The sequence below is a fragment of the Phasianus colchicus genome, chromosome 28 (assembly GCF_987193195.1).
Source record: "Phasianus colchicus chromosome 28, bPhaCol1.hap1.1, whole genome shotgun sequence".
Classification (NCBI taxonomy): Eukaryota; Metazoa; Chordata; class Aves; order Galliformes; family Phasianidae; genus Phasianus; species Phasianus colchicus.
In genome coordinates, this window is record NC_143463.1 from 291052 (window position 1) to 359937 (window position 68886).

General features: G+C 47.4%; 4 protein-coding genes and 1 long non-coding RNA gene across 9 annotated transcripts; 2 read left to right on the forward strand and 3 right to left on the reverse strand.

Moving 5' to 3' along the window:
• Positions 1 to 11451: 11451 nt before the first annotated feature.
• Positions 11452 to 31380, reverse strand: LOC149914700 (contactin-associated protein-like 2). Of its 4 annotated transcripts, XM_090126012.1 has the most exons (5): positions 29566 to 30303; positions 29203 to 29316; positions 28224 to 28280; positions 25152 to 25299; positions 11452 to 12526 (listed from the first exon to the last, which is right to left on the reverse strand). In XM_090126012.1, the coding sequence occupies exons 2-5, from the start codon at positions 29251 to 29253 to the stop codon at positions 12519 to 12521; spliced, it is 264 nt and encodes an 87-aa protein (XP_089982138.1). In that variant the 5' UTR covers positions 29254 to 29316; positions 29566 to 30303; the 3' UTR covers positions 11452 to 12518. The 4 variants fall into 4 exon arrangements, 1 of the variants encoding a protein (XP_089982138.1); XR_016460270.1 differs by lacking the exon at positions 11452 to 12526 and adding an exon at positions 30753 to 31380 and having other exon boundaries at positions 24081 to 25299; positions 28224 to 29316; positions 29566 to 30520; XR_016460272.1 differs by lacking the exon at positions 11452 to 12526 and having other exon boundaries at positions 24081 to 25299; positions 28224 to 29057.
• Positions 31381 to 34368: 2988 nt separating this feature from the next.
• On the forward strand, positions 34369 to 39690 carry LOC149914701 (zinc finger CCCH domain-containing protein 11A-like). 2 transcript variants are annotated; one of them, XM_090126128.1, is made up of 8 exons: positions 34372 to 35556; positions 35911 to 36105; positions 36747 to 36870; positions 37348 to 37410; positions 37662 to 37748; positions 38038 to 38376; positions 38683 to 38759; positions 38881 to 39690. In XM_090126128.1, the coding sequence occupies exons 2-8, from the start codon at positions 36052 to 36054 to the stop codon at positions 38935 to 38937; spliced, it is 801 nt and encodes a 266-aa protein (XP_089982254.1). In that variant the 5' UTR covers positions 34372 to 35556; positions 35911 to 36051; the 3' UTR covers positions 38938 to 39690. The 2 variants fall into 2 exon arrangements, with proteins under 2 accessions (XP_089982253.1, XP_089982254.1); XM_090126127.1 differs by having other exon boundaries at positions 34369 to 36105.
• Positions 39691 to 42430: 2740 nt separating this feature from the next.
• On the forward strand, positions 42431 to 45478 carry LOC149914702 (uncharacterized). Its single transcript, XM_090125822.1, has 2 exons — positions 42431 to 44735; positions 45447 to 45478. The coding sequence occupies exons 1-2, from the start codon at positions 44105 to 44107 to the stop codon at positions 45476 to 45478; spliced, it is 663 nt and encodes a 220-aa protein (XP_089981948.1). The 5' UTR covers positions 42431 to 44104.
• Positions 45479 to 45701: 223 nt separating this feature from the next.
• LOC149914703 (uncharacterized) lies at positions 45702 to 46890 on the reverse strand. Its single transcript, XR_016460277.1, has 2 exons — positions 46599 to 46890; positions 45702 to 45886 (listed from the first exon to the last, which is right to left on the reverse strand). It is a non-coding gene; the product is annotated as an uncharacterized LOC149914703 (long non-coding RNA).
• Positions 46891 to 52803: 5913 nt separating this feature from the next.
• Positions 52804 to 57258, reverse strand: LOC149914704 (uncharacterized). Its single transcript, XM_090125823.1, has 3 exons — positions 57248 to 57258; positions 55399 to 56001; positions 52804 to 53367 (listed from the first exon to the last, which is right to left on the reverse strand). The coding sequence occupies exons 1-3, from the start codon at positions 57256 to 57258 to the stop codon at positions 53097 to 53099; spliced, it is 885 nt and encodes a 294-aa protein (XP_089981949.1). The 3' UTR covers positions 52804 to 53096.
• Positions 57259 to 68886: the final 11628 nt, after the last annotated feature.

The following is a 68886-nucleotide window of genomic DNA, read 5'->3' on the forward strand; positions in this document are numbered from 1 at the left end:
GGTTGTATGATGTGACAACCTGTATCGGAATGTTTAATTTTGCAAGCTACAGCATCTGACTTACAGGGAGAGATTTCTTCTGCTTCTGATTGCTCAGAACAAACCCATCAGGGAGAGATACATTAATCTTCTGTGATGCAGACCCAAACACGAAAAGTTAGCTAGCCTATTTGCTGTCATTAAGGAAATAAATAAGATTGACTGTCCCATTGCATCCACAGGAGGGGACTTCAGCTCTTCTGTGAGATGCTCAGTAGTGCTCCTTCTCAATGTTTAACACCATCTGCCTCTCCAGTGTGGCATTAAACACAAATCACACCAGGACTACAGCAAGCTATTGGGAGAAAGACTCTACTGGGATTCCTGTTCTTCCTATAGCCCTCCTGGATGCCACAGGAGTGGCTGTTGTCTTATGTGTTGCCTCAAGTGTTCTAATTTCAGTAACAACAGTAACACTTGAGATAGACAAAGTAAACCTCTTAAAAAGCCCAGAGAAGTCATCTGCTGCTTGAGATAGCTTGCAAAAGAAAATTCAGTTGTCTATAAACATGTTCTTTGTCACTCTCTACATTTCTTGGACATGGAGGTTGCTAATGATTTTGCATACATCAATGCAAGTGCAATTCACCGTAGTTCTGACATACAGTCTAATTGGCTTTAATATATAATTTTATTTTTTGAATGCTAACGTTTATGTAATGACTTTCTAATTGATTTTTTTCTTTATAAAGGACCATTGATTCATTCCCTTCAGTGAAACTCAGTTAACTTTCTAAGAGAATTTATGAAAAGAAGGATGTGCTACTGCTACTTTCTTTCTACCTTTCTTTCTCTCTTCTATAAAATGTGTTATTTATATTCATAAGCAAGCTTCTGCAAAGATAAACAAAGCTAAACAACTGTGCTTTATGTATGAGTATGAAATAGGTTCCTTATAAAAAATGTGTCTCTTCAAAGATGGATTGAGCTCTTGTGGCACTCTTCCTAAAAACTACACATTCATCATGTCTTATGATATATTAGCATGACAGCTATTTAACATTTGTAACAAGTTATTCTAAGCAATCAGACTGAATTGTACACAGATTATACAAACTGATGTTATTTTACAAAAATAGAAATGATAAATTTTAAATGGAAGCATAAGCTATGGTGTTATCACATTGTTTATGTCATTGTGAATTAAGTTACAGCTGATTTTATATGAAGTACAAAGACTGTGAGGAAGTTTTCTGTTATTGTACAATATACAATCCCAGCTAGATAATAATAAGTAATGAGACTGATAATTGGAAACAAAAACAGAATAGAAACCCACACTGTTATTTAAGTCTGATTTTTTACACCAGTGACAGAGGAAGAAGATCTAATTAAAAAACTTCAAGTTTGGACAAGTCTGGAAAGAAAGAAGTATTCCAAATTCCAAAAAATATTGCAATATTATTCCTGAAGGATGCTTTCCCAGGATTTACTGGGATCTTTACTGGACAAAGTATTTCCCCTTCAGCTCAAACTAGCTGTGTGCTCTGGTGGCCAGGCAGGGTCCTGTCCACCTCTCCCCAGATGGCCACCTCTGTCTTGGCACCAAACTATCCATCCCATAAGTTTACCACTAGCTGGCGGAGTCCCAACTCCAGTACCACCTTGCAGGCTCACATGGCCATTCCTGGTAATTCTTTTGACAACAAAAGCTCCTGTGAGACCATCCTTCGCATCTCCATCCTTTTCCCTTGCCAAAATCTGTCATTTCTTCTTCCCCAAGTCCTCAGGAATAGGGGAAGGCAGAGACCAGCATTCTCTGAGCTGCTGTGCCAGGACAACAGAAGGAATCCAGCAGAAGGACCTGAGCTGACTGGGGCCCTGAGAACGTGTCAAACAAGTTACAGAAGTGGCTACTAATGTGGAGAAGATGACTTTGGTTCTGACATGAAGCAGCCTGAAGTTCAGCATGAAGGTCATCTTTTCAAGATGAGGCATATTGAACAATTGATTCAATAAATAAAAAATGAGTAATACTTAAGAAAACGAACTCACAAAAACAACAAAAACAACACATATTTCTCTCTCTATTTTTTCCCCCCTTTTGGACCTTGAGAATCTGCATGTGGATTCTTAAGTCCCTACCTGGTGTCCCTGGTATGAAAAAGACATTGCCACATGGAGCAAGAGCTCAGCCAGGGCTGGTGAGAGTCCAGGGCACCCAGCAGTCGCAGCAAAGGCTGAGGGAACTGCCTACAATCAGTATTAAAAAAAGTGAGTGTTACCTACAGATGCTTACTGGGATTGTGGAAGATCATGAAGCCTGGCTTTTCTCACAGGTGCTCAGTGACAGGAGCACAAGCGGCACCAGACACATGCTGCAGCATGGACATCTTCCAGCTGGGAGAAAAAGACTGTCCCCATGAGGATGCGCTCCCAGAAAGCATGGGGGTCTCTGTCTTCCCCATGATATCTAACCTTGACTCAATCTAGCTGAATGTAACTCCCCTCCTCTGAAGAAAAACTCTGGGCAACATGTTCCAGTACTCTGTAACCCTCATTGTGAAGAAGTTCTTTTGCTTATTGGTTCGGAACTTCCTATGCTCAACTTTATGGCCATTTCCCCTTGTTCTGTCCCCATGGACTGCTGAAAAGAGGTTGGCCATGTCCCTTTGACTCCCACACTTAAGATATTTATAGACATTAATAAGATCCCCTCTCAGTCTTCTTTTCTCAAGGCTGAAAAGATTCAGGTTACCTATCCTTTCCTCACAGGGGAGACTCTCCAGGTCACTTGTGGTCCTCTGCTGGACTATCTCCAGGAGATCCCTGCATTTTTTGTACTGGGAAGCCCAGACCTGGATAGAGTACTCCAGGTGAGGCCTGACCAGAGCAGAGCAGAGGGGGAAGATCACCTCCCTGGACCTTCTGGCCATGCTCTTTTCAATGAACTCACTGGCCTTCTTGGTCATCAGAGCAGTATGTTGATAATATATTGTTTATGTGCTTAAATTTTCATAATGATATTTTGGTGCCCGTGATTAATAACAACAACAAAATACTCTACATGTGTGGAATATGGTAGCCCAGCGAGAGGCCCTTTGATACATTTTACGTTTTTGAAAGATAGATGCTTTTAAAGGATAGATTCATGGTTAATGCTTTTTAGTCATACAGAATTAGTATATGCATTAGTGCCAATACAGCAGCATAAGGCTCACATAATATGTTAAGAAAAGAATGCTGAAAGTGAAGATCCTCACTCTAAAAATGTTTTAATCTAAAAAGTATGTCAGATGAAATAGAGTTAATGTAAGTGAAAAAAGTGAGAAAAATTTCACCTAAGATTGCCAGCAATCATTAGTACAGAACCTTTATATTTTTAATCCCAGTGAAATGTTTTGTACGAAGTGTGCAGAGTTGATCGTGTAGAAGCCATTGGCAATTTTGAAATATGTGTGAATGGTAAATTTCCTATGAATATTGTTGGCTTGATTTCAGATACATTCACAAGCATTTCTCTGGAAAGTACACTGCTATTCTGTCCAATGTAAATTCACTGACACCTGCTCTTAGCAGGAATTTTTTAGTAATTCAAGGCAGTAACGTTTATCAAAGTAGCTAAATTAGCTGTTATGAAATCACTGTTGAGTTTTTGTGAATGAGCACCTCTATGCACTATTCTACTTCTATTCTAGCACTTTTCAGACACTAACATAGGTAATAGACTAATGAGGCAGGGGAACCTGCGAATCCAAGCCCTGGGAAAAGGAAAAGGGGAAAAGGTAGGGAGATGGGTCTAAAAACAGCACAGTGGCAATGATCTGAGGAGAAACAAACTAATTTACTAAATAAGATATCAGAATGCAAGATAACATACTATAATGCAATATAATATAACGTAATTAGAATTGAAGCTAATAACTAAAGTGAGAGTGTCTGAAAAATAGAAGCCTTACTCTAATTAAGCTGAGGTGATATGGCTGGGAGCAGAGATGAGCCAGAAAATCAAAAAAGGGAAGTCAAGAGATCTACGAATGGTTTTTATCTTTCCCACTGAGCAGAAATGGTAACAGAACAGTGAGCAGTCCTCTGGGGGATATAGTTCTTCTTCTCTTCTAAAACAGGTACCCCGAAGTATCTACTATGCATGGAACAGGAGCATTAATGCTTTAACATGTACTACATGATGTTATGATGTGGAATACTGAGAACAAAAATCTAAAACCATGACATATAGTTACACTTCCGTCACCAGAAAAAAGAGGAAATAGGGAAGTTCTGGAGTCTGAGTCTAATTCAAAATTGTTTGTAATTAATTAAATGAATTATTTTGGAATTCAAAAAGGAATCTCTTTTACAGATTTTGTTCACTGACCAAAATTTACAAAATTCTTCAAGTAGACACAAGTATAGGGCAAAAAATATCTGAACAAGCCTACCCAAGTCTAATAAGGTAATAAGACTGTGGGTGGTGACTTATTTTCCTTTGAGATTTGGAATTGGGGTCACTTTTGTCACCAGATTTTTTAACACCTTCTTCGAGATATTCTGATTTATTGTTCTTCAGAGGAAAACTGCTTAAATGTGGCATCACAGAAATATATTGGATTAAGGGCTAATACATTTTCCTAGCCAGATGAAAGTGGTGTTGTATTTTTAACATGTCAATAGTGCTTATCCATATCTCAGGAAATCCAACAGTGGAGAATTCAGGTTTAAAGTAATTAGATTGATATTTCTTATTTAAATGCATATATATATTTTCAATATTGTCAGTTACTTTTTTCCTATCTTACCACATTTTTGTCTCTCTTCCTCTTTTCCTGTCTCTCTCGTGCACTAAGTAAATATATAAACAAATATATAAACATATATGTATACACTTATATACTGTCTCTTTCCTATTAATGGTAGTTAGTTTAGTGACTAAGGATGAAAAATATTATATATTTACGCTTCAATTATAGGAACAATATGTTTTACTGTCTAAGTACCATTTCTTGTCATGGTTATTATCGTGATATTAAATAGCTGAGAGTCATTGTAGAAGGAACATAAGTCATTACCATCTTTCTATACATAATGACTCTTAAACATAATTGCTATGTAATCTTTAGGTGAATTATTATATTGAATTATTATATAGGCCAGTGCACATGCTGGTAGCTTAGCTAGGAATAAAAGAAAGCTACTCAATCAAAGATTAGTCCTGTTTCTTTTTTAATTGAATGATTTCAAAGCATAATATTCAGGGCCGTGTTTTAGAAATATGTGATACTTTTACTTGACTCTGTTAAAGTGTGTGATATTAATTTAAGTAAATTGATAATGAAAAGAACATAACTGCATGACTGAAAGACTGATCCAGGTATGAAAAGGATACTTGTATTTCATGAGCTACATATTGAGAACCCACAAACCCACAAAAATCTAGTCAAAGTCTTGATTAGATGTGAGTCACATGCTTGACAGTCAAGGTAACTTATGCTGATGTTACAAAGAGATACCAGCTGATCTTAGGGGAAAGGTGATATGTTCTACATAGGGGACTTTACAAACAGCAGAAAATTAAATTCTTTCCTTTGACCTCCTTCATAGGATGCGAAGTCAATGCTGTGGAAGTCATGATAGGTTGAGGTGATCCATGAAAATATCTACATATTAATATATATCTGTACATATATATATAGGCAATTGGAAAGAGCCTGAAAACCTTCCAGTGATGTGACATGTCTATTTTGGTGATACTAAGCTGCTATTACATCAATTGTGTTCAAAAATAACATGAAATAAAAATGCTCTGTAGGTGCCTTTTACTCCAGTAGAATGTCGAGTAACAATGTCATAGAGAGACATGAGGAAACTTGCACTACAGAATCTATCCCCTCAGTCTTCTTAATCTCTTTTACTTCCACAGGAAGAATTTTGTGGAGCCTACGACTGTTTCAAGTAGAGAAAGAAAGTATTACCTTTTTCTGATCTAACTTGCCACTCCCAGGGCAGTCCATCCCAGTGCTTGACCAATCTTTTGGAAAAAAAGCTTTTCCTAACATCCAACCTGAACTCCTCTGCCACAGCTTGTAGCCATTCCCTCTAGTCCTATTGCTAGTTACAAAGGAGAAGAGGCTGACGCTCACCTTGCCACAACTTTCTTTCAGGTAGTTGTAGAGAGCAATAAGGTCATGCCTGAGCCTCCTCTTTTGCAGACTAAACAATCCCAGTTCCGTCAGCTGCTCCTCATAAGACTTGTGCTCCAGACCCCTCACCAGTTTAATTGCCCTTCTCTGGACAAACTCCAGGCTTTCAATGTCTTTCTTCTAGTCAGGGGCTAAAAACTGAACACAGTACTTGTGATGCAGCCTCTCTATAACTTAGTACAGAGGGATGATCATTTCCCTGCTCCTGCTGGCAGCACTATTTCTGGTACAAGCTAGTATGCCATTGGCCTTCTTGGCTACCTGGGCATACTGCTGGTTCATGTCTAGATAAACCTCTATTATAGCTTGCATGTAACTAAATAGCAAGCATTACTTTCAGAGTGACCTATGAATTAGTGATTGGTGCATGGGTTTCCATACTTTTGGTTTGCCTGGTATGTTCTGAGAAAAGAGGAATTTTTGTGGGCTACATGTACGTAGGTTACTGCAAGTAATGTCTCCATGGAAACTACAACAGATACAAAGAGCATAATAACACTATTTGATAGAGCAAATTCTCAGCCTCATAATACTATTTTTTCAAGAAAATCACCACCACTAGCTGTGTATTTTCACCAGGGATGAACAAGAAACCACAGGCCATTCTTGTAAAAACCTGCACCAGAGGAGGAGACTAGCTGTCACAATTGCTGAAATCTACCACCTACCAACTCGTATTCACATCCACTGTTGGTGTTCATCAGTGTTGAGTCATCACCAGTGAATGTCAATGAGAGCCAATTTTCCACCTGGAGGAATTGAATTATCCACCTTTGCTTCTTATGCACTTCTGTGTCAGAGGTTATTTTGTCAGACCACCATCCTGCTTCCATCTGTCACACACAAAATGTGATGGAATATGGTCAGGAAGTTTCAGCCTCTACTACCACACTTTCAACATCTGTCTCTGTCACCATGGGCCAACACAATAAAGCAGGAGGCATTATTTTTGGAGCATCTCTTGTAAAATATATAATATAGTTTATGTATGTAAGTAACAAAACATTTCAATTTTTAATTTTTAAAAAGGGGGCGGGGGGGTGGGGAACCATAAAACTAGTAAGATATTTGATTTCATTTCTGTGAAATCAATGCACAAGTCTGTTTTTATAGTAGTGGTTGCAATTCCTAGTGAGTTCTCAAGGTGTTAGTGGGAGAGTTTTGATGAAATTTCATTCATTCTGTGCTTCATCCTTGATAACTGTTGTTCACAAATTTATGTACAATCAGAGAGCAATGACATGAATAAGATGGGGTGGTGAAGCAAGGAATGTTTGTCTCTGCTAAGAGAGGTCTCACAGAAGTCTGATGAAGAGACAGGATCAATGTTTGAGTTAAATATGTGATTGTAACTCTACACATTACATTTAAAAATTTGCAGGTAATTTATTTATGGGAACTGAAAATAGGGTCATGAGTACACAAAAGAAAGGAAAAGAAAAGAAAAGAAAAGAAAAGAAAAGAAAAGAAAAGAAAAGAAAAGAAAAGAAGAGAAGAGAAGAGAAGAGAAGAGAAGAGAAGAGAAGAGAAGAGAAGAGAAGAGAAGAGAAGAGAAGAGAAGAGAAGAGAAAAGAAAAGAAAAGAAAAGAAAAGAAAAGAAAAGAAAAGAAAAGAAAAGAAAAGAAAAGAAAAGAAAAGAAAAGAAAAGAAAAGAAAAGAAAAGAAAAGAAAAGAAAAGAAGAGAAAAGAAGAGAAAAGAAGAGAAAAGAAGAGAAAAGAAGAGAAAAGAAGAGAAAAGAAGAGAAAAGAAGAGAAAAGAAGAGAAAAGAAGAGAAAAGAAGAGAAGAGAAGAGAAAAGAAAAGAAAAGAAAAGAAAAGAAAAGAAAAGAAAAGAAAAGAAAAGAAAAGAAAAGAAAAGAAAAGAAAAGAAAAGAAGAGAAGAGAAGAGAAGAGAAGAGAAGAGAAGAGAAGAGAAGAGAAGAGAAGAGAAGAGAAGAGAAGAGAAGAGAAGAGAAGAGAAGAGAAGAGAAGAGAAGAGAAGAGAAGAGAAGAGAAAAGAAAAGAAAAGAAAAGAAAAGAAAAGAAAAGAAAAGAAAAGAAAAGAAAAGAAAAGAAAAGAAAAGAAAAGAAGAGAAAAGAAGAGAAAAGAAGAGAAAAGAAGAGAAAAGAAGAGAAGAGAAGAGAAGAGAAGAGAAAAGAAAAGAAAAGAAAAGAAAAGAAAAGAAAAGAAAAGAAAAGAAAAGAAAAGAAAAGAAAAGAAAAGAAAAGAAAAGAAAAGAAAAGAAAAGAAAAGAAAAGAAAAGAAAAGAAAAGAAAAGAAAAGAAAAGAAAAGAAAAGAAGAGAAAAGAAAAGAAAAGAAAAGAAAAGAAAAAAAGATTCTTTTCATCAGTCTTGAAATATAGTCTCAAATTCCTTTATCAAAACAGAAAGCATGGCTGCATGTTTTTCACTGTTTGCAGTACTGTTTTTGGCTAAAGTATCAAATAGTATAAAATTATTTGCCATAACCTGACTTACCTGTACACTGAGCTCCTGGTTTCAGTCACCATGATGTTAGTGGCAGATCTATGTGTGGTTGTTTCTAGGTGAGCACCTAGGGCCAGACCAGGCAGGTAGGTTAAGAAGACTAATCACCATGGTGGTGAGGGGCAGAGGCTGGGCCTCTTGACAGGCTGCGCCAGATTGCATGTTGTCCACAGTCCATGGGTTGGACATGCCTGGTCTAGCTGGAAAAATCCTGAAGGACAGAAACATAATGTGTTGGTGCGTATATCAGAAAACTCACTTTGCTTAATGGTGAAAGGATGTATGGACAGGCACTTAATAAACATAACTGCCAGCCTTGATCTCAACTGACTGTTGTTTAGTTAATGAATAGAAGATGTGTTGTGGATTTTGTGACTGGACAATGAAATAGAATGAAACATTGGTTCTGTTTGTACATACTTTCAGTAAAGAATAAACATCATGAAGCTTGCTTTTCTCTGACACTCAGATAACTTTTCTATCACTGCAAAAATGTTCCTGGAAATTATAGAATGTGAAAAGAAGCCTACATTGATGCTGTACATAAGCAGTCTCTTGATAGCAGTTGAGGACTCAGAACTCGTAAAAATTGACTCAGCAGATCATTTTGGTATCCCCTAAATTCCCAGACATTTAGGCATGGTTGTAGACATTTCTTTAGGCGCTTCACTGAATCTGGATGAAAAATAATATTTCAAGAATTACTTCAAAGTAAGCATTTTTTAAAATGCATGTCTGACATATGTTGCCAAAAACAAAGGCAACTTTTTTAACATAATAGCGGATAATGTTGACTACCTAAATTTGAACTGAAATATATATAATTTATTAATCATTTATATGTAATATTAATCATGTACAAAATGCTATAATGGAATTTTTTAAGATTCTGCTGCACTAACTGCACAATGGAATGTTTTTGTTTGTGTGTTTTTGAGAAGGTCTGAAAGATTTAAGTTACTTTCCACCATGATAACAAAAACTAGTTAGGATTTTTAGAAAGTTACAAGCAGTCACACAAGAAAATAGGCACACAATAGAAGCAGGCAAAAATAAGGAAGATGTAATTGAAGAATTTATGATAAATTTTATTTTTTATTTAATTCAGAACATGAAATGAATTATACTAATATGTTGTGCCAATAACAGTGGACGCTTCCGTAGAATATAAGTGGGGAAGACTCTTTTCTTTAAAAAGACCAACATTTTAAAGAATTATTTTTAAAGAATTTAAATTATTAGTTGTGAATAGAGAGGAGGAAATACTCATAGAAATAATAGCTAGGGCACTAGTTACTGGTCACAGGTTAAGTGGCTTTTAAAGGGTTTTATTAAACAAATCTATAAAATTTTAAAGATCTATATGTTTGCAGTCTTTTACTGAACTGTTTTTAAAAGAGAAGATTCAAAACTCACTAGAAGTATGCCTGTTCATTGAAACGAAATTCTGTAGCTATTACTTCTGGGCCGTGCATCCAAAAAAAGTTGTGAAAAATTCTGTCTCATTCTTAAAAAAATGAAAATAAGAATATATCAAATTTTGTAGTATATTATGCAGCTTTTACATGAATATTGGATTAACTTTAAAAGATAATCATTGCATCCCTCAGTTTTCCTCCCTGATTTTGAATAAAACCAAACCAAGATAAAAGCTTGGTCCAAATGATAGAATTTTTTCTTCTCAAGACCAGTTGAAGCTAAATTTTATCAAACATTTCTATATATACAACTGAACAAGGCAAGGAAAAATATTTTAAAACTCCTACACAATTTTTTTAGTTTCATGTCTTAGTGATTACAGTCTTCACAGATGCATATATTTGATTTTAGGAGGCATAATATGAGTAATTAATGATAACTCAGAAGTTGTCAACTAGTTAAGAAAATGCATAGGAAAGCAAATACATTTAAGAAAAGTCAGAATAAAATTAGTACTGTCGCAGTATTTGTTTTCCTGATGCTGCTTTTTTACATCCTATGAATTAAACTTATGCCCTTCCTCGTTCCTACTTTTTATAGGAATAATCCTTGGTCAATAGAAAATATATTTGCAATGCACACTGCACTTGCACAGGTTTTTATTCTGTTCAGATACAATCTGCATACAACGTATCTGTTTTTTCCAATAGCTACTGGAATATATAATCGCTCATAAACAATGTTACGGTTTTTTTTTTTTTCTTCTTCATTAGGGGCTGATGTTATCAATTTTGATGGCCACGTAGTGCTACCATACAGATTCAGGAACAAGAAAATGAAAACATTGAAAGATGTCATCTCTCTGAAATTTAAGACCTCTGAAAGTGAAGGTGTAATTTTCCATGGAGAAGGACAACAAGGAGACTATATCACCTTGGAACTCAAGAAAGCCAAACTTTTTCTAAATTTAAATTTAGGTAATTTTTTTTTTCTTTTTTTTTTTTGGTATGCTTTTGTGTCCTTTTTAACACTTGTTCTGGTTTCAGCTGAAATAAAGATGTCCTGGCTTTTGCTTAGTCATGGGAGCATGCCCATGGCCAAGCCAGGACAGGCCACTTAGTGGGAAAAAGAAGTCACCACTATACGCATGACTGCAAGGGGAGGGTGGAGCCAGGACAGGTGGCCAGAATTAGGCCAAGGGTTATTCTATAAAATATGACATGCAGAAGGTCATGACTACTACCCTCTGCTGATCTTCCACAGATGGGGAGGAAACTGCATCCCATAGTCTGAGGGGAATGAAGAAAGTCTTCAAGGCCTTGGGACAGTTGGTGAAAGGGTCTGGGGCACAAGTTATTTTCTCTTCCCTCCCTTCGTTTTCAGGTGATGACATGGGATGGAATAGAAGGATCCAGTCCATAAATGCCTGGCTACAAGACTGATGCTATAGGCAGGGCTTTGAGTTCTTTGATCATGGCTGGTTTTATAAGACACCAGACCTGACAGTAATACATGGAAAAGGTTTATTTCACAGTAGCAAAAGGGTTCTGGAACAGGAATTAGCAGGGCTCATCCAAAGACCCGTAAACTAAGTTTGAAGGGGGATGGGGATGTAGATTGACTTGGACTGGTGGAGAAGTGCTCTAGTATTGATGAAGGCCAGGACATGGGACAGACACCCCTTGAGGGTTGCTGGGCATTGGTTGGTATGGGGTAAGAACTTGCATTGCTGGCAGGCCACAGGTCAGCAGGGAGTTGTATTTATTGCTGTGGATTGGTCAGTAGGTAGAGAGTAATTGCACTGTGGCTGTATAAAGTATGCATTTATATATTTATAGTTGCATTTCTTCCCATTTTCCTCTTCTTTCTTAGTGTATAGTTTTTATCTCAACCTGCAATTCCTGTTTTGTTTTTTTTTTTTTTCCCCAATTCTCTCCCTCATTCCATCTGGGATGGAAAGGGGGAGTCTGGAGAGAGTGAATGGCTGTGTGATGTTTAGCTACGTGACAAGTTAAACCGCAATTCTCAAAAGAACTTATATCCTTCTTTTTCTTCAGATATGGCAGGCCACATAATTTAATTTTGTGAAAATATTCATCATTCCTTTTATGTTGTTCTTTTTTACTTCCTGTCCTATGTCCCCCCACTTTGTGTGAGATAACATGAAAGTAAAATCAAAATGAAGATCAACAATATATTATTATTAGAAACTTGTTGGAAAGGATTGGTAGGGGATTGGGAGAACTGTATTTGCCTCAGCTATAATTTCATCTTCAGAAACTTGCAAAATTGTTGAGATTGGAAGGACTTCTAGAGGTCATCTCGTCCATCCCCCAGCTCAAGCAGAATCAGCTAGAGCAGGTTGCCCATAAGTACATCCAGAGCTTCAAGTATCCAGAGCTTCGAATATCTTCAAGAGTGGAAATTGTCATTATCTCATTTTAAGAACACAATCAAGTGGCTGTGTGAAAGAAAGATGCTGTTTTTAATGCTAGGGGAATAAGGATCACTCTTAAAAATCTGCAGCAAAAAAAGATTACTGCATGGGAAGCTACAGGCCACATGAGGTTCAGTAACCTTCCTACAAAGAAACAGAGCTTGAAGATAGGCAGGGAGAAGGTCCTGTTTGTTTTTTTTTAAGCTATACTATGAAGCACTGGACCCACTGAAGCTGGTGAAAATTCTCAGAAGGATCAATAACCTTCAGCAAAAAAGCAGTAAAGATCATTTGTAGGAAAATACTGTATTAAGCCATGGCAGTGTGATTTGCTAGAATGTGTTGTCAACTTGCACATCTTTACTGATTTTCAGTCATGCTCCAGGAACGCATTGTCTTCTCATGTATTTAAAACATAGAAGAATACACTGAGTTATTGGGCAGTGCAGCGATTTTTTAAACTTCTTGGTGAATTTGTCATTTGCTGCTTCACTTGAGATATATACTACCTACCTTTCTGGCTTATTTATGTCAGCCAGACTGCAGTGAAATATGACCTCTGATGAGCACAGCTACCCAGGCAAAAGTTTCCAGAAAGCACAGCAGTAAGCTGCAAAACTGTATTTACGTTAACTTTAATTGCCTCCCAGAAAAATTGCAGAATCACAGATGGCCAGGGTTGGAAGGGACCTCAAGGATCATGAATCTCCAACCCCCCTGCCATGTGCACAGCCACCAACCTCCACATTTAATGCTAGACCAGGCTGCCCAGGGCCCCATCCAATCTGGCCTTGAACACCTCCAGGGATGGGGCATCCACAACCTCTCTTGGCAGCTGTTCCAGCACCTCACCATTCTCTCTGTAAAGAACTTCCCCCTGACATCCAACCTAAATCTTCCCTCTCTCAACTTAAACCCATTTTCCCTTGTCCTGCTGTTGTCTACTCTTTCAAAGAAATGACTCCCCTCCAGTTTGTAGGCTCCCTTTAGGTACTGAAAGGCTGCAGTGAGGTCACCCTGCAGCCTTCTTTTCTCCAGACTGAAGAAGCCCAGCTCCCTCAGACTATCTTGGTAGGGAAGGTGCTCCAGTCCCATGATCATCTCTGTGGTCGTCCTCTGGACCCTCTCCATCAGTTCTGTCTTTCTTGTACTGGAGGCTCCAGATCTGGACACAGTACTCCAGATGGGTCCCCACAAGAGCAGAGTGGAGAGGGACAATCACCTCCCTGTCCCTGCTGACCACCCCTTTTCTGATGGAGCCCTGTATACCATTTGCTTTCTGAGCTGCAAGAGCACTGCTGGCTCATGTTAAGTTTATCATCCATCAGGACGCCCAGGTCCTTCTCTGCAGGGCTGCTCTCAAGGACTGCTCCTTTTACCTCATCTAGTGAAATGTGTCCCTACCCAGGGTGACACTTAGTAGAATGAAAAGGCTCTCACTGTGAGGGTGCTCAAACGTGGAACAGGTGACAGAGATACAGAGGATCTCAATCCTCCCCAGATTAACCAGATATAAGTAAGCTTCACTGAATCTAACCTAAAGAACCAACAACCAATGCTTGCAAGTTGTATTCCGTTCAGAGGCTTTCCTCAGAAAACGAGTCAAAGAAGAGAAGCTATGAAGCAGCGCTGAAGGGACAGCTGTCCCACTTACCCCATTAGTCCAGTGGACAGTTCAATGGTACAATTTTCTGCATCTATACAAGGCATAGAAAAAAATATAAGAAGTACCCAAGCAAAAGGGGTGCGTTGAGATCCTCTGGTACCATGGCAACACTGATGTCACCAAAAACAACACAACTAACTCAGTTTTCTTTAGTTCAGTAACAGTCTGTATGATTGTTTGCAATTTAGTCTTCATAGGAAACAGAATCACCGCTTTTCTCTCTACCTGAAGAGAATGTACACAGGGGTAAAGTGATGGGGGGACAGACACACTTATACATGCATCACTAAGCAAGAGCATCCGTAAATAAAAGCATGCTACATAAATGCCAGCTGTGGCTAAACAAATAGAATCATAGAATCACTCAGGTTGGAAAAGACATTCAAGATCATTGAGTCCAACGACCTAACCTTACTACCCTAACAAGCCTCTGCTAAATCATCTATCTGAGCAGCACATCCAAATGGTTTTTAAACACATCCAGGGATGCGATCTTTTAGGTAACAAAGAACTTTTTTATAGCTATAGTTTTATAAAGTTATTCTCTCAAGTTGTTCAATATACTTAGAACCAAAAGGGCAACTATGTACCATGAGAAATAAAGAAAACAAGGAGAGAGAAAACGAAGGAAGAAAGGAAGTAAGAACATGTTTATATTGAAAGAATTAAAAATCCACTACTTCAAGTTTCTGAAAAAGAAAAATAGAGTTGTTACCATGCAAGGAATTAAGCAATAATTCTTTTTCCAGCAACCAATACAGAAATATGAAGTTCTGTTCGGAAAAATAAATGCTGAAAACAATTAATAATGTAAAAAAAATATTTATTTTCAGATCTTGCTAATTACATACATTCTTCTAAAAGTTTGAGGTTCCTTTATTAAAATAATTTTCTAATCTAGAAGTTACATAAGCACTTATGTGAAAAGGAAAGATTAATAGATTTCTCATGCAAAGGCTGCTCTGAAAGCAATGCCTTCTATTTTATTTTGTTGGCCCATGATATCAGAGGTAGACATCAGTAGTATAACAGTAGAGCGTTATAGTAGAACGTTCCCACCAATATCCCACTAGATTTTGTTGCCATGATGGCAGCATAGTGGCAGTCTGTGAAAATTATATCTGACACAGAAGTGCACATGAAACAAAGATATAACTGAATTCCTCCATGTGGAAAAAACAGCATCCATTGACATTCTTCAATACTTGATGAACATTCACAGAGATTTAACAGTCAGTGTTAGCATAGTGTGTTAGGTGGTGTGTTTCAGCAGTGGTGACAGTAATAGCGGATCAAATCTGCTGCTCCAGGCTTTTTTTTTTTTTTTTTAAACAATACGCGCAGCATACAAGCCCTTCTTCAATCACCACCAAAAATGCATAGCTAGTCATGGTGACTACATTGAAAAATAATCTTCTGTAGCTTAGAACTTATTCTATTTAAATGGAAACTATATTATATAAGATTATGATGATACAATTTGATAAATGGGAAGCATTACTTTCAGAGCAAAGAAAATATTTAAGGGAATGTATTTAAATCTTATTTAATTTATTGTGACTTTCTAAAAGATAAACAAAGTCCAAGTGTCCCATAAAAAAAAAATTAGTATTTCTAAATCAATTTTTCTGAAGGAGGGCCACAAAGATGATCAGAGGGATGGAACACGTCCCCTGTGAGGACAGGCTGAGGGAGTTGGGCTTGTTCAGCCTGGAGAAAAGAAGGCTGCAGGGTGACCTCTTAGCAGCATTCCGGTACCTAAAGAGAGTCTACAAAGAGGAGGGGAGTCAACTCTTTGAAAGGGTAGATAATGGCAGGACGAGGGGAAATGGTTTGAAGTTGAGGGAGGGAAGATTTAAGTTGGATGTCAGGGGGAAGTTCTTTACAGAGAGAGTGGTGAGGTGTTGGAACAGCTGCCTAGAGGGGTTGTGGATGCCTCATCTCTGAATGTGTTCAAGGCCAGATTTTATGAGGCCCTGGGTAGCCTGGTCTAGCATTAAATGGGGAGGTTGGTGGCCCTGCATGTGCAGGGAGGTTGGCGATCCACAATCCTTGAGGTCCCTTCCAACCCTGGCCATTCAGTGATTCTGTTATAACATCTGTACATTCATTGATTATACAGTATTCCATCAAAAAACCTTAAAAAATCTTTTAAAAATGAACTAGCAATACATACTCTTCTAAAGGAAATGCTGAATGATTTAAAAAAGTGTTCAAGTGTAATTGAAAAATGTTTGAGTATGCAACTGAACATTTTGGTGGGATATGTATGCATGTAAAATAGATCTTTTTTAAATCTGACTTTGATTATGCATCCACTGATGCATAACAAATGTACTTGTATGGGATACACATTGCTGTTGCAGATCACAAACCTGTGGTGCCTGAGAATATCCACCAGTAACTTCACTACAGCTAGACATTTAAAAATAATGGACTGCTCAATTTGCTGTGGTTTCAAGAAGTTGATACAAAAATAAAACATTTTTTGTATCAGACTAAATATATGTTAAAAGAATGAAAAATATATGTTAAATTTTAATATTTCATTTAAAAATTGTACCATTCTTAGGTGCTGAGTTGATGACAGGGCCTGCTGGGCTGCTGTGTGTGTCTGGGGTGCCCTGTGCTGGACAGCCAGAACCAAAATAGACCCATACCTATTACTGTTAACCACTAGAGATAAGAAATTAGCTGAAGTCTGTTCTCACTTACTTTCATACCAGAATAACAAACACTTGCAAAGAAACAATCACAACTATTTCTTCCTGGGGAGTAGGTAAACAACCCACACTTTAAATACTTACAAAAAAAAAAAAAAAAAGTTATTTTTGATCCTAAATCTGCAAAACTCTACTGTTTGAGGAGTACCATGGAGCAAATGAGGAAAATCACCACTTTTTATGATCTTCAAGATAAGAAGTCCCCTCTATGTGAAAACAAATAAGAAAAATAAAATTAAAAAAAAAAAAAAACATGCTAGAGAGTACATTAGAAAAGAATTAAGCTTTCAAACAGAGTATGTTTTCAAAGAGATCTTCAAATGCTTTCACAGTTCATTTCCCTCACTCTCCATTGTTTTAATACAAGTACTGAGACCTGCACCTGTAATATCAGAAAAAGTAAATACCAAGCTATGCTTGCAGATGTTGAACTGTGACTATGCTGGCTGAAGATCAATTACATAGAAATTGTAGAAATATCCAGAATAAAAATATCTAAAGAGAAACAGAGAAAAAGAGGGTTGGATGCTTCGAATAACTCTTAAGTGTTCTATTCACTGTCACAAACAAAGCTACTAAGTTTACAGTGACTGCTGATAATTTTCTCAAATCTGTGATTCTTTTTTTCTCCAAAATGAAAAACAATTTTAATTACAATGATTTAATACAGTTGCTACAAATATGAGAACATGATTAGACAAAACATATACTTCAAAATGTTTCTTCCTATCTATCATTTAATATTTTTATGCAGTTCCATCACTTCTATGGTCATAGAAGTCCATCTTTTCATTAAGACAGTTTAGTGAACATTATTATTATGAGTAATAAAATATTATGAGAGGTTGGAAAAGAACCATTTACATGGATTATGAGACCACATAAGTATCTTCACAATTTAGGTGGAAAAAAAAAGTGTAAAAGAATAAATATGTATTCATATGTTTACATACATATGGACATATAGTTCATTCAGCATAGGGAGTTCCAGTGGCCATCAAGACACTTCATCAGTTTTTTGATCGTGAAGGTTTGTTTGTTTGTGAGCATAGGCTGATGAAACAAAATGTCCAGTATATCTATCTAGTGGCACTGGACAAAAGAAAATTGGTTAGGTTCCACACAAGTTAAATAGTGGCTTTCTTATCTACTTTAAATATTCCCTGTGATATTTTGATGTAATATATAGTTTTGGAGAGAATGGAGTTTCTGTGAAGTACATATGGCAACCATAGGAGAGAGTGATGGAGATATGAATAGTTGGTAGCAATAGCATGACAATGGCAAAGGAAATTACAAGTATCACAGAAATTTTTCTAATGATGAATACAGCTGATGAATGTGGAATTAATAGTGAAGAGGAACAATGGTTTCACTTAAAGTCACTACAGGCAAATAGGATTAACTTGTCAAAATCTGTTCAAGCTCTAATTTTTAGCACTTCAATATTTTCAAAACAGTTATTGTAAATATTCCTTTCAAATACTTATGGCTTAAGCCTTAACAGCATCTCCAAGTCTAATTTTTTTTTCTCTTGTAAATATTCACATGACCAAGATTTTGTTCACTGTACTATCTAAGGAGTAAATAATCTCCATAAAAAAAAATGTTCATTTCTTCATAAAATGATAAGGTCTGACTTGTTTATTTTTCTACTTTTCTCTCCTTCCTTAAAAAGAAATCAGACATACATCAGAATACTCTAACAGTAACATTTGACATAGCAAGATAGAACTAGTCCATGAGCAAAGGTATCAGTGACTCCATTCCACTCATGCCATAAGATTTCAGCACCCAGAAGTCCTCATAAGATTATCTTAAAAAGTGCTGTCAAAGACTGTTCAATAGGAATGCTACTGGTTTTTTTGTTGTTGTTTGTTTGTTTGTTTGTTTGTTTGTTTTGTATGCATTAATCTGCTGCAGTATTGTGATTGAAGGAACTATTCGTATGGCAATGATTCTGCAGGAGCTTATTATGAACTTCAAAAATCAGTGATAAAATACAATATATATTGTAGTTGTCATAGGCTCCAGATGCCTTGAATTTGCTGATTGTCTAAAAAATTCATAAATGGGAACATGACGAGAGACATCTATCTATCATGTCTCTTTACTCTCTGTCTCAAAAAGAGCTTGAATATAAATATTCCATCAGCTTTGCATTAATGAATTCAGTGGATACTTTGCCTTCTGTAACATTACTTTCTTTCCTATGACTTGCTTTCTGATAAATTATGTCACTGCAAATGTAAAGATCCTTTCTCCTCTTTTGAGTGTATTAAATATATTATATGTACCTGAAACTCTACAAAGGGGATGGGGGGCAAAATGCCTCCTATACTGTCAGAAAAGAGCAAGTCTGACACTGCCTTATGACACTAAATATGGACAAGTCTCTGGAGCTGGACAACATGTATCTCAGAGTCCTGAACTAACTGACTGATGTGGTTGCCAAGCTACTCTAAATCATTTCTGAATATTCATGGCTGTCAGGTGAAGGTCCTGGCAAGTGGAAAAAGGAATCATCACTCCCATTTTTAATAAAGGGAGAAAGGAAAATCTGGGAGACTATCGACCAGTGAGCCTTACCTGTGCCAGGGAAGATCACAGAGCAGAACCTCCATGAATCTACTCTAAGGCATGTGCAAGAAAGGGGAGGGGGGTGATTCAAGAATGCCAACACAGCTTCATCAAGGATAGACTATGCCTGACCATAGAAGTGCTCAGGTTGGAAAAGACCTCAGAGACCATCAAGTCCAACCACAACCTAACCAAACTTACCCTAATTCTAACAACCCTCTGCTAAATAATGTCTCTGAGCACAGTAAACAAATGGTTTTTAAACACATTCAGGAAAGGTGACTCAACCCTGCCTCTGGGGAGCCTATTCCAGTGCTTAACAACCCTTTCTGTAAAGAAGCTTTTCCTGATATCCAGCTTAAACTTACTCTGGCACAACTTGAGATCATTTTCCGTCATCCTGTCACCAGTGAGAAGAAACCAACCCTGCACTTGCTGTAAGCACCTGTCAGGTACTGGAAGAGAGTAATAAGGTCTCTCTTCAGACTCCTTTTCCCCAGACTAAACAGCCCAATTCCTTCAGTCGCTCCTCATACGGCATATTTTCCAAGCCCTTCACAAGCCTTGCAGCCCTTCTTTGGACCTGCTCGCACCCCATGTCCTTTCTGTATTGAGGTGCCCAAAACTGAACACAGTACTCGAGGTGAGGCCTCACCAGTGCTGAGTACAGGGGCCAAATTACTTCCCTAGTCCTGCTCACCACACCATTCCTGATCCAAGCCAGGATGCCACTGGCCTTCTTGGCCACCTGGGCACACTGCTGGCTCGTATTCAGCTGACTGTCCATCAATATACCAGGGTCCCTTTCTGACAGGCAACTTTTCAGCCACTTCTTCCCAAGCCTATAGGGTTGCCTGGGGTTGTTGTGACCAAAATGCAGGACCTGACACTTGACACTATTGAATCTCACACGGTTCACCTTGGCCCATCAATCCAGTCTATCCAGGACCTTCTGTAGCACCTTTCTCCCCTCTGGCAGATCAACACTCCCTCTCAATTTGGTGTAGACTGCAAACTTACTGAGGGTGCACTCAATCCCCTCATCAAGATTGTTAATAAAGATGTTAAATAGAAGCGGCCCCTGTACTGAACCCTGGGGAACACTGCTCATGACCAGCCGCCAACTACATTCAACTCCATTGATCACAATTCTTTGGGCTTGGCCATCCAGCCAGTGTTTCACCCAGCAGAGCATACATCTATTCAAGCTATGGGCAGCCACCTTCTCCATGAGAATGTTGTGAGGGACAGTGTCAAAGTCTTTACTGAAGTCCGGGTAGATCACATCGACAGCCTTACCTTCATCCACTAAATGGCTCACCTTGTCATAGAATGAAATCAGGTTCGCCAAACATGATCTACCATTTGTAAACCCATACTTACTAGGCCTGATCCCTTGGTTGACTTTTAATTGGTCCATTATGTCTCCTGAGATTATCTGTTCCATAATCTTCCCTGGTACTGAGGCGAGACTGATAGACCTGGAGCTACCAGGATCATCTTTCCGTCCTTTTTGAAGATAGGTGTCACATTTGCCAGTCTCCAGTCCACTGTGACATCCCCGGTTAGCCAGGACTGCTGAAGGATGATGAAGAGTGGCTTGGAAACCACATCCACTAACTCCTTCAGCACTCTAGATGCAATCCATCTGACTCCATGGACTTTTGAGCATTCAGCTTCTGGAGCAAGTCCAAAACCATCTCATCATGGATTATGCAGGGCCTATTCTGTTCCCCATCCCTATCTACCAGTGCAGGAGGCTGTGTTCCCAGGGAGTAACAAGTCTTACTATTAAAGACTGAGGCAAAGAAAGCACTTAATACCTCAGCTTTATCCTGATCCTTGGTCACCATGTTGCCCTCGGTGTCCAACAAGTCATGGAGGTTCCCTCTAGCCCTCCTCTTGCTGTTGATACATTTATAGAAATATTTATTGTTGTCTTTTATCTTAATGACCAAGCTCAGTTCTAACTGGGCTTTGGTTTTTCTAATTTTCTCTCTGCACAGCTTCACTACATATCTGTAATCGCCTGGAACAGCTTGAAAAGCGGGCTCATGTAAAATCAAATGAGATTCATCAAACCAAAATGTAAGGTGTTGCCACTTGGGTTGGAGCAATCTCAGATATGTGAACAGACTGGGAGAAGTACTCAACGAGAGCAGCTCTGTCAAGTAGAACTTGGGGGTCCTAGTGGATAAAGAGCTGGATGTGAGCCAGCATTGTGCACTTGCAATTTGGAAGGCCAACAGTATACTGGACTGCCTCAAAAGAAGGGCAGCTAACTGGGTAACGGGAAGAAGTTGTCCCTCTCAGTTCTGTTTTTGTGAAGTCACACCTGAAATACTGTGCCCAGGTCTTAGGCCCTGAAGACAATAAAGATGTGGAGCTGTTGGAATCAGTCCAGAGGGCAGCCACAAAGATGATCAGAGGGCTGGAGCACCTCTCCCGTGAGGTTCAGGAAGTTGGGCTTGTTTATACTGGAGAGGAGGATTGTTTTTCTGGGGAGACCTCATTGTGACCTTCCAATACTTCAGAGGAGTTTATGAACTGGCAGAAAACCAACTTTTTTCATGGTCTATTAGTGAGAACGGGCAAGAATGGTTTTAAATTAAAAGAAAGGAGATTTAGGTTAGATGATAGGAGGAAATTTTTTATTCACTGTGGTAAAGGACTGGAAAAGGTTGCCCAGAGAAGATGCAGATGCTTTTTCCCTAGAGGCATTCAGTGCCAGTCTGGATCAGGCCCTGGGCAACCTGATCTAGTGGTTGATAACTATGTTCATGCGAGGGCATTGGAACTACATGATATTTAAAATCCCTTCCAACATAAGTCATTCTATGATTTTAAAATGAAAGCTACAACTCCCGTTGACTACAGTATATTTTTTTTTAATGTTAAATATTTTGTTTGCTTCTCTTCCCACACAGTTAAAATCTTTTCTAAATTTGACATCAGCACTTATTCACAGAGAGAAATGTAAAGAACATTTTCAATCTTACTGTAGAGGGAGCCTTTAATTTATTTATTTATTTATTTATTTATTTATTTATTTATTTATTTATTTATTTATTTATTTTTGTGACTTCCAAGAGATCTATTAGAAAGTAACGTCACAGATCTCATCTGCAGTTTCAAACATAGAAAAATCTCAAAGCAAGAAGGCAAGCAAATAATTAAATGAATAAGAGCACCTTGAAAGGAAATATTTTGTAATTTTACAAAATTCTCTAGGGAATAGATGTCATCTCTAATTCTCTTTTAAAGTTGAACCTTTTTTTTAATTCACATTGCTGTGCAAGGAAGAATGTGGTTTCCATTTCTGACACACAAAAAATAATGTGTATTTTATCAGCATACTCAAGAAAAATAAGAACAAATCAATATGGCAATTAATGACCACGTATTTCAATATGTGGTTTAATGAGAGTTCTTAATACTCTGAGACTAATAACCAGATTGCTGTATTGTGCAATGAAATATTTTTTTAAGCACTAAGTTTATGACTTTCCAATTAAACCTTTACTATGAGAAAATGTGCAAGTTCTACATCTGAAATATGTTCTCAAATATTCTCTAAATAAAAGACTGCATTCAATATAAACCTACAAACTAGAAGAAGAATATATGATTGTAAGGTATTAAGCAACCTTTTGCTTTAGGTAATGTTTCAAAAATTTTCACAAATTGGATTAGATGCCCATGTTTTAATCAGGCTAAAAAAATTGCTACTTATCTAAACAGTCAGTTTCTTCACTGACAGCAGGATTAATCTGCAAATCTCACTGGTTAATGACAATGCTTCAATATACAATACTAATTATAGGGCTAAAAACTTTGCTCCTGCTGAATTCCGTATCTATGGAACAATGTAACTTTACATAAGTTGCTCCAAATAATGCATTTGAAAACAAGTTTGGAACTCTCAAACATTATTCTGTTTTTCCAAGAAGTCATAAGACAGTGAACTTTTCTTCTCAACTGCGCTGCTGCTGTCTACTGGTTTCAGCATACTGACTCAAGGACAGCCTGATTCCTGCTTCTAAAATCTACACAGTATTTTAGGAGAGGTTTTTTTTGTTTCTTTGTTTTGTTTGTTTGGGAGGAGAAAGAAAAAAAAAGTTCCTATAGACATATAAATGTAAAACATTATTATTAATGTCATTAACAAAATACTGAAATAACTTATAATACTAGCAGTTCAATGCTTCTCTTCGAGGAAAACAAAAGGTTAGGTTTCTTACTTCAGTTGTCTGTGAAGACAAATTTTATCAGTATTTTTTTAGTTGATTCATTATTTCCTTGATAGATGTGTTTTATTTTTCTCCAGAAATATGCAGTCTTTCAAGCAGACAACTTTTCATCCAGTGACAGAAATAATTTTGTTAGCCAACTATGCTTTTCCTCACATTTAGTTTCAGACTCCAAATTCATCTTGTAACGTGCTTACAGTGCATAAGATATCAATTTAATTAAAAAAAAAAAAAAGGAAACAAAACAAAAACCTAAAACCTTTTGCTTGTAAATATTTTTGGCTAAAAAAAAAAAAAACAAAAAAAAAACCCTACAACTTAAAAATATTTTTTTTGTTGTTGTTTAAAAAAGTGTTGGATTAAAAAAAAAAAAAAAGTTGGTTTCTGTCTCCATATACTTGTATTTGTATTCAAAGTAGACATACTTAAATGTAAAAAAATGTAATCATGATGTGAAATCAACCATGTTATAGTGTTGGCTACACTTAAAACAGCATATAAAATATTTTAGTAGAGTGAAAGCACATAGCCAAGTAAAAGCAACAGAAATCACAAGACATTTTTGCTAGTTAATTAACATAATTGCTAGTTACCATGACAAAGTGTTTCAATAGGTCTTAAATCACTTGATGTCAATGGAAGAGTCTTCAAGATAGGTGCTTCTTAACTTGTTCTAACATTTTTTTTTTTTTTTTTTTTTTTTTTAAGATAAATCTCAAGTATTTATTTCCCCTAAAACACCTACAAGAATACTGTACTAAATTTGCATAGAAATAGGACATCAGACATTTACAGTTTGCAGGCATGTGGACTTCACGTAAGCACCCACAGGATCAAATTCAAGGAATGGTATTTAGAAACTACACTTGCTTTTCTTAAAACTTGATCTGTTGTGCTCTTAACCACTTGCACCATTGCTCATCTCGTTTTTTTTTTTTTTAGAAGAGATTCTAAAGTTATACTCAAATATTAAAGGAAAAATCTCCGAAAAACATGTCATATTTAGACAAGATGAGCTTCTTCAATTGAATTTTTACTTGTTTTATTTTTATCTTTGTCATCAGGCAGTGAATTATGTCTTGTTTCCCTCTCAAGACCCAGCATGAAATGTATCTGAATGCTATCTTTTCCTCAACTGGTCTATTCAAGTCTTCTGCAAAAACAATTTTGAAGATCAAAAGTAGTGATTTCAAAGCACTCTTACTAATTCTAATGCTGTATTTCCTATAGAAGAGCTAACTAGAAACTCAGAATAAAGGATACAGTAAATATTAAATTAAGCTCCAGTTATTACAATTAGTAATCCTGGAATATCTTCATGCATTTTAGCAAAAAGTACTTGAGATTCAGATTTAATCTGAAATTCAAAGACAGTTTCTATTTAGATTTTTTTTTTTTTTTTTTTAAAGGAATATAATGGAAAAACTTACAGTAGGAGCAGCCGTAGACCTCAATTCTTAACCCAATTTGGCCTTCTCCATTCCAATCTAAAGGAACTATACGTACATAGCGAGCAATGACTGGGTGTTGCAAATCATGTCGGACCACACTATCAGAGTTTGTGTTTCCAGGAAATGCCTAAGGGAAAGAATAAGAAAATTATTTTATTATTTCTATCTCATACACTGTAAAGATTCTGTTATGAAGGAAAATTTTAGGTAGTGAAGACCTCGGAGTGACTAGTTAGCACTTAAGTTTGGTTAAAATGTTTTCTTTGATACTGAGCAAATGAACAGTGGTTTTAAAAAGTTTTGTAGTGCTCACAACACAAACACTGTAGCACTGGAACCTCGTGCTTTCTCCACAATAGATACAGTAAATTCAGATAAGAGCTGCTGCTAGATAAGAAAGTATTTTGCATCACTGATCCATTGCTCAGTTACTAAAACATTTATAAAGATGTCCAAAAGGGTTGTTCTGTGACAAGATACCCATCCTCTAACAGATTACAAACAGCAGTCACTGTCTTGTAAACAGAAACACTGATATATCCTATTTCCTACAGCAGACCCTCCAATTTCTCAAATTTCCAGGAATACAAAGATCTTTCTTTATTTTTTATGTACTACCTTCTGGAAAATGAGCACACAGTTTCTCTCCTAACCATAGTTACCTCCCACAGCAAAATCAGCTCTTTTTTGACTTTGGAAGTCAAAAAAGTACAAAACACAGTACTCTGTCATGGTTTTATAATTTTGTTATCGGTATTCCACACCAAACATCATGTAAAGCACGGGTAATTAAAGAGTTAATACTCCAGTTCCGTGGACTGACAACTTTCTGGATGCCTGGTTCTCAGAAGAAAGGAAGAACTACACATCCCAGGGGACTTCATGTTCAGAGAGGAAGATAAGCCATGGGAGGGAGTCATGGGATCTTGCTCTCTGGCTCTCTTGCTCACTGCCTAGCAGTGTGTGGGTCTGCTCCCCAACCGTGTGCCTTCAGTTCAAAGTAGGCCTTTTAGTTTCGGACACTCTCTCTCTCTTATTTGATTTATTAGCCTCAATTTCAATTATATTATATTATATTGTGTTATCTTGCATTCCGATATCATGTTTAGTAAAATTAAGTTTTCCTCCTTAGATTGTTGCTGCTGTTCTGGTTTCTGGGCCCAGCTCCCATCTCCCTTCCCTTCCCCCTTTTCCGTCCTGTTTTTGGGCCAGGGGGCCTATGGGCTTGCTGTCCCCTGTCGAGGGCACACGTTGATCTAGATAACTCCGTGACAGACACTCAAGTAAAATTTAAAAATGACTGAAGTAAATTCAGTGCTTCTTTTGTAATTTTGTACCTCTTGGTAAAAGATTTCATAGTACTCTGCTTAAAAGTAAATGATATCTATCTGTTAACATAACAGATTTTATTGTCTTTTCATCTCATGCACAAACCATTTGTTTTCTAATGGTAAATGTTAAAGATTGCCATTTAGTTATTTTCAGCATTTTCAGAGAAACATCATAAGTCTTCATGAGTAATTTTCAATAAAACGAGTATCTTGGAGCAGTAAACAAAGAAAGGTGATCTTTGCCACACAAATAAACCCATATAGAATCCTATAATACATTCAAGTACTGGAAATAAAAAGAAATGAAGAAACAACTAGGCTGTAAATATATCTACTGCAAAATATAGTCATCAAAATTTTGTAAAGCCAAAAATTTAGGTTGACACTTTGCATATAGATACAGCACTAGATATTTCAGATGAGTATCCATCTTGTATACTGCACAGTAGATCTAGGTGTAGGTAAAGATTCACAGAACCCTTTCCTTGATGAGCTAAAAAAAAATAATGCATGTAATATTTTTTATAAGGTTGGTTGTTTGTACTGCTGCAATTATTGTGCTAAATAATGATGAAGACACTCGTGGCTTCATAGTAAAACTTGTTAGGTACAAAAATTAATGCCTGTGAAGCACTTCCATATTTGAGTGCTAAGCATTTATGAGAAATACAATAGTTCTGTATTCTGAGCTGAATAGCAGACAGACAACAACAAAAAGCACAGGCTGAACAAGAACTAAACAATCTATTGAATAACTGCCTACCATCTCAGATTTAATGCTGTTATGTCCTTGTTAGCAATGCCTCTGTACCATCAAAAACTATGGCAGAAAGTCACAGAGATTCAAAGGACCGCTTTGCAACAAGCTCCTTGTATACTGCATGAACATTCTTTCATCCCTGCAGCACTCTCAGCTAAATCAGGATCGCCCCACAGAAATAATTCATTTTCACTGCTAACAGTCTTGCGAATTGGCCTACCACAGCTAGTACCATTTTCAAGACCTGCTGCTTTGTGCTGCCAATCAAGTTTCTTAGCTCCTCTCCCCCCTGCCCCAATGGCAGTCACACTTCATGATCTCTGCTTTCCATGCTGGAGCTGCAGCCAGTTGGACTTAGGTTTCTCAAGTCCCTTTCAGTCTCAGGAGGGAATAAAACAGCCAGAATGGAATGGATGCAATGCGGCTCTCTCTAGGACACCTGCTGCCTCAGAAGAGTTCACATCTACTGGACAGCTACAGAGCTCCTACAAAAGCATCACACACAAACAAGGAAGGAAAGAAAAACCCAGGACACTGTGCAGGGGTCCTACCTCTCACTAGGTGATACCTGTTCCGTGTACAGAGGATGGACATAAACTGCACCTCATCTGTTCCCCACTTCTTCTCCCCCGCTTCGTACAGGCACTTCAAGACATTAGGGGTGACAAAGTAAGGCTCATGGAGAAGACTGGGCGTACAGGAGATCTTAAATCCCTTGCAGCTAGAGCACTGCTGGCGCGTACTTGTCTAGATCACGGATATTTTCCAACAAGCACCTACCAGGCACGGCAACCCACAGCCAAAATCTCATTGCCCCTGCCAAGTAGCCAGCCTGTCGAGAGACCTCTCATTAGAGACTTGCAAACAAGGCTAAAAGCATTATTTCCATTTCACAGGCTGGCTTCTCTTCACCATGCATCACCTGCTCAAGAATAGATTGGGAAGCACATTACTACGCACCTGAGCATCTTGCTGAGCATGGGCATCATCCACATACATTCCTTCATCTCTGTTTCCCTGCAAAGACACGAGGATAGAAGACTCAGTTCACCAGAGCATCTACTGGAAGCAACTCCTGAGAATTCCCCGTTCATGAAAAGCTGCTGGGGATGGATAATGGAGTCCTTCAAAGGGAACACTAGCTTACAAATGAAATGCAGCTCAGATGTACTTTGGGCTTCCTTCTGAAACGAGCAGCAACCCACTTTACTGGGACATTTAAAGAAGAGCCCACAGCACTCATGCACACCCAGAGTCAGAGTTCCCTCCCCGGAGAAGCTGGGTTTGAGGAGCAGGTCATGGGACACACAGGGTGAGAAAAAGCCAGCCTGGAGCTCCTCACCACTGAGTGCAGAGCTGTGCCCACAGCTCTGAACATTCACCCCCTTCTCCCCTCAGCTTGGCTCACCGTTGCGAGGGACACGAGGACCCTTCGAAACATGGGAGATGTGTCAGATACGATGCCATCCTCAAGGGAGCAGCCATATTCCAGCAAGAACACACACACAGCACCCGTTAGGAGCAGGGCCACCACCTGGGTGCTGCCCACAACATTTGCCAGCTGTAACCTAGCTAAGTACAGAACTGTGCCCAGGGCTCCCAGCAGCACTGCAGCACTCCAGCCATCATCATTAGTGCTACAGCCTCCAATTAAGAAGCGCAGACAGAAGGAAACTGACAAGAGAGCCTTTCGCACTCCTTACGAAGCTTGTAGTTCTCATTAATGCGACAAATCTCTCCATTGGTGCGAGAAGCCAGAATTTCCATTGGGCAACCTTCATCTGCTCCTGCTCCCTAGGGAATCACCAAGGCAAGACTTAAGATACCAGCACCTGCTTGTGACGTGCAACCAGGTTTCTTTAAGAGAGAGAAGACATGCATAACAAAGCAGTAAGTCCTTGGCCAGAACTTAAGCAATACAAAAGGAAGATTTCCAAACCTTCACAGCCCTCCTTAGTTTGTGCACGTCATACATGGTGGTGGGAGTCATCACCCCAATGATCACCCTCTCAAAATTCCCACTCAGCTCCAACTTCAAGTCATCAATCAAATCCTAGAAGGCAAAGAGGAGAAAGGAGTTGGCAGAAGGGACGGCCTTTGAGGACAGAGGAACTGAGCTGTTCAGCACTCCTCTTCAGGCTCCAACCCTCCTTGCATCAACAACTGCTCTGAACTGAACAAGAACAAAACAACCTTGGTCAGGTGAAGTCTCTGCCGACCTTTCTCTTGTAGAGATTGGGTCGTTTTTCACTTTGCGCCCAAGTGACACAACCACGTTCATGCATCTCTGCAGACCACCCACCCTGCCAGTAGTGCTCTTAGAGGTGATCAGAACTTGCTGACGCTGGGAAACATTTAGTTTGGTCAAGACGTCAGTGATGGCATCTTCATCCGTGCCTGCAAGAAACAAATGGAAGCTAGTCAGGATGCTTGCACAAGGATCAGAAGTGCCCTCTGGTCTTGTGCCACCTCCAGTCCCTCACACAGCCGGCTCTCAACAGCTCCAGGACTACATCGATGCACACAAAGCTGCCAGGACCCACGCCACCAGAGCAGCTGCATTTTGGGACACGAAGGGCAGTTCTGTTTCCACTTTCCAACAATTTTTAGGGCAGTTGTGCAGCAGAGCAGTGCAAGCAGCTATGCTTCCCTCTATCAAACCACCAGAGCAGCCATTCGCAGTGCTGGGGAAAAAATAAAAGTTGACCATGGAGGGAGATCAACTTAGCAAAGCCCTTCATGGCCTTCCTGAGAGCCTGCGCTTCTTGCTCAGCGCTGAAACTTGAGACCCCCTCGATTGTTGCCTAAGGCCACAAGAAAAGGATTTAGCAAAGGCAGACCGACGCACGCAGAGTTGAACTGGAAAAAAAAAAGAAGACAAACATAAAAGATGTGAACACAGAGATAGTAAAACTCCACCCACACAACTGATGCTTCTCTCTCACTTCTGTCTCACACGGCAGCCTGTTCTAGTGGGACTTCCCAAGCATATCAGAAAGAAGCCACGGGGGCACAACTGCATAGAGAACATATCTCCATACTGCTGCCCACAGAGTACCTGGTTTCCAGTGAAACAAAAGCTGGACCACCCGGCACCTGTGTTCAGGCCCACCAGGCCTTCTTCCTAGCAGTTCTCCACGTCAATCATAAAGCAATGTGCTCCCATCATAGCCCTAGTCCTGACTTCTCTTGTAGCAGGTAAGGACCAGTATTCTGCACCATTCCTTTTGCTCTGCTCGGCACTGGGGAGGCTGCAGCTGGAGAACAGTGTCCAGCTCTGGGCTCCCAGTACAGGAGACAGCTGGACATGCTGGAAAGAGTCCAACGCAGGGCTACCAAGATGGTGAAGGGACTGGAACACCTCTGCCATGACAAGAGGCTGAGAGAGAGGGGGCTGCTCAGCCTGGAGAAGGGGAGCTCAGGGGGATCCCACCCACGGCTGTAGAAGTTCTGCACAGAAGTTTGTCCTGATATCCAACCTAAACTTACCCCATGCCTGTGTGTCCTGCGGAACCCCACAGATGTAACAGTGGGCTGCTTCTCAAAGGAAACCAGTGCTCGGCGTCGGGAGCGGTGGAGGAAGCAGCTGATCCTGCCAATAACGCTGCCATCGCGCGTCCCTCCCCGGGACTCCCACACCTTCCTCTCCCCAGCCCGGCTCGGCTCCTCGCAGGCTGCAGACACTGCTGAGGCACTCGCGCTCCAGGCCGTCATCTTCTTCCCGTGCCGCCGGACCGCTCTCTGCAGGGCTGCGCTGAGCTCCTGCTGCTGCACCAGAACCGCAGCTCCCGTGCTGACAGACGGCGGAGCTTCGTGCCGGCACCCACAGCACGCGGCCCCCGGGCTGCTGGCGGCACGGCAGGATGCTCCCGTCCCCGCCTCCCTCCCACCGCCCCTCGGCTCCGGCATCCTCCCGTTATCCGCCTGAGGAAACGAAGGCCCCGCACAGGGCTCTGGACGGGCTGACCGACGGCTGATGCCAACGGAACGACGTTCAACACCGCCACGCGCCGGTCCCGCACTTCGGTCACGACGACCCGAGGCATCTCTGCAGGCCGGGGGCAGAGCGGCTGGAAGGCCGCGCGGAGGAAAAGGATCCGGGGGCGCGGGCCCCGGGGCCCCGGGGCCCCGGAAGCGGAGCGGGCGCGCGGAGCGGGGCAGCGCCGCGGGCAGCCGGGCCGGGGCCACGCGGGACGCGCGCGGTGATGACGCAATGACGGCGCGACCGCGGGCGCAAACGACCCCGCCGGGAGCGCCCGTCCCGTTCCGCGGGCCGACCAATAGGAGAGCGGGAGAGGCGGGGCCGAGCGCGGGCTCTCCGCCAATGGCGGCCGCGGGATTCCGTGCCGGGAAAGCGGCGCTCCGCCGCCCCGCGTCCCCGCCGCCGCCCGCCCCGCGCCTCGGGGCCCCGTCCGTCCCGAGTCAGAACGGAGCCGTCCTCCGGAGTCGGCGTCGCGGCGGGGCGCCGCCGGCTGAGAACCGGCGGCTGACTGCGAGCGGCGGGACGCCCGGTGTCCGGGAGCGGCTCCTGGCCGAGCCGGGCAGCCCCGAAAGAGAGGGACCGACCCCGCCGATCGAGACGCGTTCGAGCCCGGCAGAGTCGGGCGGCCGCCTTCGGTTCCGGCTCGGCTCGGCTCGAACGGTCAGCAGCGCCGTGCTGAGCCGCTGCCCCGCAGGCGGAGGACTCGACTGCCGTTTTCTGTATTCACGTCTGTCCGAGAAGAAAGCTGGCGGCGCTGGCGCTGACCAGGGAGAGGGAGGCCGGGGGCCGGAAAGCTCTCGGGCTGCGGCTCCAGGGCAGGCAGAGGAAGTCACGGCGCCGGTGACATCAGCCGGGCTGCTGGGACCTGCGTGCTGTCACGCTGCGTTTCCGTGACGACGGCGGGCTCTCCCCGAGGAGCCGAGGGCAGCTTTGCTGCTGAGTTCGTTACCCGACGAAGCCCGACGCGGGGGGGCTGGGCAGACAGTCTTGCCAAAGAGGCCCGTGCTACAGCAAGATTGACAGCACGACGCCTTTTGTTCCCCTTGAGCCCTGGCCAGGCTTCGGGGCGAAAACCAAGAGGAGAAAGAGGGCAGCGGCTGTTTCCTCGGACTGCTCCATACATTGGTTTACTCTGTGCTAGAAAGGCTGGAGCTGCTTGCAGCGTCTCTGGACCCCTCACTCGTGGGATGGATGCATTGCTGTGCAACTTCCCCATGGCTGGGAGAGGTTCTTCAGATCCTCCCTGCAAACGGGGCTCCCCAGTGACTGCGGATCTGGCTGATGGTAAAGTGCTGGGGCTATTGGTCGTGGATCTTTCTTCACCACTGTGCTCACGTGGCAATGAGTAGGCCCACTGCCTTGCTTATTCCCTTTACTGCTAAGCTTCTCTTTTGGCTATAGACGCTGCCAATATTACTGTTGGTTTTATTTTGTCATAGGCAGTAAAATAAGCCTATCCCAAAGACGTTGGTGTCTTTGTTGCAGCTGTTGAGCCCACCGATTGGCACAACCGCATTAACACATGATGGGCACGTAACTTGGACATCAGGAACGTGACTTCAAAGGCTTCAAAGCATCGGGAATGTCTCCTTTGGAGAGAGACTGAGAGGTTTGGGCTTGTTGAGCCTGGAGAACAGAAGGCTCATGGGAGACCGTGTGGCTGCCTTTCAGTACACGGGGCCTCACAGATCACCCTTGCTGAGGGTGAGCACTATTCCCTCATCGAGGACATTGATGAAGATGTTGAACAAGACCGGACCCAGCACCGACCCCTGAGGAACACCGCTGGTTACAGGTCTCCAACCGGACTCTGCACCGCCAACGATGACCCTCTGCACTCTGCCAGTCAGCCAGTTCTCAACCCACCTCGCTGTCCACTCATCTGTCCACACTTCCTCAGCTTTGTCATAAGGATGTTGTGGGAGACGGTATCAAACGCCTTGCTGAAAGCAAGGTAGACTACATGCACTACATCCACCCAGCCAGTGACAACATCGTAGAAGGCTACCAGGTTGGTCAAGCATGCCCTCCCCCTGGTGAACCCTTGCTGATTACTCCTGATAACCTCCTTTTCTTCCAGTTGTCTGGAGGTGGCATCCAGCACAAGCTGTTCCATCACCTTTCCAGGGACAGAGGTGTGCCCAGGTGGCCAAGAGGGCCAACAGCATCTTGCATTAGAAATAGCGTGGCCAGCAGGAGCAGGGAGGGAATCATCCCCCTGTACTCAGCCCTGGTGAGGCCACGCATTGAGCACTGTGTTCAGTTTTGGGCCACTCGCTACAAAAAAAGACATTGAGGCCCTGGAACGTGTCCAGAGAAGGGCAACAAAGCTGGTGTGGGGTCCGGAGCACAGGCCTTACGAGGAGCGGCTGAAGGAGTTGGGGTTGTTCAGTCTGGAGAAGAGGAGGCTCAGAGGAGACCTCATTGCAATCTACAACTTCCTGAATGGAGGCTGTGATGAGGAGGGGTTTGGCTTCTTCTCACAGGCAACAAACAGGACCCGAGGAAATGGCCATAAGTTGTACCAGAGGAGGTTTAGGTTAGACATAAGGAAGAACTTGTTCTCTCAGAGAGCAGCCAGGCACTGGAATGGCTGCCCAGGGAGGTGGTGGAGTCGCCGTCCCTGGCAGTGTTCAAGAGGCATCTGGATTAGGAGTTACAGGATATGGTTTAGTGCTTGTGGTAGCAATGGTGATGGAAGGATGGTTTTTTCTCCTTTCCTTTTTCTTCTTTTCTTCCCTTGCTTTCCTTTTTTTCCTTTTTTCATTTTGTTTTCTGTTTTCCATCTTTTCTTTCCCTCTCCCCTTTTCTTTCCCTCTCCCCTTTTCTTTCCCTCTCCCCTTTTCTTTCCCTCTCCCCTTTTCTTTCCCTCTCCCCTTTTCTTTCCCTCTCCCCTTTTCTTTCCCTCTCCCCTTTTCTTTCCCTCTCCCCTTTTCTTTCCCTCTCCCCTTTTCTTTCCCTCTCCCCTTTTCTTTCCCTCTCCCCTTTTCTTTCCCTCTCCCCTTTTCTTTCCCTCTCCCCTTTTCTTTCCGTCTCTTTTCATCTCTTCCCCTTTCTTTCCTGTTTTCATTTCTTTTGATTCATTTTGTTTAGTACTTTCTTACTTTTCATCTTTTAGATTCCTTTCTAAAAGAAAAGATAGAATGGGAGACAATAATTAAAGAAACAAAACCTGCTTTGAAAGCCATGGGGCCGGATGGATTGAACCTTGGGGTGCTGAGGGGGTTGGCAGACGTGGCTGCCAAGCCGCTCTCCATCATCCTTCAGCAGTCCTGGCTAATTGGGGATGTGTCCTGGCTGTCCCTGAACGTGTTTAAAGAGCTCTGGATGTGGTGCTCAGGGACATGATTGAGTGGTGGGTTGTTAGAGTTAGGGGAGTATGGTCAGGTTGCGGTTGGACTCGATGATCTTTCAGGTCTTTTCCAACCTGATCCATTCTATGATTCTATGGATTTAACAGCAGCGTTCTTGTGGGAGCTGCATTGAAACTTGCAGTGTCTCTGGGTCCCCAGAATTACTTTCTCCAAGCTGATTCGTAGGTGCTGGCACTTCTTTAAAGCAAGAGCAGCTGCTGATGGGAGGAAGGTAGTTCAAGCTCATGAGCTCTGCAGCATCTCCCAGGATGGTACCAGAGGAGGCAGGAATGATATTGCAGAAGATGAGAAGCTCCCCAGCAGGAAGCCAGAAACCCTGCGGGAGAGTCGGAGCACATGTGGATGCCCAGGAGGTAATGCAGCCCCAGTATTTGAGAAGCGCGTGGCCAAGGAGCTGCGGCCCAAGAACAGAGCTATTCCGCCTTTGCAGAATAGCTGGCATCCCAAGAAGGACTCGTCTGTCCTTGTAAAAAGCAGGGGGAGGGCACGTCCAAATGCTTGCTGGTTGCTTGGGAGCTCAAATCCTCCAAGCTGGAGGCAGCCTGGGGGTAACATCTCCTTGGTCCGATTGTGCAGCACCTGAGCAAGAACTGGCTGCATGAGGGTCATCTTAATTTCTCTGTTCTTTTACTTAAATAAACCCGTTGGGAGACCGTGGTGTTGGTTTCCTAAAATTTGGATCTGGGAGGTGAGCACGCCCTTTGCTTATGATGGAAGCACAGAAGTGATGCGGGCACTCGCTGAGGTCACAGTCATCGCCGAGGTGGGAGCGTTTGTGGCACAGCCGGTGAGCAGAGCTGGTGCTCTGGTGAGTGTGCTGCACGCAGAGACTGAGCTGTGAGCTTTCCTTGAGAGATCACCCTGCGAGAGCCCGTCGGAAGCACCGCTGCGGCGTGTGCGTGAGCTGGGCACAGCTCAGGCTGAGCAAGCCGAGCAGGTGAGCTGGGTTTGGTGCTGGGTGGTTGCCGGGAGGTGTCTCAGCAGGAAAGCTGGGCTGGGGTGGGCACGCTGCATCAGCCCTCATCCCGGCTGGCGGTGAGACAGAGGGAGTTTTCTTCAGGACAGCAACACCAGCCATGTGCTTCAAGGCGCGTAACTATTGAGGAGATGGAGAACGCTTGCTGTCAGAAATCATGGCAGCTGTACAGGAGCTGGGTGTATTTTGGGGACAGTCCTTGTAACCAGCTGGTTTCGAGACATTGCCCTGCCCGAGAGTCTAAACTGCACAGCAGAAGAATGCTGGGAAAATGCTTCTTCCACACTGTTTTTCACTTGCTGGTTCTTTCCTTAGGGTTCCTTTTTCCTTTCCAAAAGGAGATTTTGGGGATCGAGGCACTTGAAGAGAGAGTGAAGCCAGCTCTTTCCAACAGTGCGGGCAGTCCCTGTGGAGAGGACCCCGGGAACTTGAGCTTCCCCTGAGACGTTCCCCAGCATGTCTCAGCAGGGAGACGGACGCAGTTGCCATCTCTGCTTTGCGCGTGGAAAGGTATGGCTGGGTTTCTTTCGCTTGGGTTTCTCCTTTCTCTGGTTTTGGAGGGGAAGGGGTGGAGCAGGGGGAGCCCTGCTGGTCCTTTGTTAGCTCAGTAAGCAGCTGGGTTGTGCACTTGCAGCAACAGGACAGCATTGCCAGGCTCCTTAACCTGCTGGGGCAGGGTGGGATCAGAGAGCGGGCACTGCCCTCCTGCCAGCTGCACCTGGTTATGGTTTGCCAGCTGCCCTGGGTTTCTGCTGAGAAGTTTGTTCTAGCTGCCTGCAGTAGTAAAGGGTGGGGAAGAAATAGTGGTGAAGAGCTAAGGCTGTGTACGGTAATTTTGCATGGGTTGAACTGTGGCACCTGAAGTCACTGTTTCCCTCGGAATAATGCTGGTGTTTGCAGGTGTGTTGGTTTAACCCCCCGAAGTGATGTCTGAGAGCGCCCGTCTTCTCCACCTGAACGATGAGAAAGCTGGATATGCCCAGAAATTGCAGCGCGTGCAGATGTTGTGAATGCGCTCCCAAATGTTTCCGTTAGTGATAACTAACGTCTCAGCACTCTGATACCCACCTCTGGCACCATCTGGAACGCTGCATCTCTTTGCAAACGTTGGGTGGCCGTTTCCATGGCCCTTCCTTTATTTCTCTCCTCAGAAGCAGCGCGGTGCAGTTCCCTGTGCTAGGGAGCAGCACCCAGCAGGCTGCCAGAGATCCAACAGCGCCTTGCAGCGCACAGAGGGACGCGATGGGGACGGACCATCCTTAGCACCACGCAAAAGTGAGTCTCTGCAGTCCTCTGTCATGAAGTATGGAAGAATGCATTTTAAGTATTACTTCTGAGCGGTGCAGCACTGCAGGGATGTCCGGTAACCATGGTGGAAGCATTAGAGAGGCCGACAGCAACAGATGGCAGCAGTGAGACAGAAGTGTGTGTGTAAGTGGTGGTGCTCAGAGCTGAGTGCATTCCCTGTAGGGACAAAAAATCCGTGCCTCGACTTTTGCAGCTGATAGCGTTTTGTGTGCTGACGCAGCTTTGCTCTGCAGCATGCAGAGCTGTCAGGCAGACTGGGGTTCCTCTGCTGCCACCTGAGCGGGAATGAGAGCAGTAGTGCTTTGTGCAAGCGCACTGCAGTTTAAAGATCAGTTTCTGTTCTGGCTGTAGAAGAGTGTCTTTTGGTTTTTGTGGTGGACGTGGGCTAACAGGACAGTGCTGCTCCTGGTGTCTGTGAAATCAACACACAATCTGTTGTTGTAGGGACGGAGCCTGCGCGTCCATGGAATGGTGCTGGGCTTGGGGGGAAACGGAAAGCCTCCCCAGGTAAGAAGCTCTTGTGAGCTGTGGTGTGGGTACCTGCCTCTAAATAGGGCTGCATGAAGGGCTGTGTGGGATGGAGGAGAAAAGAAGGGGCACTGCAGATCTGTGCTGACTGCAGAAATGGCACAGCGTTGTAGCAGCAGAAAGGCCAATTGAAGAAACTACGCTTGAGGAGCAGAAGTTTGTGGTTGGCTGTGCTAAAATGCTCCTCCAAAGAGATGCTCTTCATGTCTTTCTTGTTTCCTTTCTGACAGAAGCTGATGCAAGCAGGCTTGCAGTGAAGCGCAGCCTTGCAGGAAGCCAGGGGAGGAGCATGGAGTGTGGCACAGCCCCCAAGAGAGGTACAGACACACAGCAGCATCTGGGTTTGGTGCACTGTCTTTCTAGTTAGGCTTTCTGTCTGTCCTTTCCTGGGACTGCTGTCGTTGCGTGTTGCTTGAGATCTTAATCCCTGGGGATTACAGTTGCCTTTCCTGTCCCAATTGGAAATGGCCCACAGTTCAGCCAAGATCCCAAGGTCCATTGCTGTGAACACTCGAGAGTTCCTAGCATTGTGGCCCATTTTGCAGACCGAAGGCAGTGTGTGACTCTCTTTTAATCTTGCTGCTTCCCCTTGCTTGATTTGAACAGGGAGAGGTGCTGAGCCAAATGGCAAGATGTACGCGAAAGCTCCTCTCCAGGCTCCAGGAGGGCTTCCTGGAACAGCAGGTCCCAGCAGAGGGGAAAGACCTTCCCCTGCAGTTGACAACCACTCCCTCTCCAAGACCATGGCTGCAAGAAAGCGCAAGGGAGTGGAGGAAGAGGAGCAAAAAGCAGAGCTGTGGCCTGCCAAGAAACAAGTGAAGGTGGAGCGCGATGGGGAGAAGGCTCAGAGCCCACATCAGAGCAGAGGCGGTGTGCCAGCTCCAGCAACACACCCTGGGCCTGCCCCAGCACCGACTGAGCGGTTCCGGACCTCAAAGCGAAGAGGTAGGAAGGTGCTGCAGCTGCCCTGGTGAGGTGCTTCCCTTATCAGGTGCATGGAGTTTGCTTAGGATTTGCTTTGCTTTCTCCTTCTCTCTGCGGAGAGGGGAAAAGAGTAGAAGGCTGCCGAGTCCAATGGCAAGGAATTGCCAGAAAGTGTAACCCTCTCTTTTCCCATGAAATCCATGACGGCCTTCTGCTTGTCCCACTGGAAATACCCTTCCCTGAGAGGCTTCCTAGCCTGTTTTCATGTACCCATGTTTCCGCGGTTTTGCTGTTGACAAACTGAATTTCTCTCCTCTTTCTCTATAGCAAGACGACAACGACAAAAAGAGAGGAGAGCAGAAATGAAGAAGGCTGCTCTGAGAGCTGCCGCTGCACGTGCAGAGGTGAGTCCTCGGTGAGCACAGACACGGCTCTTGTTGTTCTCTGTCTGTCAGACGTGAAGGGGATTGTAGAATGCTGGGGGAAGCGGTGTCCTACTTTGACGCTCGCTTTCTTTCTTTCCAGTCCTCCACAATGAACAGCCTTGTGGAGATGATGGAGAAGCTGCAGCTGAAGGACTGAGTGGAGGAGCATCAGAAGGCAGCGGCTTCGTGGCAGCAGCCCAACTTGGCACTCTGGTTGCAGTCCATCAATAAACAATTGGAGCTTTGTTTTCACAAAGAGCGCACGGCCTGATTTGTCCAGTGGCACTCAGTGAGCTGCTGCACCACCTCCTCGTTATTCCACTCGCGGCGCTGGGTCAGAACTCCCACATCTCCATCAGGGGATGCTGCAGGTTATAGAAGCAATGGATGCACCAGTCCTTGGCCCTGCCCATAAACGCACTGCCTGCAAAGCACGTGCACAGAACTGCGAGTAGCACGGCCTGAGCACAGGCGCGCTGAGTTAGAGAACAGCTGTCTCGAGCTGTCTGAGTTTCTCGGGGCAGCACTGAGCAGAAGTGAGCGTGTGCCCCTCACCCTGCAGGCGTCTCTGTTGGGGGAAGAGAGGCTCCGCCGGCTGCCTGATCCCGGAAGGCAGAGGTGTTCTCCTGACTTCTCTGCAGTGCTACCTTGCCTCATTGTCCCCCCTCTCTTCAGCCGTTTTGATGCTACTTTTCATCCTTGGGGCAGAGCTTGAGTCACTCTCATCATCGCACAGCTTTGTACTGAGCGGTGTGGAATTTTCTGGCTTTGCTCTTAAAAGCCTAGGCTGAAAACTGCAGCGTGCATGCTTAGTTTACATGGGGACATGGGGGGGGACATCCCCTAACCCCCATTATCGAAAAATAAACCTTAATTGCAAAAGTGAGGGGTGTCAACCCCCGACCCATGGGAACAAAGTGGTCCGTGGGGGTGACACTGTGGGGGTGTCCTAATCTCCAGTACATGACACCACCAGGGTGCCATGAAGGTGTCCCCAACTTTGGTGGTGTGACAGCACGATGCTGTGTCCCCACTTCTCTAGGAAGTCCTCCAGCTGGTTACAGTGTCCCCAGCTTCGGCTCAACGTCCCCAGGGGGTCCTTTTGTCCCCTCTGCATGACGGTGACACCCGATGCTGGCTGCCGAACGCGACACCCGATGACGATGACACCGCGTCACGGCTGTGCCACGCTGGTGTCACACAGTCCCCTCTGGTGGTGGCACAGAGTTCACCACCGTGCGTGTCCCCATCCTCATGTCAGACGATGGTGACAGCGCCAGAGGACTCCAGTGTCACCAGGTCCAGCTCTAGGCGGGCCTGGAGGGATGACAAAGAACAGTGAGAGGCTCAGTGACAGCATGGTGACAACGCAGAGCTGCCTGTGCCTGGCCCCATGCGGTGGTCAGAGTACAGGGAATGGTGTCACCCGATAGATGGTGGCACACAAGTGATGGTGACACCAGATGACGGTAACAACAGTGACAGCCAGGGATGGGGACACTGCGTCACGGCTGTTCCACATCGAGGTCACCCTGTGTCACGGTGTCACCTGAAGACAGTGACACTCAACGACTCCCACTGGCATCCAGTGAAGGGAAGAACCAACAATGGTGACACCACCGACCCCATGTCACACCCACAGCAGACCCCACATGTCCCCCGACTGTCCCCAGCTCCCCTCCCTGTACACTCCTCGTCACCTCTTCAATGAGGATGGCACCGCTCTGCAGTTGTGCCAGTCCTCTTCTTGGTTGCAAGTGTCCCATTTGGTTTTGTCATCCAGTATTTTTGGGAGAAAACGTGTGGTAGTTCTAAGAGAAAGGGTATTTCTGGGAGAAAATATCCTCTTTTTGGAAGAGAAGGTGAAATTTACCACTGAAATGTGGTATTTCTGGGAGAAAATGACATACTTGAGGGAGAGAACTCGGAAATGGTGGGAGAGAATGTCTTCTATTCGAGAGCAACTGTGGTATTTTTGGTGTGACGACTGGTCCTTTGGGGAGAAAATACGGTAAATATGGGAGAAAATGTCCTCTTGAGGAGTGTCAAGTAGTACTTTTGAGAGAAAATGTCAGGTATTTCTCAGAAAACTGCTGTTTCTGGGAGATAGTAGCATCCTTGGTTGGAAAATGACAGGTGTTTGTGAGAAAGCTGGTATTTTGGGAAAAAAGGCCGTATTTTTAAGACGAAGCTGGTATTTCTGGGGGAATATGTCCTGTCTTTGGGAGAAAAGTGGTCTATCTTGGAGAAAATGTCATGTATTTGGGAGAAAACTGGTCTATCTGGAAGAAACTGCCATTTTTCTGGGAGTAAGTGTGATCCTGAGGAGCGTCAAGTAGTATTCTTGGGATGAAACGTGAGGTATTTCTAAGCGTAGTGGTATTTCTGGGAGAAAATGTCTTGTTTTGGGGGGAAAAGATCACATGTATGTGAGAAAGCTGGTATTTCTGGGAGCAAACGCCATATTTTTAGGAAAAAATGGGTATTTCCCGGATAATCGGTCACATAGTTAGGAGAAAAGTGGTCTATCTGGGAGAAAATGTCCTTGTTTTTTGGTGGAAGAGATCATGTGTAGGGGACTAAAATAGTGTTCCCGGATGAAAATGTCACGTATCTGTGAGAAAAGTGGTATCTGTGGGTCACAGTGCTGTTCCCCAGGGGTCGGTGCTGGGGCCTGTCCTCCTCAAGATCTTTCTTGATGAGCTGAGGGCACTGAGCGCACCCTCGGGAAGTTTGCGGATGACACCAGGCTGGCTGGAAGTGTGGATCTGCCTGGGGGTAGCAAGGCCCCACAGAGGGATCTGGACAGGCTGGAGAGCTGGGCTGAAGCCAATGGGATGAGTTCCAACAAGGCCAAAGGCCAGGTCCTGCGCTTTGGCTGCAACAACCCCAGGCGACGCTACAGGCTGGGGGCAGAGCGGCTGGAAGATGCGTAGAGGAAGTGGACCTGGGGGTGTTGATGGATGCTGGGCTGAAATGAGCCAGCAGTGTGCCCGGGTGGCCAAGAAGGCCAATGGCATCCTGGCCTGCATCGGGAACGGTGTGGCAGCAGGAACAGGGCAGTGATTGTCCCCCTGTCCTCAGCTCTGGTGAGGCCGCACCTCGAGTGCTGTGTCCACTTTTGGGCCCCTCACTGCCAGAAAGACATCGAGGCCCTGGAGCGGGTTCAAAGAAGGGCGCCAAGGCTGGCGAGGGGTCTGGAGCACAGAGCTCACGAGGAGCGGCTGAAGGAGCTGGGGTTGTTCAGTTGGAGAAGAGGAGGCTCAGGAAGACCTTACTGCTCTCTAGAACTACCTGAAGGGAGCTTGTAGTGAGCTGGGCTTCGGCCTCTTCTCTCGTGTCACTAGTGCCGAAAAACAACGTTATAACCCACAAATGTCAGTGTTCTCCCAAATACATGATGTTTTCTTCCAGAAAGATCACTTTTCAATCCTAAATATGACAATTTGTTCAAAAAATGCGATATTTTCTCCCGGAAATACAAGCATTCTCCAAAATCCATGATATTTTCTCCCAGAATGCCAGCTTTATCAGAGATATATGAAATTTTCTTCCAAAATTATGATATTTCCTCCCAGAAATATCAGTTTCCTTAGAAATACTTCACGTTTCCTCCAAAAAATACAACATTACAATACCCCCTCTTCCCCATAATGTGTTACTTTCTCCAGGGAGTCACAGTTTTCTTAGAAATACCTCATGTTTTCTCCAAACAATATGACATTACAGTCCTCAGTATGACATTTTCTCCCAAAAATAGGACATTTCCTCCCAGAAATACCAGTTATCTTTACAAAAATAGGACTGCAGCCATTGGAGATCTGCTGGAAGGACAGACGGCCAGCTCCAGGAGCTCCAGGAGGCTCCTGGAATGCAGCCATGGTCACTTTGTGCTCCGGGCGTTGGGCAGACCGACCAGAGGTGAAGCGTGGCTGGATCTGCTGCTCAGCAGTGCGGAGGAGATGATGAGTGAAAGGCGTTCAGGTTGGGGCAGCCTGGCTGCAGTGAGCACGGCTTGTGGGGTTGGTGATCCGAGGGATGTGGGCATGGCAAGGAGTGGGGCAGGACCTGAGCTTTGGGACGGCGAGCTTTAAGCTTTCACGGGCTGATGGCCCAGATCTCTGGGGATCTGTCTGTAAAAACAAAGATGGTGAGCAAAGCTGGCTGCTCTTCAAGGCTGCCTTCCCTTCTGAGAGCACAAGAGCTCTCTGTCCCTCTGAATAGAAAGCAGAGGACGCAGGAAGCCCATCGGCTCGGCGCAGACCTGCTGGGCAGCTGGGGGCAAAGCAAGGAGCAACGAGCTCTGCTAACAGGCCGTGTCACCTGGAGCAATACAGGGCTAACAAACAGGCCGTGTCACCTGGAGCAATACAGGGCTAACAGGCCGTGTCACCTGGGAAGAATACAGGGATGTCTGGACCTGCAGACGTGGGATCAGGAAACACAAGGCGCAGAACTGAACTTGGAGAGGGACGTGAAAAACAACAGGAAGACTTTCTACACGTGCATTGGCCAGAAGAGACAGGTCAAAGCAAGTGTGCCTCCTTTGTAAATGTAAAAGGAGAACTGCCTGCAACAGATGGAGAGAAGGCTGAGGTACAGAATGAGTTCTGTGCCTCGGTCTTCACTGGCAGCCAGGATTCCAGAGTTTGTCACGTCCCTGAGCCCTGCATCCATAAACCTCCAGGTGGGGACCGGGGTGGTAAATACCCCCTGCTGTGAGGGCAGAGCAGAGAGACTGCCTGATGAGATTGAACGTGTGCAAGTCTATGGAGCAGATAGATGGTGAGATGTGAGACTGAACGTGTACAAGTCTATGGGCAGGATGGCGTGCATCTCAGGGCTCTGAAGAAGCTGGCTGCCGAGCTGCTCTCCATCATATTTGAGAAGTCGTGGCTGTCAGGTGAGGTCCCGGATGCCTGGAGGAAGGGTCACGTCACTGCCGTTGGCAAGAAAGGGAGCAAGGAGGACACGGGAACTACAGGCCGGTGAGTCTCCCCTCTGTGCCTGGGAAGATGATGGGACAGATCCTCCTGAATGACATGCTCGATCACATGAGGAGTGAGCGTGTGATCCGAGACAGCCAGCACGGCTTCAGCAGGGGAAGTCATGCTTAACCAATCTGGTGGCCTTCTGTGATGGAGTGATGGCATCGGTGGACAAGGGGAGGGTGACCGATGTCATTTCCCCGGACTTGAGCACGGCCTTTGACACGGTCCCCCACCACATCCTTATCTCCAAACCGGAGGGATGTGGATTTGATGGGTGGACCACTCGATGGATAAGGAATTTGTTGTAAGGCCTCAGACAAAGAGTGGTTATTAATGGCCCTATGTCCAGGTGAGGCCAGTAACGAGCGGCATCCCCAGGGCTCTGTCTTGGGACCGGTGCTCTTTAGCACCTTTATCAATGACATGGATGGTGGAATCGAGTGCACCCTCAGCAAGTTTGCTGACGACACCAAGCTGAGCGGTGCAGTTGACACGGCTGAAGGAAGGGATGCCATTCGGAGGGACCTCGACAGGTTGGAAAGGCGGACCCGGGTGAACCTAATCAGGTCCTACACAGCACAGTGCAAGGTTTTGCACTTGGGCCGGAGGAATCCCAGGCATCCATACAGACTGGAAGGAGCGGTCCTTGAGAGCAGCCCCGTGGAGAAGGACCTGGGGGTCCTGATAGATGAAAAGCTTAGAATGAGCCAGCAGTGTGCCCTTGCAGGTGGGAAAGCAAATGGGATCCTGGGCTCCATCAGAAGAGGGGTGGCCAGCAGGGACAGGGAGGTGATTGTCCCCCTCTACTCTGCTCTTGTGAGGCCCCATCTGCAGTACTGCGACCACGTCTGGAGCCCCCAGTACAAGAAAGACAGGGAGCTGTTGGAGAGGATCCAGAGGAGGGCCACGAAGATGATCAGGGGACTGGAGCACCTCCCTTATGAGGACAGGCTGAGGGAGCTGGGCTTGTTCAGCCTGGAGAAAAGAAGGCTGCGGGGTGACCTCATTGCAGCATTTCAGTACCTAAAGGGAGCCTACAAGCAGGAGGGAAGTCAACTCTTGGAAAGGGTAGAAAACTGCAGGACGAGGGGAAATGGTTTGAAGTTGAGGGAGGGAAGATTTAGGGTGGATGTCAGGGGGAAGTTCTTTACAGAGAGAGTGGTCAGGTGCTGGAACAGCTGCCCAGAGAGATTGTGGATGCCCCATCCATCCCTGGAGGTGTTCAAGGCCAGATTGGATGGGAACCTGGGCAGCCTGGTCTAGTGTGAAATGTGGAGGTTGGTGGCCCTGCATGTAGCAGGGGGGTTGGAGATTCATGATCCTTGAGGTCACTTCCAACCCTGGCAATTCTGTGATTCTCCTATTCTGTGTCTTCTCCCTGATGCCAATTGGAAGTGATATCCTTTAGTCTTCAGTATAACAGACATTCTGTGACTGTGCTTTAAGACAGTCTCCCTTGAGCGTTTTAGTTGTGCTTGTTTAGTGCTCGTAAAACCAACTGTGCAAGTGCTGCTCTCCTCCCCATTGTGAGGGGATTGCTGGCAGGAGCTAAGCAGTTCCCACAGGCACATCCAGCAAGGAGCTGCCGTGGCAGATGGGCGGGTGGAGCAGCTGTCTTCCAACCTGTCCACTGCAGCAGTTGGCATTCTGTAAGCTACTCTTCCCCAGTTTGCAGAACCAGTATCAAAAGTTGATACTCTTTTGTGAAAGAGTAAATGGGAGTTGAAAAAAGAGGCAATATGACATTCCTGACTGCAGATAAACAACAGCACAGATGCTGGTCACCGCCGCAGAAAAAGCTGGACTTGTTAATGAAGCAGCTTATCCATCTGTGCTGGGATTTTGTACAGCTGACCTCACCTGCCTCTCATTCCTTGCCATCGCCCCCTTTTTCTTCTAAGGTGAAAAAGACAGCCTTATTCTTTGCGAGTCTGTAATTGTGATCGTTTATTGATTGAGTACCACCAGATAAGACATGGAGTGCCAAGTTGGGCGGCACTCGCAGCGCTGCCCTGTAACACTACACACTGCAGCTGCTGCCTTCTGATGTTCTTCCTCTCAGTCCTTCAGGTGCAGATTCCGCATCATGGCCACAGGGCTGTTCATTATAGAGGACTGGAAAAAAACAAAGCAAGTGTAGAAATAGGAGAGGAACAATCTAGGGAGAGCTTACTAAGAAAGTCTGAACAGTAAACTTCCACAACAGCCCCATGCAGAACAGCAGGTTACTGCCATTCAGATCACTGACATTACTTCCCATAACACACAGCTTAGCTGCTGTCCCCTCCCTTCCCTACCTGAGCTGCGTGCCCTTCCTTTTCCCTACCTGAGCTGCTGTCCCCTCCCTTCCCTAGCTGAGCTGCATGCCCTTCCTTTTCCCTAGCTGAGCTGCATGCCCTTCCTTTTCCCTACCTGAGCTGCATGCCCCTCGCCTCCTTTTTCTTGGTGCTCTTGCCTTTTCCTGCTACTCACTCCCAATCTCAACACTTGCCTGCTCTGCTTGCTGCTCTGACAAGTGCCTCTTAACTCTGCTCGCAGCTTCTCTCCTTCTGCATGCCCTTCTCTATTCCCTTCTCGTGCCCTTCAGGCTTCTGCTCCCCTTGCTGAGCAAGCCCATGCCCGGTAGCTCCCCTTCAACCTCCTCCGCCCTTTGCCTTTCTCCACACAGATGCTTGCTTCTGGCCAGCACTCCTGCCCGCTGCCTAGCCCACAGCCCGCATCTCTTGGGGAGACAGCAAGGTGGCCTGGAGCTACCCACACCTCCTCCCGGGCACGGCTTCTCAGCTTTGCTTCAAGCCCACAAAAAGCCCCAAGGAGCTCCTCTTACCTTTGGGCTCAGCTTCTTCTCCTGCCGTGCAGCTCCTGTGCCAGGCCGGGGCTCAGCTCTTCCCACACTCCACCATTCCTGCAAGATTGCTTTCTCTCATTCACTGCCTTCCTTTGCTTTCCTTTGCCCTGCTACCCTTAGCTTCCCTACTTGCTTTCTCCACATTTACGTGCACCGCTTTGTACTTCTGAGTCTCTTCTTTGCCTCTTCTTTCTCTATTTTCCCTTCAACCCTCCCCTCCACTTCCCCTTCCCGCAACCCTCCCTCCCATTTTTCCCTCCCCTCTCTCCTCTCCCCCCTCCTTCCCTTCCCCTCCCCTCCCCTCCCGTACCCCCCCTTTTCTCCCTTTCCCCTCCCCTTCCCCCTTGCCTTATGGCAAACTCACCTTTCCTGCTCTTCACTCCCTCCTTCTTCATTCTCCTGCCTTTTGCTGCTACTCTCGCCTTGCTTTCCCTTGCTGTGCTCTGCTTTGCTTTCTCTACATTTTGGCCATCCAGTCTTTTCTCAGCTGTTATTCTTGACTGTTTACTTGGCTTTTTTCTTCTTTTCTCATTTCTTTTTTTTCTGACCTTTTTGGGCTTTTTTCTTTTTCTTCTTTTTTTATGCTTTTGTTTCTTTTTTCATTTCATTGCACTTGTTCTTTTTTTTTTTCCTCTTTTCTTTTTTTTTTTTTTGTTTTCATCTATTTTTTCTCATTTTCATCTTGGTTTTTTTTTTTCATTTTCACTCTTTTTTTCTTTTTTTTATTCTTTTTCTCTTTTTTTTCATTGCACTTTTCTTTTTTATTTCATTTTTCTCTCTCTTTTCTCATTTTTTTCTTCTTTCATCTTTTTCTTTTTCATCTTGGTTTTCTCTTTTTGTTTTCCATTTTTTTTTCCTTTTTTATTTTTTTCCTTTATTACTTTTTTTCCCTTTCTCTTTTTACTTTCACCTTTTTTTCTTGTTTTTCATTTTTCTTTTTTTTTTTTGTTTTTTTTTTATAATCATAGGTACTCCTGAAACCCCGTTTAAGCCCTCCCTACCCTCCCCATTCTTTCTTTTCACCCTCACCTCCCCCCTTGCCCTATCCTACCATTCCCTTGCCTGCTCTTCTTACCTGAGCTGCTGTCCCTTCCTTTACCTACCTGAGCTGCTTGTTCCAAAAATTACCTAGCTGACCTGCTTGCCCCTCGCTTTCCTAGCTGAGCTGCTGGCCCCTCTCATTCCCTACCTGAGCTGCTTCCCCCTAACTTACCTAGCTGAGCTCCTTGCCCCTCGCTACGTACTTGAGCAGATGTTTGCTCACTTGGCTTCCTTACTGGTTGTCCCCTCACTTACCTACCTCACCTGCTATCCACTCACTTTCCTAGCTTAGCTGCTGTCCCCTCCCTTCCCTACCTGAGCTGCATGCCCTCCCGTCTCCCTACCTGAGCTGCTGTCCCCTCCCTTCCCTACCTGAGCTGCATGCCCTTCCTTTTCCCTACCTGAGCTGCTTGCCCCTCGCCTCCTTTTTCTTGGTGCTCTTGCCTTTTCCTGCTACTCACTCCCAATCTCAACATTTGCCTGCTCTGCTTGCTGCTCTGACAAGTGCCTCTTAACTCTGCTCGCAGCTTCTCTCCTTCTGCATGCCCTTCTCTATTCCCTTCTCGTGCCCTTCAGGCTTCTGCTCCCCCTGCTGAGCAAGCCCATGCCCGGTAGCTCCCCTTCAACCTCCTCCGCCCTTTGCCTTTCTCCACACAGATGCTTGCTTCTGGCCAGCACTCCTGCCCGCTGCCTAGCCCACAGCCTGCATCTCTTGGGGAGACAGCAAGGTGGCCTGGAGCTACCCACACCTCCTCCCGGGCACGGCTTCTCAGCTTTGCTTCAAGCCCACAAAAAACCCCAAGGAGCTCCTCTTACCTTTGGGCTCAGCTTCTTCTCCTGCCGTGCAGCTCCTGTGCCAGGCCGGGGCTCAGCTCTTCCCACACTCCACCATTCCTGCAAGATTGCTTTCTCTCATTCACTGCCTTCCTTTGCTTTCCTTTGCCCTGCTACCCTTAGCTTCCCTACTTGCTTTCTCCACATTTACGTGCACCGCTTTGTACTTCTGAGTCTCTTCTTTGCCTCTTCTTTCTCTATTTTCCCTTCAACCCTCCCCTCCACTTCCCCTTCCCGCAACCCTCCCTCCCATTTTTCCCTCCCCTCTCTCCTCTCCCCCCCTCCTTCCCTTCCCCTCCCCTCCCCTCCCGTACCCCCCCTTTTCTCCCTTTCCCCTCCCCTTCCCCCTTGCCTTATGGCAAACTCACCTTTCCTGCTCTTCACTCCCTCCTTCTTCATTCTCCTGCCTTTTGCTGCTACTCTCGCCTTGCTTTCCCTTGCTGTGCTCTGCTTTGCTTTCTCTACATTTTGGCCATCCAGTCTTTTCTCAGCTGTTATTCTTGACTGTTTACTTGGCTTTTTTCTTCTTTTCTCATTTCTTTTTTTTCTGACCTTTTTGGGCTTTTTTCTTTTTCTTCTTTTTTTATGCTTTTGTTTCTTTTTTCATTTCATTGCACTTGTTCTTTTTTTTTTTCCTCTTTTCTTTTTTTTTTTTGTTTTCATCTATTTTTTCTCATTTTCATCTTGGTTTTTTTTTTTTCATTTTCACTCTTTTTTTCTTTTTTTTATTCTTTTTTTCTTTTTTTTTCATTGCACTTTTCTTTTTTATTTCATTTTTCTCTCTCTTTTCTCATTTTTTTCTTCTTTCATCTTTTTCTTTTTCATCTTGGTTTTCTCTTTTTGTTTTCCATTTTTTTTTCCTTTTTTATTTTTTTCCTTTATTACTTTTTTTTCCCCTTTCTCTTTTTACTTTCACCTTTTTTTCTTGTTTTTCATTTTTCTTTTTTTTTTTTTTTTTTTTTTTTATAATCATAGGTACTCCTGAAACCCCGTTTAAGCCCTCCCTACCCTCCCCATTCTTTCTTTTCACCCTCACCTCCCCCCTTGCCCTATCCTACCATTCCCTTGCCTGCTCTTCTTACCTGAGCTGCTGTCCCTTCCTTTACCTACCTGAGCTGCTTGTTCCAAAAATTACCTAGCTGACCTGCTTGCCCCTCGCTTTCCTAGCTGAGCTGCTGGCCCCTCTCATTCCCTACCTGAGCTGCTTCCCCCTAACTTACCTAGCTGAGCTCCTTGCCTCTCGCTACGTACTTGAGCAGATGTTTGCTCACTTGGCTTCCTTACTGGTTGTCCCCTCACTTACCTACCTCACCTGCTATCCACTCACTTTCCTAGCTTAGCTGCTGTCCCCTCCCTTCCCTACCTGAGCTGCATGCCCTTCCTTTTCCCTACCTGAGCTGCTTGCCCCTCGCCTCCTTTTTCTTGGTGCTCTTGCCTTTTCCTGCTACTCACTCCCAATCTCAACACTTGCCTGCTCTGCTTGCTGCTCTGACAAGTGCCTCTTAACTCTGCTCGCAGCTTCTCTCCTTCTGCATGCCCTTCTCTATTCCCTTCTCGTGCCCTTCAGGCTTCTGCTCCCCTTGCTGAGCAAGCCCATGCCCGGTAGCTCCCCTTCAACCTCCTCCGCCCTTTGCCTTTCTCCACACAGATGCTTGCTTCTGGCCAGCACTCCTGCCCGCTGCCTAGCCCACAGCCTGCATCTCTTGGGGAGACAGCAAGGTGGCCTGGAGCTACCCACACCTCCTCTCGGGCACGGCTTCTCAGCTTTGCTTTAAGCCCACAAAAAACCCCAAGGAGCTCCTCTTACCTTTGGGCTCAGCTTCTTCTCCTGCCGCGCAGCTCCTGTGCCAGGTCGGGGCTCAGCTCTTCCCACACTCCTCCATTCCTGCAAGGTTGCTTTCCTTTGGTCTGCTGCAGTTAGCTTTCTTACTTGCTTTCTCTTGATATACATGGATTGCTTTTTACTTTTTTTCCTCCTCTGTGCCTCTTTTTTTCTGTTTTCAGCACTTCCATTTTTTTTTTTCTTTTTCCATCTTTTTTTTTCTTACTTTTCATTCTCATTTTTCCTTTTGTTTTTCTTTTTCCCCGCCCCGTTGAGATTCTCCCTCTTTATCCCCCTCAGCTTGCCTCTATCTTTGCCTCCAACTGGGTCTTCTCTCTCACATTCCCTTCTAGTGCCCGGTGTCACCCCACATTACCCTCTATTTCCCTGTGCCCACACAAGCCCTCTATTGTCTCTCTGCAGCCTTTTATAACGTTACACCTCTCTATTCCCCCCCAATCCCACCCACAGACCCCTGTCATGCCTGTTTCTCTATACCACGCCTACAGCCCTCCCGCTGCTCCCTGTAGCCCCACATCCCCTTCTATCCCACCTCCATTCCCCCTACAGCCACTCATAGAGCCACAGTTTCTTAGGTCCTCCCCCAGCCCCCTATATCCCTCCCCGTAGCTCTCCCCAGCCCCTCCCGGCCCCCAATGCTCCCTATAGCACCGTGTCCCCCCGTTTCCCCCTCACAGCCCTCTGCTGCCCTAAATCCCTTTGTACCCACCCCTATCGCCCCATGTACCCCAATACCACAGCCGCTGCAGCCCCGCCTACCTCCCTATCCCCCCCCCGCCTTCCCAGCCCCTCACCCCACCAGGCTTCCTCCCCTGTCCCGGCGCCGCTCTCCGTCCCTCCCGGCTCCGGCTCTGCTGTGCTCAGCACCGCTCCCGTCGTGCCGCGGTTCCGTCTCGGTGCTGCCCGGACAGCTCCGGCGCGCAGCGGCGGTGCGGGGCGGCCAGGGCTGCGGGAGCGCCGCCGCCTGAGGGGAGAAGAGCTCTAGGCCGGCTGCCAACGGCCGTTCCCGCGCGCCGCGCCTCAGCCAATCGGAGCCGGCGCCGCTGCCGCTGACCAACGAGAGCCCGGGGGCGGGACGGACCGGCACCTGACCAATGACAGCCCGGGGCTGGGACGGTCCGGCACCTGCCCAATGAGAGCCCGCGGGCGGTGCGGCGTTGCGCTGCGCTGTTGGTGGGAGGAGCGCGGCAGGGGGCGGGCCGTGGGTGGGGCCTCGGGGTGCGCCCTACTGCTATAGGGGGTGCGAGATGGGAATGGGATTGACAGGTGGGAGGTGGGGCTTGGATGTGGGGTTGGGATATGAGGTTTGGAACTGGGCTTGGGAGCTGGGGTTGGGATGTTGGATGTGCATTGGGATGTGAAATGTAGGGTTGGGGTGTGGGGATATGGATATGGGGTGGATATGGAATGGGAGATAGGAAAATGGAATATATATGGGATGGGCTTGGGATGGACATGGGACAAACACTGAAGAAGGTGGGATGGATTGGGGATGAAATATGGACACGGGATGGGATTGGGATGATAGTGGCATGGGATAAGTAGATGGAATGGACATGGGATGCATGTGGGGATAAGGATTCGGAATGGCTATGGATATAGGGTTAGGGATGGGGATAGGATGTGGGGGTATGGATATGGGATGGGTTTGAGATGGCTGTGGGGTGGATATGATGGATATGGGATGGGATAACGTTGTGGGATACGGACGAGGGATGGCTACGAGATGGAGCTGTAGTGGTTATGGGGCCATAGGGGCGATGGGGCCAGGATGCTGCAGTCACCTCTGTCCCCAGAGTTCATCCCCAGTGTGATACATGGAGCCCCACAGCCGCTCCTCTGCCCTTTATCACTTACATGGGGAGGACATCCCCCAACCTCCATTATCAAAAATAAACCTTAATTAGAAAAGTGAGGGGTGTCAACCCCGCCCCATGGGAACAATGTTTTCTGTGGGGGAGGGCACAGATGGCTTCTCCAGAGGGCTGTCCCAAACTCTGGGGGGTGTTCACAACTCTAGGATATGACACCACCAGGGTGCCATGAAGGTGTCCCAAGCTTTGGGGTGTGACACAGGGATGTCCCCAATTTTGGTGGTGTGACATTGTCATGTGGTGTTCCCACTTCCCTGGGAAGTCCTCCAGGTGGTCACAGTGTCCCCAGCTTCGGCTCAATGTCCCCAGGGTTTTTTTTGTCCCCTCTGCATGACGGTGACACCCGGCACCAGCTGCCAGCAGTGACGCCCAAAGGTGATGACACCGCATCACGGCTGTGCCACGCTGGTGTCACACAGTCCCCTCTGGTGGTGGCACAGAGTTCACCACCGTGCATGTCCCCGTCCTCATGACAGACGATGGTGACAGCACCAGAGGTTTCCGGTGTCACCGGGTCCTGCGGTAGGCAGGTCTGGAGGGGTGACAAAGAACAGTGAGAGGCTCAGTGACAGCATGGTGACAACGTGGTGCCGCCTGTGCCTGCCCCATGTGATGGTCAGAGTACAGGGAATGGTGTCACCCGATAGATGGTGGCACACAAGTGATGGTGACACCAGATGACGGTAACAACAGTGACAGCCAGGGATGGGGACGCTGCGTCACGGCTGTTCCACATCGAGGTCACCCTGTGTCACGGCGCCACCTGAAGACAGTGACATTCAGTGACACCCAATAATGGTGACACCACCGACCCCATGTCACACCCACAGCAGACCCCACGTGTCCCCCGACTGTCCCCTGCCCCCCTGCCTGTACCCCTCCTCGTCACCTCTTCAATGAGGATGGCACCATGCTGAAGTTGTACCACCATAGCAGGGGGGACAGCTTGGGACAGTCACGGACAGCCAGGGTGACAGCGTCCAGGAGCTGTAGGACGCGGATGGGGCTCTCAAGGTACGTTGGTACGGCCCCAGGTTCCACGGTTACGGTGACAGTGAGAACTTTGGGGACAAGTGGTTGTCCGGTGTCACCCGGTGGCCCTGGGGGGATTGTTTCCGTGGGGCTTTGCACAGGGATTGGTGGGAACCATCCATTTCTGAAAGGAAGTGGCAAAAAATATACAAGAAAAGTGACATAGTATTGATTTTAATGGAAACAGACATTATTGGGGGCGATCCCACGGGGACAAAGAAGAGCGAGAATTTGTCACTATGTGAGGTTGTCCTCAAAATCCCCATTAGAGACCTCTGGAGGACTCCAGGAACGCCTGGGGACCCCAAGACACCCATGGGACATCTCCAGACCCTTCCAGAAGACAATAGGACCCTCTGAACCCACCTGAGGACCCCCCCCACATTCCACAGGATCATTCTGGGACGTCTGCAGACCCTTCTGGATGAATCCAAGGACCCCCTGGATCAATTTGAAAACCCCCTGCACCCTCCAAGTCCTCTCTGGGACATCCCCAGAGATGTCTCTGATGATGGGATGACTCCAGGACCACTCAGACCCACATGAGAACTCTCTGGACCCTACCAGACTCTACTGGGACATCTCCTAATCATCCCAGTGGCTCCTCGGAGCTCCTGGACCCATCCTGGGAGCTTCCAGATCCTTCCAGGGACCCCCAGGACCATTCTTGAGACCCCCTGGACACCCCAGGATCCCTCTGGGACATCTCCAGATCCTTCTGTATGAATCCAAGGACACCTTGGATCCACCTGGGGACCAACTGGATGCCCCAAACCCCTCTACAACATCTCCAGATTCTTCTGCATGCCTCCAGGGGTATATAGGGGGGGGCTCGTGGGGAATCTATGGGCGGAAAGGTGTGAGTGGGGCTTCTGTGAGGTGGAAAGAGGGTCTGGAGGTGGAGAAAGGTTGGAAGGGGAAACTGAGGGATTGTGGAGGGCTTCTGTGGCGTGGAAAGGGGCTCTGAGGATGGAGAGAGGGGGTTGTGAGGGGGAAAAGAGCAGAACGAGGCTTCTGTGAGTGAAAAGGGGGCCTGGGGATGGAGGGGTACATTGTGGAGGGGAACTTGAGGGGTGGAAAGGGGGCTTCTGTAGGGCAGAAAGGGGGGTCTGGGAGGGGAGGGGGGGTTGTGTGGGGGAAAAAAGGGTGAGTTGGGTCTCTGCTGGGAGGAAAAGGGGTCTAGGAATGGAGAAGGGGTGGCAGAGGAAATCTGGAGGGTTGTGGGGGGCTTCTATGGGGTGGAAGGGGAGTCTGGGGGACACCTTAGGGAAGTATTGGGGGGGAGAAGAGGAGAGTGGGATGTCTATGGGGTGGAAAAAGAGTCTGGGGGGAAACTTAGTGGCTTGTGTGGGGGAAAGGGGTGAACAGAGTTTCTACAAGGCAGGAAGAGCATCTGGGGGTGGAGGGAGGGGTGGGAGGGAAGAGCCAGGGGTTGTGCGAGGCTTCTATGGGGTCTGGCTGAGGGAAACTGGAGGTCAAAATGAGGAACTGACTCCAGGGGTCAGGGAGGAGCGCACAGGGGTTACAGGGACCTCTAGGGGTCAGAAAAAAGGGGCCAGGAGGTGGGAGGAGAAGGGAGGACACGGGACCCTGGGGGTCAAACAGAGGGGAATGGGGGGTGGTAGGAGACTCTGGGGATCAGAATGGGGGAATTGGAGTGGGGGCACTCGGGGGGAGGAGAGGGGGTTCGGGGGTCAGATAGAGGAGACTGGGAAAGGGGGGGACTCCAGGGGACAGAATGGGGAGAGCGGTGGGGGGGTGGGGGGACACCAGGGATCAGAACGGGGGACTGGGGAGGGATGAGGGATCGGGGGGGGACCCTGGGGATCAGAATGGGGGAGGCACAGAGGGGAGGGGTGGAAGAGGACTACGGCGATCAGAACGGGGGGACTGGAGGGGAGGGAGACCGGGGGGAGGGTGTAACCCCGGGGGGCACACAGAGGGACTGGGGGGTGCGGGCGATCAGCGGCAGGGGGAGAGGGGGGGAGGGCAGCGAAAGACACGGGGTGGGGGAGGCGGCGAGACGCAGGGCAGCCGCCCCCGCCGAGGGAAGCCCCGAGCACCACGGAGACCCCGCGGGGCCGAGACAGAGCGGCACGCAGCCCCCCCGCCGCCTTCACCCCGGCCCCCGCCCCGGCGCCCCCCGAACACCCACCTGTAGGAGCCGAGGCGGCGCCCGGAGCCCCGAGGCGCCCCGCACCGCTTCCGCACGGCCGCCTCCTCGGGTCGCGGCGTGATGACGTCACTCGGCGGGGACGGCGCGGCGCCGTAGCGACGGACCGGCGCTGAGGCGCTGAGGCGCTGAGGCGCCGTCGCCGTGGCGACGCCGTCGAACGGTACCGCTCCTGCGGGAGCCGCGCTGAGACGTGCCGCGTCTCCGGCTTCCCCAGAATCGCTTTCTCCAGGCCGATTCCGAGCTGCTGGCGCTTCTTGAAAGCCGAGCGCGCATCTCTGCCCGGTTTTCTCACGGCTCCTGCGGCGGCATCTCTGGCCACTTTCTCCTCCAAGGAAGAACCGAGCGGTGGCCCGGCCGGGCTCGGTGCGTGGGATGTGAGAAGGGCACAGCCCGGAGCAGGACCTGAAGAACGAGCTCAGCTCACCGCTGGCACGTGTTCTGTAGTCCCCCGGGTCCTGCAGAGCTGCGCTGGACTCGCTGAGCAGCACGGCGTGGTGCGGGGATGTAAGAGAACACAGGTGCTCGGTAGACTTGCTGGGGCAGGAAGCTCTCACTGATGCTAAACTCGCTGAAACGAAGTGACTCGTTCAGGACACGTGCCTGAAACATATGCTGGTTCTCTAGGCAGAGCTGCCGGACAGACCTGTCAGCACTGGGAATTAAGCACGGCAGTGAGATGAAGCCAATGATGCGTTCATGTAAGAGCAAGAGGTGCTTTGGAATGCCTTTATGGCTGCACAGCTCCTCGGGAAGCAGTTACACCTGCCGGCTCAATAAGAGCTGTCCCGTAGATGCTGTACAGCTGTGGAGCCTTTGCCCACCTGCACTGCATCTTTTAGATGCATCACTGAGAGGAATTGAACCAGCAAGGCTTCAGGGCTGAGCTCTAAGAATGGAAACTCCCTCAACTTTTGAAAGAGACCGGGTTTCTAAGGTCTTAAGACCTGGAGCTGGCAGGGCACACCCCTCTTGTGCCTTTCCCCCGACTGGTTTTTGGGAGACAGCAAATGGACACCCCTACAAGAAGTCTCAGGGTGTTTCCTTCTGACACTCTTATTATGGAAGTAAGAATACATTCCTGGCTCCATTTTGCTCTTGTGTCAGAAGGCAGAGATTTAAGCTACCTAAAGTCACTTTTCCACAAACGTTCCCACAGAAAGAAGCATCCAACATCTCTCTGTAGCTACGGAGACCCTGACTTCTCAACTCTTTCCAGGTATGTTTTACTGTCTCTTTCCAAATTTAGAAACGGCAGCTGTGCAGAAAAACATGCCACAGATCCTGAAGTGTGGGCCAGCGGGGAGTTTTACCCCGTCTCCTCCCTGATGTCAAACTGAAGTGATCTCCTTTAGTCCTCAGTATAACAAATGCATCCTGTGACCGTGCTTGAAGACAGTCTCCCTTGAGCATTTTAGCTGAGCTTGGTTAGCGCTCTTAAAACCAGCTGTGCAAGTGCTGCTTTCCTCCCCACTGTGAGGGATTGCTGTCAGGAGCCAACCAGTTATGCCAGGCACATCCAGCAAGGAGCTGCTGTGGCATGATGGGCGCGTGGAGCGGCTGTCTTCCAACCTGTCCTCTGCAGCAGTTAGCATTCTGCGGGTTACTCTTCCCCAGTTTGCAGAACGAGTATCAGAAGTTGATGCTCTTTTGTGAAAGAGTAAATGTGGGTTGAAAAAAAGGCAGTGTGACATTCCTGACTGCAGATGGAACAACAGCACAGATGCTGCCAGCCCCGCAGTAAAAGCTGGACTTGTTAATGAAGCAGCTTATCCATCTGTGTCGGGCTGTGGTAAAACTCACCCGCTGGCCCACCTGGACCTTTGCCCACCTGCACTGCATCTTTTAGATGCATCATTGAGAGGAATTGAACCAGCAAGGCTTCAGGGCTGAGCTCTAAGAATGGAAACTCCCTCAACTTTTGAAAGAGACCGGGTTTCTAAGGTCTTAAGACCTGGAGCTGGCAGGGCACACCCCTCTTGTGCCTTTCCCCTGACTGGTTTTTGGGAGACAGCAAATGGACACCCCTACAAGAAGTCTCAGGGTGTTTCCTTCTGACACTCTTATTATGGAAGTAAGAATACATTCCTGGCTCCATTTTGCTCTTGTGTCAGAAGGCAGAGATTTAAGCTACCTAAAGTCACTTTTCCACAAACGTTCCCACAGAACGTGGACCTGGCCTTTGGCCTTGTTGGAACTCATCCCATTGGCTTCAGCCCAGCTCTCCAGCCTGTCCAGATCCCTCTATGGGGCCTCGCTACCCCCAGGCAGATCCACACTTCCAGCCAGCCTGGTGTCGTCCGCAAACTTCCCGAGGGTGCACTCAGTGCCCTCAGCTCATCAAGAAAGATCTTGAGGAGGACAGGCCCCAGCACCGACCCCTGGGGAACAGCACTGTGACCCACAGATACCACTTTTCTCACAGATACGTGACATTTTCATCCGGGAACACTATTTTAGTCCCCTACACATGATCTCTTCCACCAAAAAACAAGGACATTTTCTCCCAGGTAGACCACTTTTCTCCTAACTATGTGACCGATTATCCGGGAAATACCCATTTTTTCCTAAAAATATGGCGTTTACTCCCAGAAATACCAGCTTTCTCACATACATGTGATCTTTTCCCCACAAAACAAGACATTTTCTCCCAGAAATACCACTATGCTTAGAAATATCTCACGTTTCATCCCAAGAATACTACTTGACGCTCCTCAGGATCACACTTACTCCCAGAAAAATGGCAGTTTCTTCCAGATAGACCAGTTTTCTCCCAAATACATGACATTTTCTCCAAGATAGACCACTTTTCTCCCAAAGATGGGACATGTTCTCCCAGAAATACCAGCTTATTCTTTAAAAAACGGCCTTTTTTCCCAAAATACCAGCTTTCTCACAAACACCTGTCATTTTCCAACCAAGGATGCTACTATCTCCCAGAAACAGCAGTTTTCTGAGAAATACCTGACATTTTCTCTCAAAAGTACTACTTGACACTCCTCAAGAGGACATTTTCTCCCATATTTACCGTATTTTCTCCCCAAAGGACCAGTCGTCACACCAAAAATACCACAGTTGCTCTCGAATAGAAGACATTCTCTCCCACCATTTCCGAGTTCTCTCCCTCAAGTATGTCATTTTCTCCCAGAAATACCACATTTCAGTGGTAAATTTCACCTTCTCTTCCAAAAAGAGGATATTTTCTCCCAGAAATACCCCTTCTCTTAGAACTACCACACGTTTTCTCCCAAAAATACTGGATGACAAAACCAAATGGGACACTTGCAACCAAGAAGAGGACTGGCACAACTGCAGAGTGGTGCCATCCTCATTGAAGAGGTGACGAGGAGTGTACAGGGAGGGGAGCTGGGGACAGTTGGGGGACATGTGGGGTCTGCTGTGGGTGTGACATGGGGTCGGTGGTGTCACCATTGTTGGTTCTTCCCTTCACTGGATGCCAGTGGGAGTCGTTGAGTGTCACTGTCTTCAGGTGACACCGTGACACAGGGTGACCTCGATGTGGAACAGCCGTGACGCAGTGTCCCCATCCCTGGCTGTCACTGTTGTTACCGTCATCTGGTGTCACCATCACTTGTGTGCCACCATCTATCGGGTGACACAATTCCCTGTACTCTGACCACCGCATGGGGCCAGGCACAGGCAGCTCTGTGTTGTCACCATGCTGTCACTGAGCCTCTCACTGTTCTTTGTCACCCCTCCAGGCCCGCCTAGAGCTGGACCTGGTGACACTGGAGTCCTCTGGCGCTGTCACCATCGTCTGACATGAGGATGGGGACACGCACGGTGGTGAACTCTGTGCCACCACCAGAGGGGACTGTGTGACACCAGCGTGGCACAGCCGTGACGCGGTGTCATCGTCATCGGGTGTCGCGTTCGGCAGCCAGCATCGGGTGTCACCGTCATGCAGAGGGGACAAAAGGACCCCCTGGGGACGTTGAGCCGAAGCTGGGGACACTGTAACCAGCTGGAGGACTTCCTGGAGAAGTGGGGACACAGCATCGTGCTGTCACACCACCAAAGTTGGGGACACCTTCATGGCACCCTGGTGGTGTCACGTACTGGAGATGGGGACACCCCCACAGTGTCACCCCCACAGACCACTTTGTTCCCATGGGTCGGGGGTTGACACCCCTCACTTTTGCAATTAAGGTTTATTTTTCGATAATGGGGGTTAGGGGATGTCTCCCCCCATGTCCCCATGTAAACTAAGCATGCACGCTGCAGTTTTCAGCCTAGGCTTTTAAGAGCAAAGCCAGAAAATTCCACACCGCTCAGTACAAAGCTGTGTGATGATGAGAGTGACTCAAGCTCTGCCCAAAGGATGAAAAGTAGCATCAAAACGGCTGAAGAGAGGGGGGACAATGAGGCAAGGTAGCACTGCAGAGAAGTCAGGAGAACACCTCTGCCTTCCGGGATCAGGCAGCCGGCGGAGCCTCTCTTCCCCCAACAGAGACGCCTGCAGGGTGAGGGGCACACGCTCACTTCTGCTCAGTGCTGCCCCGAGAAACTCAGACAGCTCGAGACAGCTGTTCTCTAACTCAGCGCGCCTGTGCTCAGGCCGTGCTACTCGCAGTTCTGTGCACGTGCTTTGCAGGCAGTGCGTTTATGGGCAGGGCCAAGGACTGGTGCATCCATTGCTTCTATAACCTGCAGCATCCCCTGATGGAGATGTGGGAGTTCTGACCCAGCGCCGCGAGTGGAATAACGAGGAGGTGGTGCAGCAGCTCACTGAGTGCCACTGGACAAATCAGGCCGTGCGCTCTTTGTGAAAACAAAGCTCCAATTGTTTATTGATGGACTGCAACCAGAGTGCCAAGTTGGGCTGCTGCCACGAAGCCGCTGCCTTCTGATGCTCCTCCACTCAGTCCTTCAGCTGCAGCTTCTCCATCATCTCCACAAGGCTGTTCATTGTGGAGGACTGGAAAGAAAGAAAGCGAGCGTCAAAGTAGGACACCGCTTCCCCCAGCATTCTACAATCCCCTTCACGTCTGACAGACAGAGAACAACAAGAGCCGTGTCTGTGCTCACCGAGGACTCACCTCTGCACGTGCAGCGGCAGCTCTCAGAGCAGCCTTCTTCATTTCTGCTCTCCTCTCTTTTTGTCGTTGTCGTCTTGCTATAGAGAAAGAGGAGAGAAATTCAGTTTGTCAACAGCAAAACCGCGGAAACATGGGTACATGAAAACAGGCTAGGAAGCCTCTCAGGGAAGGGTATTTCCAGTGGGACAAGTAGAAGGCCGTCATGGATTTCATGGGAAAAGAGAGGGTTACACTTTCTGGCAATTCCTTGCCATTGGACTCGGCAGCCTTCTACTCTTTTCCCCTCTCCGCAGAGAGAAGGAGAAAGCAAAGCAAATCCTAAGCAAACTCCATGCACCTGATAAGGGAAGCACCTCACCAGGGCAGCTGCAGCACCTTCCTACCTCTTCGCTTTGAGGTCCGGAACCGCTCAGTCGGCGCTGGGGCAGGCCCAGGGTGTGTTGCTGGAGCTGGCACACCGCCTCTGCTCTGATGTGGGCTCTGAGCCTTCTCCCCATCGCGCTCCACCTTCACTTGTTTCTTGGCAGGCCACAGCTCTGCTTTTTGCTCCTCTTCCTCCACTCCCTTGCGCTTTCTTGCAGCCATGGTCTTGGAGAGGGAGTGGTTGTCAACTGCAGGGGAAGGTCTTTCCCCTCTGCTGGGACCTGCTGTTCCAGGAAGCCCTCCTGGAGCCTGGAGAGGAGCTTTCGCGTACATCTTGCCGTTTGGCTCAGCACCTCTCCCTGTTCAAATCAAGCAAGGGGAAGCAGCAAGATTAAAAGAGAGTCACACACTGCCTTCGGTCTGCAAAATGGGCCACAATGCTAGGAACTCTCGAGTGTTCACAGCAATGGACCTTGGGATCTTGGCTGAACTGTGGGCCATTTCCAATTGGGACAGGAAAGGCAACTGTAATCCCCAGGGATTAAGATCTCAAGCAACACGCAACGACAGCAGTCCCAGGAAAGGACAGACAGAAAGCCTAACTAGAAAGACAGTGCACCAAACCCAGATGCTGCTGTGTGTCTGTACCTCTCTTGGGGGCTGTGCCACACTCCATGCTCCTCCCCTGGCTTCCTGCAAGGCTGCGCTTCACTGCAAGCCTGCTTGCATCAGCTTCTGTCAGAAAGGAAACAAGAAAGACATGAAGAGCATCTCTTTGGAGGAGCATTTTAGCACAGCCAACCACAAACTTCTGCTCCTCAAGCGTAGTTTCTTCAATTGGCCTTTCTGCTGCTACAACGCTGTGCCATTTCTGCAGTCAGCACAGATCTGCAGTGCCCCTTCTTTTCTCCTCCATCCCACACAGCCCTTCATGCAGCCCTATTTAGAGGCAGGTACCCACACCACAGCTCACAAGAGCTTCTTACCTGGGGAGGCTTTCCGTTTCCCCCCAAGCCCAGCACCATTCCATGGACGCGCAGGCTCCGTCCCTACAACAACAGATTGTGTGTTGATTTCACAGACACCAGGAGCAGCACTGTCCTGTTAGCCCACGTCCACCACAAAAACCAAAAGACACTCTTCTACAGCCAGAACAGAAACTGATCTTTAAACTGCAGTGCGCTTGCACAAAGCACTACTGCTCTCATTCCCGCTCAGGTGGCAGCAGAGGAACCCCAGTCTGCCTGACAGCTCTGCATGCTGCAGAGCAAAGCTGCGTCAGCACACAAAACGCTATCAGCTGCAAAAGTCGAGGCACGGATTTTTTGTCCCTACAGGGAATGCACTCAGCTCTGAGCACCACCACTTACACACACACTTCTGTCTCACTGCTGCCATCTGTTGCTGTCGGCCTCTCTAATGCTTCCACCATGGTTACCGGACATCCCTGCAGTGCTGCACCGCTCAGAAGTAATACTTAAAATGCATTCTTCCATACTTCATGACAGAGGACTGCAGAGACTCACTTTTGCGTGGTGCTAAGGATGGTCCGTCCCCATCGCGTCCCTCTGTGCGCTGCAAGGCGCTGTTGGATCTCTGGCAGCCTGCTGGGTGCTGCTCCCTAGCACAGGGAACTGCACCGCGCTGCTTCTGAGGAGAGAAATAAAGGAAGGGCCATGGAAACGGCCACCCAACGTTTGCAAAGAGATGCAGCGTTCCAGATGGTGCCAGAGGTGGGTATCAGAGTGCTGAGACGTTAGTTATCACTAACGGAAACATTTGGGAGCGCATTCACAACATCTGCACGCGCTGCAATTTCTGGGCATATCCAGCTTTCTCATCGTTCAGGTGGAGAAGACGGGCGCTCTCAGACATCACTTCGGGGGGTTAAACCAACACACCTGCAAACACCAGCATTATTCCGAGGGAAACAGTGACTTCAGGTGCCACAGTTCAACCCATGCAAAATTACCGTACACAGCCTTAGCTCTTCACCACTATTTCTTCCCCACCCTTTACTACTGCAGGCAGCTAGAACAAACTTCTCAGCAGAAACCCAGGGCAGCTGGCAAACCATAACCAGGCGCAGCTGGCAGGAGGGCAGTGCCCGCTCTCTGATCCCACCCTGCCCCAGCAGGTTAAGGAGCCTGGCAATGCTGTCCTGTTGCTGCAAGTGCACAACCCAGCCGCTTACTGAGCTAACAAAGAACCAGCAGGGCTCCCCCTGCTCCACCCCTTCCCCTCCAAAACCAGAGAAAGGAGAAACCCAAGCGAAAGAAACCCAGCCATACCTTTCCACGCGCAAAGCAGCGATGGCAACTGCGTCCGTCTCCCTGCTGAGACATGCTGGGGAACGTCTCAGGGGAAGCTCAAGTTCCCGGGGTCCTCTCCACAGGGACTGCCCGCACTGTTGGAAAGAGCTGGCTTCACTCTCTCTTCAAGTGCCTCGATCCCCAAAATCTCCTTTTGGAAAGGAAAAAGGAACCCTAAGGAAAGAACCTGCAAGTGAAAAACAGTGAGGAAGAAGCATTTTCCCAGCATTCTTCTGCTGTGCAGTTTAGACTCTCGGGCAGGGCAATGTCTCGAAACCAGCTGGTTACAAGGACTGTCCCCAAAATACACCCAGCTCCTGTACAGCTGCCATGATTTCTGACAGCAAGCGTTCTCCATCTCCTCAATCGTTACGCGCCTTGAAGCACATGGCTGGTGTTGCTGTCCTGAAGAAAACTCCCTCTGTCTCACCGCCAGCCGGGATGAGGGCTGATGCAGCGTGCCCACCCCAGCCCAGCTTTCCTGCTGAGACACCTCCCGGCAACCACCCAGCACCAAACCCAGCTCACCTGCTCGGCTTGCTCAGCCTGAGCTGTGCCCAGCTCACGCACACGCCGCAGCGGTGCTTCCGACGGGCTCTCGCAGGGTGATCTCTCAAGGAAAGCTCACAGCTCAGTCTCTGCGTGCAGCACACTCACCAGAGCACCAGCTCTGCTCACCGGCTGTGCCACAAACGCTCCCACCTCGGCGATGACTGTGACCTCAGCGAGTGCCCGCATCACTTCTGTGCTTCCATCATAAGCAAAGGGCGTGCTCACCTCCCAGATCCAAATTTTAGGAAACCAACACCACGGTCTCCCAACGGGTTTATTTAAGTAAAAGAACAGAGAAATTAAGATGACCCTCATGCAGCCAGTTCTTGCTCAGGTGCTGCACAATCGGACCAAGGAGATGTTACCCCCAGGCTGCCTCCAGCTTGGAGGGTTTGAGCTCCCAAGCAACCAGCAAGCATTTGGACGTGCCCTCCCCCTGCTTTTTACAAGGACAGACGAGTCCTTCTTGGGATGCCAGCTATTCTGCAAAGGCGGAATAGCTCTGTTCTTGGGCCGCAGCTCCTTGGCCACGCGCTTCTCAAATACTGGGGCTGCATTACCTCCTGGGCATCCACACGTGCTCCGACTCTCCCGCAGGGTTTCTGGCTTCCTGCTGGGGAGCTTCTCATCTTCTGCAATATCATTCCTGCCTCCTCTGGTACCATCCTGGGAGATGCTGCAGAGCTCATGAGCTTGAACTACCTTCCTCCCATCAGCAGCTGCTCTTGCTTTAAAGAAGTGCCAGCACCTACGAATCAGCTTGGAGAAAGTAATTCTGGGGACCCAGAGACACTGCAAGTTTCAATGCAGCTCCCACAAGAACGCTGCTGTTAAATCCATAGAATCATAGAATGGATCAGGTTGGAAAAGACCTGAAAGATCATCGAGTCCAACCGCAACCTGACCATACTCCCCTAACTCTAACAACCCACCACTCAATCATGTCCCTGAGCACCACATCCAGAGCTCTTTAAACACGTTCAGGGACAGCCAGGACACATCCCCAATTAGCCAGGACTGCTGAAGGATGATGGAGAGCGGCTTGGCAGCCACGTCTGCCAACCCCCTCAGCACCCCAAGGTTCAATCCATCCGGCCCCATGGCTTTCAAAGCAGGTTTTGTTTCTTTAATTATTGTCTCCCATTCTATCTTTTCTTTTAGAAAGGAATCTAAAAGATGAAAAGTAAGAAAGTACTAAACAAAATGAATCAAAAGAAATGAAAAAAGGAAAGAAAGGGGAAGAGATGAAAAGAGACGGAAAGAAAAGGGGAGAGGGAAAGAAAAGGGGAGAGGGAAAGAAAAGGGGAGAGGGAAAGAAAAGGGGAGAGGGAAAGAAAAGGGGAGAGGGAAAGAAAAGGGGAGAGGGAAAGAAAAGGGGAGAGGGAAAGAAAAGGGGAGAGGGAAAGAAAAGATGGAAAACAGAAAACAAAATGAAAAAAGGAAAAAAAGGAAAGCAAGGGAAGAAAAGAAGAAAAAGGAAAGGAGAAAAAACCATCCTTCCATCACCATTGCTACCACAAGCACTAAACCATATCCTGTAACTCTTAATCCAGATGCCTCTTGAACACTGCCAGGGACGGCGACTCCACCACCTCCCTGGGCAGCCATTCCAGTGCCTGGCTGCTCTCTGAGAGAACAAGTTCTTCCTTATGTCTAACCTAAACCTCCTCTGGTACAACTTATGGCCATTTCCTCGGGTCCTGTTTGTTCCTGGGAGACGAGGCCAAACCCCTCCTCATCACAGCCTCCATTCAGGAAGTTGTAGATTGCAATGAGGTCTCCTCTGAGCCTCCTCTTCTCCAGACTGAACAACCCCAACTCCTTCAGCCGCTCCTCGTAAGGCCTGTGTTCCAGACCCCATACCAGCTTTGTTGCCCTTCTCTGGACACGTTCCAGGGCCTCAATGTCTTTTTTTGTAGTGAGCGGCCCAAAACTGAACACAGTGCTCAATGCGTGGCCTCACCAGGGCTGAGTACAGGGGGATGATTCCCTCCATGCTCCTGCTGGCCACGCTATTTCTAATGCAAGATGCTGTTGGCCCTCTTGGCCACCTGGGCACACCTCTGTCCCTGGAAAGGTGATGGAACAGCTTGTGCTGGATGCCATCTCCAGACAACTGGAAGAAAAGGAGGTTATCAGGAGTAATCAGCAAGGGTTCACCAGGGGGAGGGCATGCTTGACCAACCTGGTAGCCTTCTACGATGTTGTCACTGGCTGGGTGGATGTAGTGCATGTAGTCTACCTTGCTTTCAGCAAGGCGTTTGATACCGTCTCCCACAACATCCTTATGACAAAGCTGAGGAAGTGTGGACAGATGAGTGGACAGCGAGGTGGGTTGAGAACTGGCTGACTGGCAGAGCGCAGAGGGTCGTCGTTGGCGGTGCAGAGTCCGGTTGGAGACCTGTAACCAGCGGTGTTCCTCAGGGGTCGGTGCTGGGTCCGGTCTTGTTCAACATCTTCATCAATGTCCTCGATGAGGGAATAGTGCTCACCCTCAGCAAGGGTGATCTGTGAGGCCCCGTGTACTGAAAGGCAGCCACATGGTCTCCCATGAGCCTTCTGTTCTCCGGGCTCAACAAGCCCAAACCTCTCAGTCTCTCTCCAAAGGAGACATTCCCGATGCTTTGAAGCCTTTGAAGTCACGTTCCTGATGTCCAAGTTACGTGCCCATCATGTGTTAATGCGGTTGTGCCAATCGGTGGGCTCAACAGCTGCAACAAAGACACCAACGTCTTTGGGATAGGCTTATTTTACTGCCTATGACAAAATAAAACCAACAGTAATATTGGCAGCGTCTATAGCCAAAAGAGAAGCTTAGCAGTAAAGGGAATAAGCAAGGCAGTGGGCCTACTCATTGCCACGTGAGCACAGTGGTGAAGAAAGATCCACGACCAATTGCCCCAGCACTTTACCATCAGCCAGATCTGCAGTCACTGGGGAGCCCCGTTTGCAGGGAGGATCTGAAGAACCTCTCCCAGCCATGGGGAAGTTGCACAGCAATGCATCCATCCCACGAGTGAGGCATCCAGAGACGCTGCAAGCAGCTCCAGCCTTTCTAGCACAGAGTAAACCAATGTACGAAGCAGTCCGGGGGAACAGCCGCTGCCCTCTTTCTCCTCTTGGTTTTCGCCCCGAAGCCTGGCCAGGGCTCAAGGGGAACAAAAGGCGTCGTGCTGTCAATCTTGCTGTAGCACGGGCCTCTTTGGCAAGACTGTCTGCCCAGCCCCCCCGCGTCGGGCTTCGTCGGGTAACGAACTCAGCAGCAAAGCTGCCCTCGGCTCCTCGGGGAGAGCCCGCCGTCGTCACGGAAACGCAGCGTGACAGCACCGCAGGTCCCAGCAGCCCGGCTGATGTCACCGGCGCCGTGACTTCCTCTGCCTGCCCTGGAGCCGCAGCCCGAGAGCTTTCCGGCCCCCGGCCTCCCTCTCCCTGGTCAGCGCCAGCGCCGCCAGCTTTCTTCTCGGACAGACGTGAATACAGAAAACGGCAGTCGAGTCCTCCGCCTGCGGGGCAGCGGCTCAGCACGGCGCTGCTGACCGTTCGAGCCGAGCCGAGCCGGAACCGAAGGCGGCCGCCCGACTCTGCCGGGCTCGAACGCGTCTCGATCGGCGGGGTCGGTCCCTCTCTTTCGGGGCTGCCCGGCTCGGCCAGGAGCCGCTCCCGGACACCGGGCGTCCCGCCGCTCGCAGTCAGCCGCCGGTTCTCAGCCGGCGGCGCCCCGCCGCGACGCCGACTCCGGAGGACGGCTCCGTTCTGACGCGGGACGGACGGGGCCCCGAGGCGCGGGGCGGGCGGCGGCGGGGACGCGGGGCGGCGGAGCGCCGCTTTCCCGGCACGGAATCCCGCGGCCGCCATTGGCGGAGAGCCCGCGCTCGGCCCCGCCTCTCCCGCTCTCCTATTGGTCGGCCCGCGGAACGGGACGGGCACTCCCGGCGGGGTCGTTTGCGCCCGCGGTCGCGCCGTCATTGCGTCATCACCGCGCGCGTCCCGCGTGGCCCCGGCCCGGCTGCCCGCGGCGCTGCCTCGCTCCGCGCGCCCGCGCCCCCGGATCCTTTTCCTCCGCGCGGCCTTCCAGCCGCTCTGCCCCCGGCCTGCAGAGATGCCTCGGGTCGTCGTGACCGAAGTGCGGGACCGGCGCGTGGCGGTGTTGAACGTCGTTCCGTTGGCATCAGCCGTCGGTCAGCCCGTCCAGAGCCCTGTGCGGGGCCTTCGTTTCCTCAGGCGGATAACGGGAGGATGCCGGAGCCGAGGGGCGGTGGGAGGGAGGCGGGGACGGGAGCATCCTGCCGTGCCGCCAGCAGCCCGGGGGCCGCGTGCTGTGGGTGCCGGCACGAAGCTCCGCCGTCCGTCAGCACGGGAGCTGCGGTTCTGGTGCAGCAGCAGGAGCTCAGCGCAGCCCTGCAGAGAGCGGTCCGGCGGCACGGGAAGAAGATGACGGCCTGGAGCGCGAGTGCCTCAGCAGTGTCTGCAGCCTGCGAGGAGCCGAGCCGGGCTGGGGAGAGGAAGGTGTGGGAGTCCCGGGGAGGGACGCGCGATGGCAGCGTTATTGGCAGGATCAGCTGCTTCCTCCACCGCTCCCGACGCCGAGCACTGGTTTCCTTTGAGAAGCAGCCCACTGTTACATCTGTGGGGTTCCGCAGGACACACAGGCATGGGGTAAGTTTAGGTTGGATATCAGGACAAACTTCTGTGCAGAACTTCTACAGCCGTGGGTGGGATCCCCCTGAGCTCCCCTTCTCCAGGCTGAGCAGCCCCCTCTCTCTCAGCCTCTTGTCATGGCAGAGGTGTTCCAGTCCCTTCACCATCTTGGTAGCCCTGCGTTGGACTCTTTCCAGCATGTCCAGCTGTCTCCTGTACTGGGAGCCCAGAGCTGGACGCTGTTCTCCAGCTGCAGCCTCCCCAGTGCCGAGCAGAGCGAAAGGAATGGTGCAGAATACTGGTCCTTACCTGCTACAAGAGAAGTCAGGACTAGGGCTATGATGGGAGCGCATTGCTTTATGATTGACGTGGAGAACTGCTAGGAAGAAGGCCTGGTGGGCCTGAACACAGATGCCGGGTAGTCCAGCTTTTGTTTCACTGGAAACCAGGTACTCCGTGGGCAGCAATATGGAGATATGTTCTCCATGCAGTTGTGCCCCCGTGGCTTCTTTCTGATATGCTTGGGAAGTCCCACTAGAACAGGC

Excerpts from the sequence above, each read along its gene's own strand:
- LOC149914700 (XM_090126012.1), bottom strand. The coding sequence starts at position 29,253 with ATGACTCCCACCACCATGTATGACGTGCACAAACTAAGGAGGGCTGTG. Across the intron at positions 28,281-29,202 it reads AACTAAGGAGGGCTGTGAAG|GGAAACAGAGATGAAGGAAT; the intron begins GTTTGGAAATCT and ends GTGTCTTTGCAG. Across the intron at positions 25,300-28,223 it reads ATGCTCAGCAAGATGCTCAG|GCATTTCCTGGAAACACAAA; the intron begins GTGCGTAGTAAT and ends TCTTTCCCTTAG.
- LOC149914701 (XM_090126127.1), top strand. The coding sequence starts at position 36,052 with ATGTCTCAGCAGGGAGACGGACGCAGTTGCCATCTCTGCTTTGCGCGT. Across the intron at positions 36,871-37,347 it reads ATCCTTAGCACCACGCAAAA|GGACGGAGCCTGCGCGTCCA; the intron begins GTGAGTCTCTGC and ends CTGTTGTTGTAG. Across the intron at positions 37,411-37,661 it reads GAAACGGAAAGCCTCCCCAG|AAGCTGATGCAAGCAGGCTT; the intron begins GTAAGAAGCTCT and ends CCTTTCTGACAG.
- LOC149914702 (XM_090125822.1), top strand. The coding sequence starts at position 44,105 with ATGGCCCTATGTCCAGGTGAGGCCAGTAACGAGCGGCATCCCCAGGGC. Across the intron at positions 44,736-45,446 it reads GGACAGGCTGAGGGAGCTGG|AACCAGTATCAAAAGTTGAT; the intron begins GCTTGTTCAGCC and ends CCCAGTTTGCAG.
- LOC149914704 (XM_090125823.1), bottom strand. Across the intron at positions 53,368-55,398 it reads CGCCGCCTCGGCTCCTACAG|AAATGGATGGTTCCCACCAA; the intron begins GTGGGTGTTCGG and ends ACTTCCTTTCAG.